We start from the raw sequence: 72,089 nt of genomic DNA on the forward strand, positions 1-72,089 counted from the left end.
TCTTATGTTCAGTCTAGGAATTGTAATCAGTATTAATATACGTAAGCAGTATCGTGTACCTTATTAGTGAGAAAACGGATGCGATGACTCACACCGATTTTCTCTAATGAAATTGCATTTAATGATTTGTGTATTTCTTTTTGATTCCACTTGCTGTAATAAAAAAGTCACAGCGCTCGCTTGTTTCTTGGAATTGTAGTCACGGAAAGAATGATTTGTTAAACCATGATAATGCCTAGTTCCTCCGTTTTTGGTTTATCAGCTACTGTAAATATGCAGTCCTACAATTTATAAGGAAACCAGATTTGTGTTCTGTACGTTACATGTACACATTCTCAGCTTATTTTAATGAGTACCATCTAGAATAAATTAATTGGTTTGCCTTGTTGGCTAGATGTTAAAATAAAGTGTTATATTTTCACCATATAAATATAATATATAATAAAGTTGAAAATAGTGTTGTGAAATTAATGAAACATATGATTGTACTGTCACTATACAATGTTTACACGGAACAAGTGTTTGTATATAACAGGTTCTTTCAATCACTATTTCGAAACTTTAGACTCCAAAATGGGATTGTTAACCGTTATAGAGACTAGTGGGGCGTAGTCATGAAGGGTTTTCGAAATAAGAATAGGCATATATTCATCCCTAAAAATATTCATATACATTTCAGTACAATCGGTTTGGGCGTGAATGCAAAACAAAGAAACAAAGGCACTTTCGCTTTTATAATATTATTAGGATTAATTGTTTTTATAGAAAGATGGAGGTATCTAGATAGAATTTAATAGCTTTGTTGTTATAACAAACTTGCCACACAACTTAGATCTTTGAAATAAACTTAGAAATAATATTTGTTTCATTTATAATGAAACTGAATATTTCGTCCCATTTAAAAACTTTCTGAATAACAAAGTTAAATTAACTATTATTCTATTACTTTAGATTCAGTTGTGACGCTCATTATTTCAACATTCAAGTAGAGAATTATGGACTTCAACTGAAGTACTAAACTATACTTTTGCAACCTAAACAATAAACATTCATTACAAATTATTTATTTTAACATACAATAACGTCAAAGCTTTTTCAAATACAATCAAAAGTCAAAGTTCATAGAAATAGTTTATTTCCTATGAAGTTTTATTTTATTTTTAGCAATTCAATACTGGCTGAAACATTTCTTTTGAAGGAAGGATATTATCACTCTAATTTGTAAGAATTTTATTTACAGAAAAGGCTGTCAGTTCCTGTGCAATATAATTAAATTTGACGGTGATATGTCGAAAATGTGTCCTTTTAAATATTTATAAACCAGGCATGGTGAAGAGAAATAGGTTATAATGCATAGGTAACCATGTTATTATATTAATGGCAATAAATTTTACTTTTCTAAGAAATTAACCATTTTAGACTCTGCTTTGCCCAGCTCTACCTCAGTTCCGAGGGGAAGGGTGGGAAGCGGCTCAGGCCCGGGGAAGCTTTATTTACCTCCGAATTTTCGTGCTATATTGAGCAGAAAATTATTTCCGATTAAGCCCAAAATAATTTTGTGGTAATAGTAAGACGCTTTTGATCACTTATGATAACTTTAACAGTGAAAGTTTAAATACTGTACAGTAAATTTGTTCAATACAGACACTCATGTATTAGGTTTGATGATTTGTTCAAACTCCGTACTCTACCGAGTAGCCTGCAGGGTGATTACAGTTAGTTTTTTTTAGTTTGTTACTGACAATGGATGATTTGAAGGGAAGACAACATTTTGGTCATTTGCCATCTTCACTTGTTACGAAAAAGTACAACACTATGATTAGACTATTGAAATCCACTCTCTTTTTTCAGTTGCAAACACTCCTAATGGATTACAAAAACTTAGGAACTAAATAGTGCAACCCTATGAACTGTATAAACTTGTAAACTTATTACGAAATAGATTACAACTTGAGATGTAATCTCAGATACAATGATGTGGTGAAATACTTTAGGCTAATAATATAGGACTTGCATTAAATGAATCTGAATATAGATCGAGATTATTTGAAGCAAGTTTCAAAGGATCTAGGTTTTTTATAATATGGCCTTATAAACTAACTTATATGTTTGGCCTTGTCATTGAACTACTTCGCTGACAAAGTAGATTAAAAACCCGTACCTTTTATTCAAACTTTCCTCAAGGATACGACCTATACAAACATAAACATATCGTTTAGTAACATTCATTGAACCTTATCCAATCTAGGTGTATCTATCAATATTTAATCATAGAATTTATCTATTAATATACTATAAATTTCTAAATCTGAAACGTTATAATCAATATATTTTAAAACATTGCAATTATGGAGAATAACGATTGGCTGTTGTGTTTAACGGACGTATAATATATAATATACTATGGATTTTTATGCAGTAGAGATTGTACCCTGTATGAATGAAATCTATGCGTTCTATTTTGCGTTGTTAATGCAGTAATTCAATAATATCATTTAATTCCTAAGACCATATTCTAAAAAACTAGATCCTTTAAATTTATTTTAAATAAACATCAACTTGTATAATTTTGTATTAAATAATTAATTTTTAGTATATATAAAATTTAGCGTCGCCTTTATAATTTTAATTTGTCAGTTTAAAATTATATTTTACCTTTTGTTTCAGTTCCTGAGGTAGGTTTAGTTTTTAAATTATATTATTTTTATGAGTAATTTTGTTTATTCTCTCCTCTAAATAGTAGTAGAGGCGAAGATGTTGAGGTAATACACAGCAACATTTGGTGACTACATTTATTATTATATGTTTTATTTTGTACGAGTACTTTCCAATTCTTAATGGAGCATCAATTTAATCAAGACTAAGGTCCTTGACCTATTCCATACTGGTATACTGAAATACTTTTTGGCATTCGTGAGGAAAATGATAGAAGTAGCAAAAATAGTATATCTCAGCAACATATCTCATCCCGTTGCTCTTTGTTATGTTTCAAGGGCCCCGTAAAGGAATCATAATACAGGTAGAAATATTTCCCAAGTGTACGTTTATTTGAAAAGCGATATTTTCTGGACTCTTCCTTGTGTACTGTTCTAAGACAGATTCCAGATTGTTTCGAATAGAAATGTCAGTCAAATAATTAGTAAATATGAACTCATACAGCCCAGATTGTTTCGAATAGAAATGTCAGTCAAATAATTAGTACATATGAACTCATACAGCAGTATTATCTCGAAACTTAATCTAGAATAAACCCTTTCCTCAGCAACATTCGCGAGTGTTTTAATTATTGGGAAAATTTGCACTAACTTATTATATTTACAGGAGAGATTTGGTATATTACATCCAAAGTGACGTCACCCGGAACTTTGCTGCGAACAATTATAATTCCCTTATCATTTGTAAAGTAAGTTCTGTTCATTGGAAGAAAACTACTTCTCATCATCTCATTCTGTATCATTTCTACACATCGTGATTTAAAGGACTCGTACTGGAGTTTTAAGTTGACCCTAGTATAGACTAGGAAACTTCAATCAGAAATTCTGAGACAAATTAAAAAAATCCCAATCTCCACACTCAATCCTGTCTCCTGCTTCAACAGGAATTCCACATTGCCTCCATTAGGAACGTCTGTCGGACTTCGATGAATAGTACCCTCCTCAGCATCTGTGGTATAAGGTGTATGCATTACAAGAACACTCCATCTCGTCATCTTATTCCATCTCGTTAATAAATAAATGTTTCAAAGTACTCCTACAGATTTTTAGACCCTGATGTGTTTTATGAAACATCCCACAGTAATATAAAGTAATTTGAAAAGCCCTAAAACTCCGAATCAATCTTGTTCCATTGCTTCAGGACGGTGTTTATATATTGCCTTCAATAGAACATAATTCCGAAGCCAAACACGAAAATTGATTTTTCGTAGCAATCTGAGACAATTTCTTGTAATTGCAAGAACACTACATATCTTCTTTTATCTGACTTCTCCATATGGTGTTTCATGTCAAATCTCCGAAGTAGTTCCAAGTCAGATACTTGTCCAACTCATAAAAAACTAAATCATTCCACTATGGGGCAGCCTTATTTCGCTTAAAAAGGATACATCCAAATTGGTTTGGTAGTTTCGGAAAATCATTTTGGAGATACATAAAAAATGAACATACAGTAGGAACAGGTATAATTGTATAAAATCCTCATTTTTATGTCAGTAAAAAAGAAGACATCTGGATATTTGCAATTGTTTAGTTATATCACTTAACGATGGTGAATGTCCAGAAAACCATGTTTCCTTATAAATCCTTGCATAGAAAACATTAAGAAAAGTTAATTTACTCATTCCATTATAAAGAGCCAGAACTGACCTTCTTGCAATCATGTCGTTATCCTTCCGTTTGTTGCTCGATCACTCTTAATACAAATGGTACACAGATTTCTCTTGGTCTATGGAAGAACTCTACAGATTGTTGGTTCAACATTACAAGGGTAAAAGGGGAATCCTGTCTTCGTCAGTGCGCTACGACTTTAATTAATTTCTGTTGGGTCCTTCGACATTTCGTTGTAAAGGATAATTAGATTTAAATGTAGCTAATGTTTTTATCATGATATCCTACAGTTTAGGTCAAAAATAATTTAAAAACTGGAATATTTGTATTTTTTACGCCTTCCTTATTCAATTAATATAACGCTGTGACATTGTAATAGCGAATGCATCGAGATTTCTGTGAAATGTCACCGCAACTAATTGATGATGATGCTTTATAATCTATTGATGATGAATTTATTATTTGAGTCCGATACAAAAGCCATTAGCAATGCCAGAGATAAATGACCGGAACGACAATAACTTCCACTTTTTGTTTCGTTGGTTTCCGTTTCCTCCCACTATATTGTTGACTTCCCCAGTCTCAATTGCGTCACCGCGGGCTATGATTATTCATGTGAACTTTGTTTGATACAGTGGGCTCCATCAAAGGTTTTAACGACATTGAAAATAATATTCATGCTATAATTAAAATTTCCATTGAGTTTTACATCTCGTTTAATCCCTCTGACCATATAATGTTTAATAACAACAACACAGTGTAAAAGTTAAGAACTACTAAACCAAACATAGGATAATTTTCCAATTATATTATTTTACTTTAAAAGTTTATAGTATTTAGATTTTTATTTCCAATATTCTTAGTTCAGTATCTCCAAATCAAATCAATACATTAGCATTTGACTTGAATGAGATTTTGCCCAAAAATACACTTTTAGCTATGTTTAACATAGTTCATCATAGCATAGTACGTCAAGTTTCATCGATTTTTAAGACATTTCAATCCAATATAATTTACGACTCATCGATAACAACAAACGACAGAGAGATTCTACGTAATTTCATTCAAGAGCACTCTTGAAATCAATGTAAAATTACAACGAAATAAATCCTACCATTTACAAATAATGTTTTTCAATTTTCCTCTTTTCCTCAGTACAAATCACAGCAAATTAAACCATACTTATTTATTCTCAAGGTACTTCTAAGTTTGTTTCAACCACAAAATGTAAAATTACGTATTATTTACAATCTTTTAACCTTTACAGGTAAGAGTTTAATAATGAAAAGATTACTACGCGGCTACATGTAAAATTCTTCTGACTGGACCAGGAAAAAGTATTACAAAACGATTTTTTTAGTTGTATAAATAATTGATTTTACGCCATCTTATTGGAACGAATACGCTTGTAATGAATCAAAGGTTTATGGAATTCTGATTGGATATGTAATCTATTATTCAAGCTGTAAAAATAAACTTAGTTCTTCTTGGTTGTTACATGCCCTCCTTGAACGTAAAGAAATCGATCGATTATGTACTTTGTCATTATTTATTCTTTATATTATTCATGAAATTTAATTCAAGTTGCTTGACTCTTTAACTCTTCCAATTACAGATCAGGCGACACATGAAATATTTAAATTTCCTAGCATTGAATCTTCTTTACAGATCTTACGTAAAAACTATTTCTAAGACAACTACTATGACGGGTTGTAAAAGAAAGACAAATAAGTTAAAAATAATCATACCAAAATCCAAAATACGTGTTTAAAAAAAATATGTGTATATATTTTTACAACAACTTTTACCTGCCAATTTTTGAATATTATGGAGCTTTAAAATATTATAAAGTGTTTAGATTATGTAAAATTCCAAAATTAAGAGTTACTGTCTTTTAAGTGTTGTAAAACAAAACATTTAAACTAATAATGCATCTTTAGTTTACCATTTCGAGATGACAGGCCCTCCTGAAAGTTATCTTTTTCCAACTAATCCGAAAGGGACATTTGTAACCAGTTTTTCAAACGATGAAGTAGTTTTTAATGAATAAAATTATATTTTAAGCATTTTTACTAATTTTTGTTCCCAAAATTTTTCAGACTAATGAAACTCATGATCATTTTCTGAAATAGTATTATATGCTTTCTTGGTTTTCTGTTCTTATAAATTAATATATTAGGTACTCATTCATATTAAAGAGTAAAATAAGTTTAGCCCACAAACCATGTAGATAAATTAAATCATTCCAATAAATTAATACCACCATAAAAATAGAGTATCAGCGAATTTAATATTTTTCAATTTCAATCAGTCTTACCGATTCTGGATACAAACCTTAAAATTGTTGAATTTGTTGTGATTTTTGTGTGTAGGTGATTATTTGTAGTGCTGGTATGAGTTAATGTGACATATAAATAAAGTGTTTAACGTAACACTGTTTTATTGAACACTAGCCGTTACCCGCGCTTTGCACGTCATTTTCAGTCTAAGTCAGTAGCCTATTTAGTAAAAGTCTTATTTAATTTTATAAATAATTTCTGAAACCTTTTTCTATATTTCTGTTTATAATAAAGTTTTGTTGGACGTAAAAAAATCCGGATTAGTCAAGTCATTTCTGAAATTCTTGAACTCATGCAACATAATGTGTTATTTAGCGGTTGAATTGTATTTATAAGTTTGTTATAAATACAACTATAACAAACCTAATATAAGAAAATAACCTTAATATATTTAATAATTAAAAGTAAACACACACATAGGCTATTATTAATACTGAAAGAGTCAGACTAAATTAGAATAAAAAGCAAAGTAACTTCTAAAATAATCATAGAAGATACTTTGATACCTTGAAAGTTATCTCTTTCAGAGAGTTTCGTATGATGATGTGAAACTTCTTTTATTTAAACTGCATTATTTAATTAAGGGTTCTTAATGACATTATGTAAATTCAAGCAATATTTTAGACCAAATTCTATTTCCTAGTTATTCTCTACACACTCTAAGGAAGTAATATTGTTTTAGTATAGTAGGGCCAACATGTAAACCCTTACCGATATTTCAGAACATTGGAAAATGGCTTCAAGACCTTTGCTAGATATGAAAGTCCACATGTGTGAAATATTTTTCATGTAGTTATAAAAAACCTTTTCATTTACAGTTTAGATACAACACGATATACAGATACATTTAATATAGGAATAATTTCCCCTTAATGACCCTGTACTGTGAGATAAAATGTTAAGTACTGTAATATACATGGGAATAAAGTAGCAATAGGAACATTTAGTAATTGAAAAATATGGTTGTGGGAGTAAATTCACTACACACAATTCAGTAAGAATTATTATACAATTGTGTATTTACGATCACAAACAAATTAAGTATTTACTTAAAAGGGTTTTAAAGGTACTTAGGTAGGTAGTATTGAATTTCATAAATTCTACATTAAATCTAGGCATTACTTCGTTAATTAATACATTAATTTAATTTAATTCAAACAAGTAGTATTTAATTTAAATAATTATTATATATCTATTAGTATTAATAATAATTACTCATCTGTGATTGTTGTATAAAATAAATCATAACGTTTAAATAAACTAAAAAATATATGCCCTTACACTTATTACATGTCGAATCATTTTTAAGAGTTTATAGGCTTTCACCAAAAAAATGTTTTTGTGGAGCATAAGTATGCTTTTTTATATTTGTATTTTGAACGCATATAACAAATAAGCTCCCTATTCTCAACCAAGTCAGCAACAAGTCGTAAATCCGGCTTATATACTGTACATCAGGGGACTGAGTAACTTATCTTGTACCAATATAACACATTACATATTTAGGTGCTGACTAATGCATAAGCGTATGCTACGAAATATATACGGCTTAACGTCGTTTAAATAAATTTAATTTACACGTTAGGAAATGTTTTTTTTTACACCTAACGTGAATACTGTTATTTATAAACATGCTTTTTTATTAAAACTTATATATCTTTATCGTTTTTCTAAGTATGTGCAAGGTATTTATTAGTAGTAAGTAAAAAGGAGAAACTAATTTAAAGAGTACACCAAAAGTAAAATTAAATTACTATTACAGAATTAATTTTAAACTGTATCTGAAACTATCCCTTAATTCAACTCTAGTATTCAACTTCAACTTCTGCTCTGAAAAATTATGAAATCGTATTTTTAAACGAGACTTTAAAAGAAATCTGAATAAAATTTTTCATAATAAATTGAGATTTTACGTTTTATGGTCGATTGGCCACACATTACTGTATTTTGATATAAATTGCAACAAAAGGGAAGAATGGGTGTGGCAATTGCAACATAAAAGTTTTATTCACACCTAGATGCATTTTGTTGTGCAGTCATTATGGTCAAGTATTAGGCTATATTTAAAATTAACAGCTAAATAAAATAACAAATGTGAAGTTAAGTCTGTGAGGATATTTGAAGCTTGAGGGAAAAGGATTCTCAATAACTAAATCAATTTCTGTAAAATTATTGCTAATCCGTGGATTGTAATATATATAACCTTGTAAATTCTAAAGAATACCTAACCGATAACAGATTAGAGAAATTTTCCAATAGTTTTCTGTACGTATTCTGTATTTAGAAAAACATATATAAGTTTATTGATTATTTTAACCAGTTTTTTATATTGATTTAACAACGGAGAGTTAAAATTTCTGATATTAGGCAAATATATTATTCATGAGAAGTTGTTTAAATAAACTAATAATATTTTATTTTATGTGGAACATTCAGAACACAGCTGCTCTATAGAATGATTCAATTCTAACAATGCAATGCATAGTAATTAGATAATAAAGTCAGGCATTAATGATAAAAGTGTAAATTCAAATAAAATTTTTAGATATCCTTTCGGCTGGATAAAGGGACAATGATGTCAGAAGGCAATTGCAATACTTGTGGCCTATCACAGAAATTCATTTTTTGCTACTTCCAAATGAACCCTTAGTAGATTCCACAGTTTATATTGCTTCAATCTGACGAAAATTATTCTGTCGTAATGGAAGCTTCCATAAATTGAGAATTCTTACATTCTGACACGTTTCCAGAAGTAGGGACCTCACTGGGGTTGGAAGCTTTGCATAGAGGAACCCTTTTCAATTGAAAAAAAATGCATCGGAGAGTGGAAAATCACAGAACACAGAAGCTTCGATAGAAGCTCTTTGGTGTTTAGATATTTCCAGTAGCTTCTAATATATGAAGACCAAAATTTCCTTCATTGTAGAATGTTCCACTGAAACTCCAAGTAGATTGAACAATATCTTTGAGACACAAGAATAAGTGGAGGAAAAATATTATCAGTAGAATAATTTAGTTCAAACCCCTACTAAGCCACGAAATTACCACTTATGAAAAGACTTTTAGGGAATTTTGAATATTCTGAGATCTCTACACTCTTGGTTTCTAAGAAAATTACTAACTTCACGATAAATATTCGGACATAGAATGTGGCTGGTAATGGTACAAGGAAATGAGAATCAATGACATTACTATTGTTGAGGACATCTTGATATATTATTTCGGTTGAATGTTTTTCAATAATCTAATAAGGTGTTTTTTTGAAAACTTCAAACTCGTATTAAAAGACTTATAGCCCAAGTATTAAAATTCTTTGAACGGGAGTCTTGGACACCAGTGGGATGTGTTTTTTAAAACCACTGATTTTAGTGACCTCACAATGTTTTATTTTCAAAAAGATGGAGCTACTCCACATTATGCTCTTCCTGTGTGACAATGGCTAGATGCACACTATCCAGATCACTGGATCGGTAGAGGAGGATCAATTGAGTGGCCGGCAAGGTCTCCAGACTTAACACACTTAGACATTTTTTTAATCAATAGTTTTTAAAAAGACATCGCACTGGTGTCCGAAAGTTAAAAAACACTGCTGGTTGCAGACACTTAACTAGATAAACTTTTAGAAAGGTTAGGTAAGAATTTGAAAATAGGTTATTTTTTGCTTGAACAACAATGGCTGGCTACCTATTTGATAATTTTATTTCAAGTTTACAAAGGATTAATAACAGTATTCAGTGAGTAATTTTGTTGTTATTAGCAGTAGTACAGTATTTTTAGACTAATAATTGTTGTGTAAGAAATTACATTATTGGCTGCTAATAACAAGCGGCTTGGCCGATTTCAATTTCTTTGCCAAAATACAGCATTTTTTATGAGCTTATATTTGAGGTGTCACTAGCTATTAGTTGCCATTCCTAAATTTTAACTTTAGGTATGGGGGGCATGGTTAGGGAGCAACCCCATTTTGAAAATATTTTTTTGTCCCCCAATTAGTACTATACACTATCGTTTACATAATTTTGATACTTTGACTATAAGTCTTTTAATACGAGTTTGCAGTTTTCAAATGAACACCTTTTATATGAAAAACATTAACTAAATAATAGTCTGTTATTTTGAATACAGCATTTACTTTTTAAGACAAAGGCTAAATTATTTTCCTGCCACTAAGATCAATAAAAAAATCATCGGTAACTAAACGATTGCCAAGCAGCAGGTTATTTTAGAATTTCTACCACGTGACCAGAGATGTCTATAGCACTTCACCCCCTCTCTCAAATCTATAGCTTTATCTATAATATGTACTGAGGACTGACAGACAGAAAATCTGACGGAAAATGAATTTTTTTCAGCCCCCAAGGAAAGAGAATAGCAAAACTACCGGCGTGATACATATCGATCAGTAAAATACAACAACAGAAAATAATTCAGGCAATATTTAAGAATATGGTAAAATGAAGGAACTTCTGTTCTAGAGACTCCATAGCTCAACACTATAAGCTTCCCTTTCGTTCGAAAAACTGTCTTTGATGATAGTTATGATGTTTGTGATGTAAACGTACACTGATAAAACATAGTACAAAGTGTAACTTTTCTTCAGCACTGAATATACTTTTGTGAGGACGTTAAATATATTCTTATACAAGTAATAATTGCAATATAGAAAAATTTATTTCAGCTACGTAAACAGATATATATATATATATATAATATATATATAAATGCTGTTGCTTGTCTGGAACCCCGGATTTTGACAAATTGAAAGAGGTTATGGGATTTCCATATAGGAGCCGCATTTAAAAGTAATAATATTTGTTTCTAGTAAACAAAAATAATATGTATATTGATTCATAAAGGTGTATGGTCAAATATCACAGAAAAGTGAACAGCGATATTATATGAAGAATATTTGCCAAGTTGGAAGTATGCTGTAAAGAATGCTGCGGTTGGAAAAAGTGTATTTTAATTCTTCTAATTAACTGCAATTTTGATGTTAATGTTCAAGCGGAGTTACTTGATAATAATAATCCTATCCTTACTGAATATTATGTTATTTTGCACCTGGGATTAATTAAATACAAATAATCAATGGTTTAAAAGCAACAAAACAATTCAGTGTTTAATTAAACATACCTTGTTTGATCAACACGTGAGACCTCACTCGACTTCATCAACGTGCCGATACGTTAATTAGTGAAACTTGATATTGGTTTCGGTGATTGCTTTGATATCATTGCTAAACCCATCTCTTAACACGGTCTGAAAATTTATTGCTCGTATTAAACCGAATATGGAAAACATTAAATGAGTTTTTTTAGTATTCCGCCTGCACGAACAACCTGCTACTAGTTAGAGTGAAATGTTTAGTGGTGGTTAGCGGTCAGATTTCCATATGGAAAATATTAACTACCAATTAAACATTTTTTGGAAATGAATTGGTATCATAAAGAAGGTACCATACATGTGCAGGTATCACGGTAAGATTTGCGTAAGATTTCTATTTTGATGCCTCTAATGTAACATCGTTTTAATTATTCATCTGTTTTAGCAAATTTTTCTATCTAGGTGTAATAAAATAAGGTATTTAATTTTAAACGACTGTAAAAATTGAACAACGTTTACCAGGATCTATAAAACACAATTCATAGTAATTCCAAACCAGTATTTGTATACCTTGAACACTGCCCATTATGTTTGATTTATTTTCAAACTAACTAATCCAATGTTAACATATATTTAAACTGGAACCATGCGTGTGATTCATAATCAATGTATTATAAGTTTTCTGAAGGTTAGAAAACACGAATTATCCTAAATTTAATTTCCTATGTAAATTTATAATTTTAAACATATATTCTCCAATATCAACAGCATTTATTAAATTACAGACACGTTAAATAATTATTTAGTCTAAATTTAAGGTTTTCAGATAATTTTATTTAATTTAATAACCCGTTTTATTTAGTACATTAGAAAATAAACTGTGTTAAACTTCAAATATAGGTATATAATATTTATTATTTTATTTATAAATTGAATTAAGAGTCACATTTACTTGGTATTTACATCATATAATTTACGATTAAATGCACATATATTCACTTAACGATTCTGTACTGTACATAAGTTTTAACCAAGTTGTACAGTGTTTTCTTACTTGTGTAGGTAACAGCTCCCTGGAAGTAATTTTAATGGGTTTGTGTCGTAAGAGAGCAAAGATAATAATAATATTCAATAATATGATACCCAGTTTTACGTTTAAGTAGGATAACACTGTTATTTTTTAAGGACGAGAGTAATATTTGCAACTTACAATGACTGAACGGTTTGTTTAAGAATATTTGTTTTAGTGTTGCAATCAGTAAGTAGATTAATATAAATGTTTAATAGGATTTCAGAAATTTGCCATTGTTATATGTAAAAAAAATGTACAACACTATCTTTATATATATATTTCTTGTGTGCGTGTGTATGGTCCTAAACTCCTCCTAAACGGGTGGACCGATTTTAATGAAACTTTTTGTGTGTCTTCAGTTGGATCCGAGAATGGTTTAGATTCATAATTCGGTCAAGTTTTAATAGTTTATTTAATTAATTTTTTAATAATAAATTGTTGTTGATGGTGGAGTGTTTGACATTGGATCCGCCAGACTGCGCCACGAACGACACGTAATACAAAGTGAACTGATACTTAACAGCTGTGAATATTTTCAGCTGAAGTTCATCAATGAGGCAGAAACATTTGTTCACATTTAAAATTTAGAAAGTTAATATTTTAAATTTGTAAAGTGCTTGATCAGTAGTGTAATGCAGATTGCAAAGATGAAGTTTCACCAATTGTTCTACGTAAACATTATAGGCCTAATATTACAAACACAGCCATAATGTTTTTTCTATTTTAATTCCAGGTTTTCCCGACATTTTGTGCTGCTATCAAATTTGTGTGTTGTTTTGTTACATTCTGTAATTATTGTGTGAGTGCTAATTGTTATAATACATTAATAGAGATTGAAGATGTTTAAAGTGCATAAAAAACTATACTTATTTATTAAAGTTAATGAACTCATTTTGCACATTGAAGTGAGTATATTGGTCGCATACCTCAAATAACCTAAGTAGCATACAAATCAAAAGGTTGTGTTTCTATGTGTGAATATTGTTAACAGTTTAGATAATCAAGTTTTAAACTAATTGGATTTAAAATAATTTGTTGTAATTTACATTTTTTAATCTGCAGTCAGAATTGGTCACATAAGTTCAAATTAAGTAGCATACAAATCACATGTGTGAATAACTACTTATTGTTAATAGTGTAGGAATTGGTTTTAATTTAAATTCTGTTGGCCAGTTCCGACATTATACTGTAATTTTAAATTACTAATTTTATAACAAGTATATTTTTTAATTTACAACTTAATTTATCGTAATGCTATTGAATGTACAATATTTTTTGTTAATCCTTCAGGAGTGTACATAAACAAATAAGATGGTTTTTCCAATAGGGCTGAAGTATAATAAGTGGCCTCCATCACAATCGAATTATTGATATTTCTGAATAGCCTATCCAAACTACTATCCGAATTGGATTATAGTTATTTAAAGGCTGAAGTATAATAAGCAGCCACCATCACAATAGAATTATTGATATTTCTGAATAGCCTATCCAAAACTACTGAATTTCATTAGGCTATAGTTATTTATTCGGTCAAATTTAATTAAATTTTTAATTATAAATTGTTGATGTTGGAGTGTTTTATATTGGATCCGACAGACTGTGCTACGACACGTAATACAAAGTGAACTGATACTTAACAGCTGTGAATATTTTTCAGCTGAAGTTCACCAAAGAGGCAGAAACATTTGTTTACATTTAGATTACGTTATTATGAAGTGCTTGATCAGTAGTCTAATGCAGATTGCAAAGTTAAATTTTCACCAGTTGTTCTATGTAAACATTATAATATTACAACACAGCCATACGTTTAATCAATTATAGTCTTGAAAGCATAGAGTAAGCATAAACATATAAAAATAACACCACTTCTTATTTCAATATATTCTGTACTCACTTTGGAGGATAGAGATTATCCAGATATAAAATTGGAAGTTTTAGCTTTTAAGTGAAATTCTTAGTAAATTATTAAGTGTTGATCTTGGAAGAATGCGCTACGATCGGAGTTTCAAATGTTTTTCTATTTTAATTCCAGGTTTTCCCGACAGTTTGTGCTGCTATCAATGTGTGTGTGTTGTTTTGTAAGGTTCATGTTTCAAAAGTAAATACGGCAAATAACATTAAAATATAATAGAATAAAGTTATAAAAAGTGTACTACGTGGCCGCGTTATAAGTTTATAAAGGCCAGGCAAAAGGAAGAAAATAAAAAATAAAACATTGTGTAATTATTGTATGAGTGCTAAAATTGTAATAGTACATTAATAGAGATTATTGGTCGCATTACCTCAAATAACCTAAGTAGCATACAAATCAAAAGGTTGTGTTTCTATGTGTGAATAACTATTGTTGACATTTTAGATAATCAAGTTTTAAACTAATGGATTTCAAATAATTTGTTGTAATTTACATTTAAATCTGCAGTCAAAATTGGTCAGATAAGTTCAAATTAAGTAGCATACAAATCACATGTGTGAATAACTATTGTTAATAGTGTAGGAATTGGTTTTAAATTAAATTCTGTTGGCCAGTTCTGATACTATACTGTAATTTTAAATAACTATAATGAAATTCGGTAGTTTAGATTAGGCTAATCAAGAATATCAATAGAGGTTATCCAGATATAAAATTGGAAGTTTTAGTAAAATACACTTTTAACTGAAATTGGTAAATATTAAGTGTGCAGTGATTGATCAGTTAATTTTTGGTTTATAAATAAACTGTTTTTTATCTTGGTATGTTTTAAATTGGATCCAGCAGAATGCGCTACGATCGCAGTTTCAAATGTTTTTCTATTTTAATTCCAGGTTTTCCCGACAGTTTGTGCTGCTATCAAATTTGTGTGTTGTTTTCTATCACCGTGTAATTATTGTGTGAGTGCTAATTGTAATATTAAATTAATAGAGCATCACATGTGTCAATAACTATTGTTAATAATGTAGGAATTGGTTTTAAATTAAATTCTGTTGGCCAGTTCTGATACTATACTGTAATTTTAAATATCTATAATGAAATTCAGTAGTTTAGATAGGCTAATCAGAAATATCAATAATTCGATTGAGATGGTGGCTGCTTATTATACTTCAGCCTTTAAATAACTATAATTTGGATCGTCATTTTAGTAGTTTAGATAGGCTATTCAGATATATCAATAATTTGAATGTGATGGTGGCCACTTATTGTACTTCAGACCTATAGGGAATACTTATTTAGTATATTAGATACTGTAGTCTATGTTGTTATACATTTTTATCTAGAAGTTACTTAATTAAAATTACATATTGAATAAGTTACTCATATTCATTGTGTACTATTATACAGAATTTTATTTTTACAGAAAAATGCCACGTCTTTGTGGAAGAGGACGAATAGTTATTCAATCATGTGATTTATATGCTACTTAATTTGAACTTATGTGACCAAACTGTTAACAATAGTTATTCACACATAGAAAAACAACCTTTTGATTTGTATGCTACTTAGGTTATGCGACCAATATACTACTTCGTTCAATAAATTTTCAAAATTAGTTCAATAACTTCAATGAATGACTATAGTTTTTTATGTACTTCAAACATCTTCAATCTCTATTAATGTATTATTACAATTAGCACTCACACAATAATTACACAATGTTACAAAGCAACACACATATTTGATAGCAGCACAAACTGTCAGGAAAACCTGGAATTAAAATAGAAAACATTTGAAACTGTGATCGTAGCGCATTCTGCTGGATACAATGTAAAACATGCCAAGATGGTCCACTCAATTAGGAGGAGTTCAGCTCCATACACACGCACACAAGAAATATAAAGATAATAAAATTCGGTAGTTTAGATAGGCTAATTAGAAATATCAATAATTTGATTGCGATGTTGGCCGCTTATTATAATTCAGCCTTTAAATAACTATAATCTAATTCAGTTTGTCATTTTAGTAGTTTAGATAGGCTATTCAGAAATATCTATAATTCGATTGTGATGGTGGCCACTTATTATACTTCAGCCCTATACGGAATACTTATTTAGTATTTTAGATAAATTAAATTCTGTTGGCCAGTTCCGATACTATACTGTAATTTTAATTAACTATAATTAAATTCTTATAACGTGTACAGGACAACGTCTGTCGGGTCTGCTAGTATATGTATAAAACAAAGAGTGCTTTCGTCTGAGCTGATTGTGAGCTTGACTTCTCGTGCTTGTGACTTGTGCTCGCGATTTGCATCCTGTGCAGTGAAAACTGAACTAAACTCCAAGCAGGCAGCTCTGCTATAATTTGATTAGATTGTATTTAGGATTTAAGTTAGTTATTTTTCTGAGGAATAAATTAGGTTGCAGATGTCGGAGGAATTTTTTTACATTTTGTAACATAAAAACATAGAAAATGTCGGAAATCCTACTATCGTCACACTTTAAACATATAATTATTAGAAATTTTGGTATTGCCTTACATTAAAATGCCTTATCTGGTTTATATTAACATGTTACTTTATTAGTGTAATATAGGATGTAAATTATTGGATTTTGGTAGTTTTTGAATCTCCGGTTATGATTGTATAAAGTACAAAATATCTCCTGGAAATTTCGTGCTAAGGATGATTTCAATAGACAGATTTTTATGAAAGCTACCGAATATATTACTTGTATTATTCTTAACTTTACCTCAAGTTGTACTTTAGATGGCCAGAAAATTATAAATCGAATCTTTCATATTTTGTACACTCAATGTGTAAAGCATGATAAAATGGGATCGTATAAAATAAAACAGATATTACAGGAAGTGAGTTGGGACACTTACCTCCCTTGGCCGCACTCCACTGTAATATCTCGCTTGTTTTTATTACAGGGATGAAGGGTCGTGATGAAGGTGAGGGCAGATTTTTCCCTCGGCCCTACAACTGTCCTTAACAGGGCTTACTGCGCAATTTACACTTAGCTTTCTGCTGCCATTAAACACGTCTAGCCCAAGCAGTTGGTTTACATAAACATACTGATCGCGTGAAAAATCAATACAGTTACGTATAATTTTAAACTGTTCTATGGTTTACATTAAAATTGAATATCAGTATTATTTTATATTTTTAACAATCAAAAAACAAATAAAACTCGTGAATAAAACCAGTTACTAAACGATTCTAGAACGTCCAATGCGACAGGTTTGAGAAATATGGGATGTCTTAGACTTAGAAGCTAGAAAGCTTTTTTTTTACACAGCTTTATTTACAGTATAAGTGAAGCATATGCCGTAGGGTGGCCGCAGGCCGAGAGAGATTATCGAGTATAAACAAGAGTTCGTAAAAAGTGAAAACCCAACAAAAGTAACTTGGACCGGCTCAGTGGGTTTGATCTCTCCATAGCATTGCTATACTCGACGAACCCACAAAAAAGAAACAAAATCAAGCGTTCGGCCATTGGCCGAAATTACCGAACTCGGTGACCTGCTGGCACCCCAACCCCGACAATTTGACTAAATTTTTCTCTCTCTCGGTGCCCCTACCTCCACGCGGTTGCGACCGGGCAACGGACTCCAGGCAACCCCCCTGCTACCCAGTAGGGGGGCAATAAGAGGAACCGCACGACACGAATCCGTGCGGTCTCCTGGAGCCCGGCTAAAAGGGGCATTAACACCTCCGAGAGAGGTGTGAAAAAGACACCCGGACCGGACATCAATGGATCCAGATCCCTTCAAGCGCAAGGGGAAGGTCACAAGGACCCCCCCGGGATCTGGATCAATCAAGCCGGTGGACCCAAAGAAGAAGGGGGTCAAGACACCCCCTGGGTCCACCATGGCACAAACAATTGCCCACCCCCCCAACAAAGACCTCGTTACAACTGGGGGGGGGCCATCAACAATACAAATACCGGACATGACTTTCACCAGTAAGAACACCATGGCAATACAACACAAGGACATGACGGCAGGTTCTCCCTCTCGAATCCGCTCCGGATCCGGAGGGAGAGCCCCCCACAAGGAATTGACGGACGACCTCACCCCTCCTCGGAAAACAACCGAGAGGATGGTGATGGGATCTACGGACGATGACTCAGAAGATTACGCGGTCGTGACCAAGAAACGCAAAAATCGCTCTAGTCCAACGCATGACCCTAGGACAAGCAAGAAGGACAAGGTTGAGGCCCCCAGAGCTAGGTTGACGGAGCTGAGCACCGACGAAGATAGTGACGGCACCGGCAAAGAAGAGGACGTAATTGAGTTGACCAGCTATGACGCAATCGACAGCTCCATTAGCCTGGTTTTGGGTAAGCTAAGGCTGCTTCAAAAGAAGGCGGGATCTGCGGAGAAAGTGCGCGACATAGAAAAAGAGCTGCAATCCGTACTTCGCAAAGCACGCATGCTTCACGAGGAAAACCTGACCCTCAGGGCGCGTCTTGAAGAGAGAAGTTCGATCATGAAGATCTTCAAGGAAACCGTCCCTCCACAGCATCACGCAGCAACTCCAGGACCCTCATACGCGCAGGCTGCAGCTAGGCAATCGACGTCCAGGACCATCCCACCCAGGTCTACGAAACCTACTCAGACGATCCTCGTCTACCCGAAGACGGAAGGAGCAACGTCTGAGGAGGTGAAGGACTTGGTGCGCCGAACTGTGGACCCAAAAGCCTTGGGTCTGAGGGTTCACAGGGTGTCCAAGATCCGGAACGGTGGGGTGGCGATTGAACTGGAAGGAAAAGATCAAGCCAAGAAGTTAGCCGAAACGCTGCAGCCGGTCGTCAACACACGGGAACCCAAGAAAAGACTACCTAAGATCATGATCTACGATGTTCCAAGGCTCCTGGAGCCCAACGAGATCGCGAGGGACGTGTTCGAGCAAAACATCCGCTCAATGGGGATGGAGCCGGCAACCTTCGTGGGAGGCTTCACCCCCCTCTTCAGGACGGGCCCCAGAGATCCTCAGACATGTCACTGGGTGTGCGAAGTCAGCCCAGTGATACGACAAACCCTCTTACGTACCGGACGAATCTGCCTTGGATGGAATTCATGTAAGACAATAGACTATATCGCAACAACCAGATGCTATAGATGCCAAAGATATGGACACCTGGCCAAGGCTTGCAACGCTGTGGGGGATACGTGTGGGCACTGCGCGAAGGAAGGACACACCATCAAAGACTGCAAGGATAGGAGCAAGCCACCCACCTGCACGAACTGCAAGAGAGCTGGAAGAGATTCCAAGCACGCACTGACATCTAACACCTGTCCCAGCTATCTTGCAGAGTGTTCCAGGATCTCGACACACACTGACTATGAATAGACCTAATCGACGAGAGATCCTGAGGGTCGGGCAGCTGAATCTCCGTAACTCCAAAGCTGCCTGTGACGAAGCCAGACACACGATGGCTGAGCTAAATTTAGACATTCTCCTAGCGCAGGAACCCTACAGCGTTTCGGGCAAGGTCAGATGCTTCGGATTGTCATCCACGAACCTCATTATTGGGAACCAGCAACAGGAGGTGAGACCGATGGCAGCGATCGTCTGCAAGCCGGAACTGGAGCCACTGGAAGTACTGCAACTCAGGACGACACACTTTGCAGTGATGAAGATTAGGACAAATGTAGGACTAGTGACTTTTGTATCCGGCTACTTCCAATTCAGCCATCCAATAGACAATTACATCGATCAATTGGACAACATCTTGCGGAGTCTGCGTGGAGAACATGTCGTCGTGGGATTGGACGCTAATGCCAATTCCACGTTCTGGCATTCCGACGAGACAAACGCCCGCGGGGCTGAATTGGAAGCTTTGATCATAAGAAGAAACCTGGTGGTTCTCAATAATGAGGGTCCCAGCACTCACAACTCGGGCACCAACATAGATGTGACACTGGCGACGCCAGGCATCGCTCGACACGTAACATCCTGGAGTGTTCTGGAGAATCAGAGTATGAGCGACCACCGCCTCATTACGTGGACAATTGACTCAGCACTTGCATCGAATGAACGATCCGGTACGGTAATGAGGGTAAATAAGACGAACTTCGATAGGCTGAATAACATCATACAAGCAAGATTACAACAAGCAAGAATCAGCCCGGAGGAATTCACTACAGTTCTGAAGGAGACCTGTGCCGCGGCGATCCCCCGAGTTAAGAAGAAACGGGACACGTCAGCCCCCTGGTGGAACGCCGGTCTCGAAAACCAAAAGATCGTCGTCAACCGAGCCAGAAGAAAAGCCCAGCGCTGCTGCCCCTGTAGGATGAGACTCGTTTACTCGGGCATCCACAGGAGGGAGCAGCTGAAATATAAAGCAATGATCAAGAAGAGCAAGTCGGATAGTTGGCGGCGGTTTGTGGGAGAGACCGGTAACGATCCATTTGGTTTCGTATATAAGCTAGGGGCTGACAAGCTTAGACTAAGAGAAGTGATGACGACACTGAGGATTGCAGACCAGGAATACACGAGTGACATGGAGGGGACGCTGCGGCACATCCTGAACACCTTGATGACACCAGACGAGATGGGGAACGAAGATCGGGAGCACCTAAGGATCAGGGAGGACCTCCTCGTACCGTATGACGGGCCAGTTGATCAGGACTTTACAATAGTCGACTTAACCAACGCTATAGCCAAAATGAAGAAGGGGAAGGCTCCAGGGCCGGATGGAATCCCAGCTGAAGTCCTGAAAAACTGGTCCGCCGGGGTGGGGGAGATCTTCCTGGAACACCTGAACGGCTGCTGGAGAAGCGGATACTACCCATCCGTCTGGAAAGAGGCACTGGTGCGGATCATCCGTAAATCCGGGGACAGAGACTGGTCGGACCCAACATCTTTCCGACCCATTAGTCTGCTATCTGTCCTCGGAAAGACATTTGAAAGAATGATATGTGAAAGACTGACGAACCATATAGAAGGACAAGGACACCTGTGCGACTCTCAGTACGGCTTCCGAGCTGGGAGAAGCACGGTGGACGCCATCCAACGACTCCTGGACTGGACGACGGCAGTGAACTCAAAACACGCAGTAGGACTCTTCCTGGACATCAAGGGAGCTTTCGACGGGGTGTGGTGGCCAGTTGTGTTCCATAAACTTAGAAGTATGCGAGTATCTCAAAACATCTACAAGATCATCAAGAATTACCTGTCAGACAGGACCGCATATATGGAGCACGGTGGCTGCCGCGCGCAGATTCCCGTCGAGAGGGGTTGCCCGCAAGGGTCAGTCCTGGGACCCATCCTTTGGAACTGCGTGTTTGACGACCTCCTGAGAATCCCACTTCCGCATGGTTCGTCGGTCATCGCTTTCGCTGATGACGCGGTCTTCCTTGTACAAGGAAGATCTAGACCTGACATCGAAGAAAAGATGGCGGAGATCTGCACCAGACTGGACAACTGGTCGAAGACAGTTAAACTGGAATTTTCAGCCTCAAAGACCAAGGCTATGATCCTGGCCGGCAATCTTCACAGGGGACGACCACCGCTGATCAGACTCTCCGGACAACGGGTCGGATACGTGGATCAACAGGAATACCTCGGGGTGCTGCTAGACAAGAAACTGACGTTCCTTCCCCATGTGAAAGCCAGCGGCGAGCGAGCCAAGGCACTCATGGGGAAGATAGTTAGACTAGCAAGACTCAAGTACGGCATACGACCAGCCACGCTGCAGACCATCTACAGAGCAGTGTACACCCCGATGGTTGACTACGCTTCACGTGTCTGGGCCCACCGGGTGGAGAACGTTCATGTGCGAAGACAGCTCCGGATGGCACAGAGACACGCATTGCGCTGCATAACAGGGGCATACAGGACTACTTCATTCCAGGCAGTTGCAATCATCGCTGGAGAACTCCCGATAGATCTGAAGATCAAGCTGGATAAGATGCTGTGGGAAAGGAAGACAGGACAACGGAACGGCACCAAACAACAACTCAGGGAGCAGATCCTGGATCAGTGGCAGAGGGAGTGGGATGAGGCGGACACTGGACGTTTCACCCACTCCATCTTTCCGGATGTCCGAGAGAGAATTCAACAGCTCAGGTGGATCCAGATTGATCATGTCCTCACTCAGTTCCTGACTGGGCATGGTCAGTTTGGTGAGTACCATCACCGCTTCGGGCACTCGGAGGACGACCTCTGTCACTGTGGGGAAGTTGACACACCGCACCACAGCATCTTCCACTGCATCGCCTACGACGACCTTCGGCAGGATCTTCGGACTTTCGTGGAGGAAACCCTGAACGCGCAATGGCCCTGTGAATTCCGGACGCTTGTGACGACACCTGAGACGGCAACCCTGACAAGACACCTCTGCGGGGCTATCCTCGAAGACAAGGCCGCCAGACGACTCACCGAGGAGTGACACGACGGGAAGAGTCAGGCAAACTTCGAAGTCAAACTGATCAGTTTTTGACTTGAAGAGCCTGACAAACTTCCAACCAGAAACAGTACAGACAGCAAGACATCATCAACACTAGACTTGACATCTCCCACCGGATTCGACAACCCCGATCAAGACTTCCCCTCTTCGGCGGTGTTGGGACTGCGGTTGCACACCCGCACCAAGGCTGAGGAGCACCGCGGCTCACACCGTCGAAACCGTCCTCGGAACCTCCCCCCCTCCAGGAGCGTTGCAGCGGCAGAAGAAGATGATCCAACACCAGCACAGCACGACCTTCACCTGACAGGACCAGAGACGGTACACAACACATAACCAGACCTGGAAATGACAACGTGAGGACATCGACTTCTGCATGACTCCGCCCCTGGACCCAAGCAGATGACTCCAGCCAGCTGCAACGACTCTGCTCGCGGCCATTGCAGCTGGCGGCCCCTTCCACCGACACCGGGACTCCGACCCAGGACTCCAATCCGTGGAGGGGCCCAGAAGTGCGCAGCACCAGCGAGACTAACAACAACCCGTTCCGAGGACATAACACAACTAACACCAAACAACCCAACCTCCCTCCCCTGTAGTATCCTTAACTTACTCCTGCATGCCTGACTCCAACAAAACTTCCCCTACCCGAAACTCCCTTCTATCCTGCATGCCTTACTACTAACACTGTTAAATTTAGGTTAAGTTGGCTAGGATAGATTAGGGACTTTCATGTAACTAGATCAGGAATTGCAGAGTATAGTTAGGCTAGAGAGTAGAATATGATGTCTTGCAGACACGTATATTCTTAAGTTATAGATTTAATTAAAAAAAAAAAAAAAAAAAAAAAAAAAAAAAAAAAAAAAAAAAAAAAAAAAAAAAAAAATATGCCGTAGGGTATGAGAGGTTAAATTTATTCCTAGTTATACTCTATTATTAGCTTGCGCTTATCGTTAAGCCCACTAAGAACACTTCGCTAAAATATTATATCGTGAAAATATTCACTAACGCACAAACAATCTTCATAGAGACGCCTACGCCGTTATCCTACCCAGAGTTGTCTATATAGGAATTAGGCTTAATGTAATATTTCGTGTATTGGTCAATTTGCTTTTGATATATAATGCACACATGTATATAGGTATCAGGGAGGTAATAATGAAATTGGTAGGCTCTTAAGCCTACTTCACTAACGACCTGCCAACAAATACATGAGCCAACAGTGGGATTTTCACACTTTTTTTATTCTACAAATACTACTAAATTACTCATTAGTGACTCATAATGACAAGTGCCTGATTTCTCATACACTACGCTAAATCAATGTTAGAAACAAATCTGTACTTATACTATGTAATATAACTGTGTTGTGTAGATAGGAATTATCCATGTTAAAGACAACGATAATTTTAATTTGGAAAAAGATTTGCTAAAAACATTCTATTAGTGACAAATAGAAATTACCAGTTCACTGTACATCTGTGCTGTTTTTGTCGTAAAAGTTTATAAATGTTAATGCGGAGAACTTTAGAATGCACGGGTGGAACGTACGTGTACATGTAACACAAGCAGCCACACAGCTGTCCGGGGTAAATACGTAAAGCTGACCCAGGGGTTAGGAAGCTAATGGTAGAAGCGATATTAACGATGCGGTGTTCTCTACCTAACTACCCTGATTGTTAACTAAATCCTCCCCATTATTTTGACTGCGAGGTAAACCTTTACAGTGGATACTCCTATTTAGTTGTTGTGTTATAACACTCATCGTGATTTTCAGTAATTTATATTATTTAGACATGAATACTAAAATCAATTATGACCTACTTCAAATCAAAATGCTTTGTTCTCCATCAAATGATAAAATTTTAGAATGAGGGGAGTGTTTCGTTTGAATAAAAAAACTACCACTTTAGGAATAATAATACACTTTTGTTTTGATACATTAATTTTGAATACTTCAATTGATATTATCAGGAATTTATTCGTTTCCACGGTTATCATAGCTTTCTAATAACGTATAATTTAATAAAGAGAATTACATTTATGAATCGTAATAAAAATGTATAAAGCTATATTTTAGATATTCCATTCACGATGAGATGAGTATTTGGAAAATATATATTAACATTTTTTTAAATGCTACAGTATAGTATTTACAGTTGGGACTTAATATAACTAAATAGAGTTATCAGAAACGTAATAAAAGTTACATGCCCTAAGAAATTAAGTAGTTGCATGTGGCAAAAATAATTAATTTACAATATAATATTTGTTTGCATTTTACATATAAAGTTATTACAATGTAACAGTGTAAATAATTTACTGACTTATTCAACTAATTATTATCTAACTTTTTTTCTTAATTCGCAAACTGCTACCTTATCGTGATAAATTTCAAAATGGACATGAATGGGCAAATTAAACTGGCATTGTTTATTCAGTTAAAACTCAGTTAATTGTAACCGATTTAAACATTTAAAGTGTATATGGTTTAGTCCATACATATTCTTCGAAAGTACAATTTTTAATAGTACTTATTCAAATACTTAGGTTTCAATATTTTGTCATTTTAACAAACATATTTTATTAGTGGGTATGGGCAATATACAAATGTTACTAAAGTTCTTTATATTCGGTTTATTATTTTTTTAAATAAAATTTTTTAATCAAACAATACAGAAAGTGGCTAAACGGAAGGAGGCCGACTAATTGGTTGGACAAAACTTTTGCTTCATTTCACCCAATAAACAAATTCCTAAAGTTTCTGTAGAGAGCACTGTTGCACCGCTATATCATCGATTACCTTGTGAAGAATGTACTACATAATGTATTAGATTGTATAACTAAGTCTTCAATTTACGCCTATGGAAGAATAATAAAATAAGTCAGGACTAGTAAATATTCCACATAAATCATAATCGTTTCTAAGTATTTAAAAGTTGTAAGGGTATTTTGTTCATCCCTTATATACCTCTATAGAAATAAGTAATGGTAATATATTTTATATCTACCGAACACATGATGGTATTGAGCTAAGTTCAAAAATACGAATCTTATTTTACAATCCGCGATATTACACTTACTTGCTACACATAGACTAATGATAGAACACATAGAGAACATGTTGTCACACTGCGGCCTCAAGGGAGGTATCGGACAACTCACCGTGTCCTCTATCCGTATGTATGGACAGGCCAACTATATAGTTACTGAGTGGTTACGTGTACCTGTGCAGGACAGTGGCCGTGACACACTGGCGGGGGTGAGCTCTGAACGTTAGTAACGGAAACCCGCAGAAATACGTGACTTTAGATATATTTTTGTAGCTGAGAAAGATTGATAGCACAAACATGTGACCTGCCATAGACCTACTCAGTTCCATCATGACGTTTACACTAGAACAAGCAGACATATAAAGCTAAACATTTCTCTCTAAACTTGATGTCCTAAACTTAATTAATTTGTTTAAAAACACACTTCGTGATCGTCATGTTAGAAAATATTATTTTAATTACGTATTATTTGAAATTCTGTACTCAATTTTATAACACTCAAATGGAATGTATTGGCATAGTGCAATTAGTATGTACAATGTTCAGTATAATTCAACTGGTCAAATTATTATTAATTTATAATTGATTTATTTTGGATTTTTATGTCGTTAATTAACTTGTTACAGCTAAAGAACTTATTTTGCAACGCTTTTGCGTAACGGAACATGAAAAAAATTCAAAACAGTAATATTTTTGTTAATACAGGCTTTTAATTAAGTTAAAAATTATGAAATCGCACTAATATTAATAATAACACAAAACATAATTCAAGTCTGGAATTTAAAATTGATGATCCTACTAATAAATTTAATAACATTTGTTCCCATCCAAAATGTGTTATTGATATGTATGGCATTAATTGAAGTTCTTTATTAATTTTTCAAATAATTAAACAGGTAAAATATTATAGAGTATTTTTAGAAATTTAAAGCTTGTTTTAAAACTTATTTCAAGTTTATTAATGTTTTATGACAGCAAAGGACTATGTCCAATTATAATCTAATCTGTAAAACGAGATATAACGTAATATATTATTAAAGATTCTAGTTTAATTTTATTTGTATTTGTAGTTATTGATGGTTAATTGCTCACGTTATTCGTAACGGATCTCTAAGATAATCAGCATGGATATTCTGCTAGTAAATTCTGAGTCAAGTTTTTTATACACTTGAATCGATCACTAGGAAGTAGAGTAGGAGAGCCAACTATTCAACTAATCTAGCTCGCTCATTTTCACGTACATTATATAGCAATTGGCTTGAATGCTTAATGAGTCTAAATTTAAACCAAAAGTGGTTTGAAAAACATACCTAGACATATTTTCTTGATTCATGAAGTATAAATGGATTTTAATGGCAATACTTAAAATACTTGGGAAGTATTGTCCTAAGATGATAGACATCTTAGGAACGCAATTTCAAAAATTTAAAGCTTACTTTCAAAATTCCATTTCCACAAATTTTTTCTAGACAGGCGTTTTGAAAGTCATTGGACTTAAAGCTTACTTTCAAAATTCCATTTCCACTAATTTTTTCTAGACAGGCATTTTGAAAGTCATTGGACTTAAAGCTTACTTTCAAAATTCAATTTCTATCAGAACTCAAATTCAGGTCCTGTGTAATTTTTTTCTGGCTATAATATTCCGAAATCTTTGTACTTTTATTACATAATATTTTAATGTTATTACAGTAAATGCTATATGTTAATGCTTATTTGGATACTCTTAATATTATGGAATTTTTATTCCATGAAATTAAAAAATAAAATTATTATTTATTTCCATCAAATAAGAATATAATTGTAACGGTGAGGTTATAAATGCTTATTTAGTGTACCATTTCTCAGGTTTTATTTCAATCTTCAAGTGTAGAAGATTAGTAGAGTCAGGGATGATTACGAAATACTCGTACAATGATATGAACATGGCGAGGCTTTGTTCACTGTGATGAGAGGGAAGCGGAGACAGTGAGCCAACAAATGTCATGTTTTATGTTCAAGAACAACTGCAATTTCCACAAGCCGCTGTTGGAGAAACACATTACACCTCACATTATGGTTGTTCCTGTATGTGACAAGTCCTAACATGTATAACTGTGCTAGATAATTTAACACTACTGCAGCAACTTTTGAAATTTAGAAAAATGACGTGTTTTTGAAACAACTGAATTCAAAAAGTCGGTTGTTGCGTTCTTTACAAGTTAACGCACTGCTAAAGCTGCTCTCGTGATTTCTAACTATGTTTTAACTTACGTATGTAACATATCTCAATACTACTAACCTAATTGAAAGTTTCAAATTTTCTACTCATGTAGTATAACATATTTTAACATCGATTTCACGTATTGTAAAACATACCAACATATATGAATACCAGTTGAAACTAAAATAAAAATGAAAACCATATAAAATTGAATTTGATAAAAACTAACAGACTAGGCAGAATCTTTAAAACATAAGCATTTACGAAATCGCAGAAAAGAAGCCATTAAGAGAGAATTTATTACAGCTCCAAAAATATTTAGTAAAAACAAATATTATTCCATTACATATATACAGGGACTTGATATTTAATTAGCTTTAAAGTAATATTTAAAATAAATACGGACACGTCTCTACTAATTGTTTTTAAAACAATTATTATTATTGATTGAAAAATTAAAAATTTTTATAAGATTGTTGAGATATTTTTTAGTTATAATCATTGTTATAAATTTTTTTAACTTAAACATAATATATTATTGACATTAAATGAACATGTAAAGAAAATCAAACGACTTAATCAAGTATTACGCGGTTTTGTTATTATTTACAAAAAAAATACATTACAATTATAGAGTATAATGATTTCTTGATAATGAAATACTAGGTGTATTTTCATTAAAGTGTTTAATTTCTCTGAAATTTCTGTTTTAGTGCATAAGAAATTTCAAATTAAAATAGTTACTATGCAACCCAATTCAAAATGTTGTGGATGTTTGATTTTTATGAAATTTCTTTTTATTATCCGTGTAATTCATGAGGCACGTGTGTGTGAAATTGTAACTCTCTAGGGCATCGGAGGACATTGGTCATTGTGGAAAAACTGAAACATAGCTTCTCTAAGGATTGCAACCTTACTTTAACTTTAACTGTGTAAAGATGGTTAATCTTCATAAAACATATTTTATTTTTTAGAGTGTAAGACAAATATGCAACAAATTTAATCTTACTATGATTTATATAAGTTGAGAAATATAGTTTTTTTTGTGGGGATTGCAAATCAATTTCAATCTCTATGGATAGTTCAACTTCATAAAAATATTTTGTTTATCGTTTTAGGCCATATCGTTCCATATCGATTTCATTTTTCTATGACTTTAGGAAGTTAAGAGACAAAATATATTCTAGGGGTCACAACCCTATTTCAACCCCTACTATGAATGTTTATTTATAAAAATTCTTTAATTTTTATTTGTCATGCCGAATTTATACTTTCTTGTATATCATGTATTTGAAGAACTAAGTATGAGTGTGTGAGTGAGGGCTTTGACTTTTATATACAGAGATTCACTTTTTCAGAATCACCTCTTACTACGGGCAATAGACTATTCGAAGGTGAAAGGATAGTTGAAGTTTAGGAATTTGTTACCGTTACATATTACTTTTTTGTAATTTTAGTACCTATGGCAAATATCCAAAACCCTAACGTCCTTTTAAATCAACCATCGTAAATAACAACCCGTAGAAAAAAGGACTTAAAAGCACTCCAGTTTAGTTTATTAGAGTAATTTAAATAAAAATAAAAAGGCTTTGAATTTTATTATACACATAATGGTGAATTAACATTTAAAAATATACATCAAATTGACTTAAAATTTAGCTTGTAAATAATATACTGTGGGGTTTTTGTGAACAATATTAAACGACTCTTTTGCCCTTATTTTACATGAAAAAGTCTCAACCTCTTTGGATTCCTAGCAAATGTTTCGACAATACACAACTACGTATGCGAATCCTTACCTCCACTATTTTGTTACGTAGGTCTTAGGTTAACTTCTGTACACATAAACTACTTATTTATTAAGTGCATGCTTAAATTTAGGTTGCCAATTTTTCGGAATTTAAGGAATTATCATGTCAGATCTTGATGGTTATGGCTGGATTAGTTTGTGATGATATGTATTATGTATCATCTTTATTTTTCTTGAGTTCTGAATAGAAGAAAAGACAGATTATAATTCTAAAAGACAATAAAACTTTAATTCTTTGATTTACCTCAGACCCATTTCAAAAGATTGAACTTGCCCATTACTTGTTGTTATGGAGCAGCGGATCTAAATAAGAAACTGTGTCCACATAAACTGGAAGGGATAGTTCGAGGGTATCAACAGAATCCTGGGTATAAACACTGTTTTGCTGCTCATAACATTTGAAAGTTATCGCCACTATTTTGAAATTCACGTGCTGGCCATTATCAAGATAAATATAAAGCCACATAGAAGACCTTAATGTAGGTTTGAATACAAAATAATACAGGGCTGAAGATATAATTCTAGAATAAATGATGTTGCAACACAATTGCAACTCGTCCGGTTATATTCCAACCAACGAGCTATTTTGTTAGAGCATTTATGACACACTTGCAAATAAATTTAGTTGATATATTTTACAGTATTACATAAGTTAATTTATATTAGTACATTAAAAAGTAATAAACTACAACTATTGAGTACTTAAGAGTGATTATTTTATGTTAATGTGGTAGAATATTCTCTTCGTGTCCACCCTCAACTGGAGGATAATGAAGATTCAGAAGGTACAATAGTGTGCATTTTAAGTATTTTTATACATAACTGAAGGTGAAGGTACATGCATGAGACCTTCACGACATGACTTTTATACGAACGAATACGTAAGGCACTCCTCGCTTCTGCCACTCCACAGTATAAAAGCACACGGAATTGACCTGTGGATACGTCATGTGAAAGGTACTGTTCTTTAATATTTAACAGATAAATCTTCGCAGCTTACAAAGATTAATTTTTAGAACTGGTTAGGCATATTAGATAAATATTATGAAGACTTTGCTCTAGAACCCTATAACGTCGTCTTTCAGTCGACGGCAGCCATTTCACGACTATCCCAGATAGAAATATAGCTCACTTCAACTCATCCTTTCTAAACTGCAGTTGACCTTCAGTGGCTTGAAAATCACCCGATGACCCGCTAAATAAATTGCGAAATCTTTATAAGCCCGTTCACTTCACAGACGAACCATTAGGACTGCCGTTTACATATTCTGCATTCTACGGAATTATAAACATCATTAACGTAAATGTAATGAATGTATATAACAAAAATTAAAAATGGAAACTTTTCTTTCTGAGTGTAAATTTTCAAATAAACTGCACAATCACCTCGTTCTGGATGGAGTGCCGCCTGCAATATCACTTTTTGGCCCACATTTGCGTTTGACAGAAGCATCTCCGTATGTTGTAAGAGTCCAGTTTTTGATCAAGAACACCCACCAGTACAACAAGGAGGTAAGGGAAGGAAAAGCTACGGATTTTGCTTATTCAAGAAGCGGTGGATAACCGAGTACTCTTGTGCGCGGAGCATCAAAGGCAAGGGTGAAGGTGGTTTTAGTGAGTCATATATGAATAAGGTTGTCAAAAATAAGATTTTGTTATCTATTTACATGCTAGCTTTAGTTTTGAAAAATGATATTTTGTTAAGAGGGTACAGTACGGCAAATATAAAAAAGTTTAATTTTCGTTTCTCTATATTTTTTTATTTGGGATATTTTCTGAGGAGTTTTTTGCTAAATTTATGAAAATCCGATGTCTGGAAATATTTTAATTTTAATTTAAAATAATATACTATACATCGAAAATTTTAGGTAACCAGGGAAACTTAGTTGTTTATTATACTACCAGTGTTGTAGAAAGTACCCCTTTGGCAATGAGTGTACAGCGAAGAAATTAGAGTGCATTGAACACGTGCAGAAGGGCATGGGATCAGCGTATGAAGAATTTAAATTTGAAAAGTAAAAAGCCAAATAAACTGACGGAAAGCTATGGGTGGTCGGAATAGACTGACTGAAGTTGCCTAATTATATATTAAAAAATACTATGGTCTAGCAATACCTAGGAATAATAATAATTTGAGAGAGATTCAGCAACTAGTATGGGCAGAATACCATCACTTATTGTCAAGCAACGCCGATCCTCAACACGGGCTTTGCCCAAAGGAAGCGATAGTTGGTGTAAGTACCAAAAGACCATGGCTTCAAATAAACTGTACTTTGACTTAAATTATTTATATTTCTCTCCAGTCATCATCAAAAAGATAAAACGTAATTTTACCGACCTCATCTAGCTCGCTTAGAAAATGTCACCATGGTAGATGGCAGAATCCAAATGCGTCTGTGAACCAAAATAATTTTGTTTCTTTCCAAAAACCGTCCTCCTAAGCATAAATAATCTACACCTACGAGTGTATGATGTCAAAAAGTCCTTCAACAAAGGAAATATTGCAAGATAAACGGTTTTAATACACTTAGGAATAATATTTGGACATAACTTTAGCTACGTCGGAAACCAAGCCCACATGTATAAGCTAGGTAAGCTTGGTCAAGTACTAAAAGAAAGCTGGAAGAAGAGTCAGAGGATCCTGATAACCCCAATTATGGAGCAGGATGTAATTAAACTTGCGTTGTATGTTAGTGAACTCACTTTTAAGCCTATGTCTTTATTTGCGATTTCCCTAAATTTATTTTTTCCCACATATGTAAGTTTTTCTCAGGAAATACTTATCAGACTATGAAAAAATAAAGTTGTACTTTAAATTAGTACACACATTTTCAACGCTAGGCAATAACAAAATAAAAATGTTGTCGTAAAAAAAATTAAATAGTAAATAGCTTTGTCAAAAAGTATATATTTAGGGTTTTATATATTAAAATATGTGTAACAATATATTTAAAAAGTTTTCACGCTCTCTGTTACGAAATTTCCTAAAAAAAGTTCCGAAATTTTGATTGTGATATGCCAAGATGTGCCTGAGAAAAAAGGACAAAACATTTCATAATTATTTACTTATCCTGAAAGTAGTCCTACAAATAAAGCAATAGGAATAAATTATTAAAACAAGTCTTATATTACCTGGAAAAATTAGGGCCAAGAAGCCCTTACTTAACCTGGAGACGAACAGACAAAGGTGACCTCCGAACCTCTACGCAACAAAGTAACGCAATTCCAAACAGCGTTGGAATTCTAGGGTTAAATATTAAGAAAATTTCATATGTTAACCATATTTAATTTTCACATTATATCGTGTCACTACTTGTTGGGAACATAACTAAAAAGTCTTACCTGTAAAAACATGAGCACAGCAATATGTGTACTTCAGAAATGTACCCAGCGTCCATATGCTTACGCACTACGTTTCTCACACAGTTCTGGATATTTTTCTAACTTACGGTATTGGGTTCCATAGTAACATTTTGAAACACTGGAATTGATAATAATATTTTAAAAGTCATTGGTACGCTATTATATCTACATTAGACACAATTTAATTTTTTCTACTGTTACCGGCTACTTTTAAAATTTTCCACCTCTCCCATCCACGATGCAAATAAAGCCTTTGATAGAGCCAATTTTATTGAGAGGATTTCAGTTCTTTACATTACGGTACGCTTAAAGAATTGTAGCATAGCCATATTTGATGCCATGGAAAATCAAGATGTATTAATGAAAGAGAATTCTTATGAACGTGTGATTGTATTATGTGCATCAATGCGTTATTCCGCCTGAGGATAATGATGTCCCTTTCTGTAAAACCTCCCTCAGAACTACAAAGCCCACACCCTTGAAGTGGGCGTGCTTAAAGAACCCTAACGTTTGTGGCTCAAAGGACGCAGAACCTTTCCGCGTGGTTGTCAATCTGCAGCTACGGACTTTCTTTCCTTATGCAAAAGTGATTTGAGATCTTAGCTTACATTTCAAGAATAATTTTAAAATTATGGTTTGATTTTATTCGTAAAAACGATTTTGAATCTTGGAAAACTGACTAATGTTTAGTGATGGTTGGCACCCGTATACAATTTTTACTTCCTTACCTTCGTTACCCAAACAATTAACTTTTGAGAAATAAAGATTCTTATTAGCTGTCATCAATTTTGCCGTCCATCTATACGTTTTATTCTTCATCTCAAAACTTTATATTAAACTCACCTGATTTTACTTCCTTTGTAACGCCTTTTGAAAAGGCGCTCTATTTATTGTATTTCTTAAATCAGTTTATTTAATCCAGTTTTTTACAGAGCCTCAATAACTTTCATCTACTATTGTTTTTTTTTTCCTTTTATACTTTCCTTCAATGTACTAAAACATTATTTATAGTCCCTCTACTTTAAAGTAGAAACACTTTTTATTAATTCCTTGAGTACCAATTACTGTTTACTACCCCTACATGCAGTCTATACAGACTGGCACATGTTAGATTTTCCGAATGAGTGTTCCGTACAAATTCTTATTAGAAACATTTGTTTACATTTCCATGAAGTCGGTGTCTCGTTTATCATTACATTTTAATGTTTTCCTATATATTTTCAGCATATTTTTACATAAGATGTCTGTTTACTTGTGGCGTGGAGGGAGTAGTAATTATAAATATTTTACTACATATATATGCGTAGGAAAAATTAGGATGATCGAATGGGGGGGAGTTACCTCTACAAATTCTGTACCTACCAGTCAAGCTGGAGTACAAGAGTAAACCCACCCCCCACCACGAATGTATGTAAAAGGCTAATAGTTTTACTATTATTATTTTCTGATATACAACGTAACATAAACGAAAATTAAACCTTTTGGAGACCGCCCGATTACACAAAATAATTTCAAACAATAATTCTGTATTAAAGAGAATAATAGAGGCTGGGAGAAATGGTTATATTTTAAGAATCACAAGACACAGCCTCTTAAACTTTTTTCCAACCATCCTATCTGTTATAAAAATATTAAGATATAAATTAATATGTATTTATATAGAGGATATGTTTACTGTGTAAACAACTACACAAATTTCTAGACGTGAAATTAATAATTATCTGCTGTTTTTACTACCGCTGAGTGGTTAACGTCCACTGCTTACATTGTGCAAAGACGCTCGGAGATGAATAAATATATATGTAGAAAATAGAAACTCCAAGTTGAATATTATTAGAAGAGCACTGTATATTTCATTACTTTGGTTGTCTAATTTTGGGTTTAATATAAATATTTTGAGATAAACACATTATAGTGATCTACAAATATCTTTCAATCAGTGGAAGAGTCTGTAATTAAAATTTTTGAGCTAATATCTGAACTGAAATAAAATTATTAATCTAAGATATAATAAATATAAAATACTGTTTTTATTAGGTAATGCAGTTCTAAAAATATTAAAAAATTAAAATGCGGTTTTTTTTTAGATCTTATATACAAATTTTAATTTGTGTGTATCTTGAGTCTTGGGAAAAATGATAGAAACATTTATAATATGTAAAAAGGATTGCTACTTCAAACTGTAAAAATATTTACATCGAAAAGTTGAACAAATACGCACTGTACTATAAATGAGACTCATATTATGTGGTGGGGTTATTTTTTTCCAAGTTAGCGAGTTTTGATTGCCTGAGAGTAACGTGTATCATATTATAACATGGGCATGGTTAACACTGATTGTCACTTACACGTATTCCATATTAACATGTTGTGAATATATGTATATATATATATATATATATATATATATATATATATATATGTTGTACAATATTTCTATTAATAAACTGCAAAGCATTCACTCTCACTCGCTCACTTATCACTCACTATTGCTGTAACCTTCCTATATCTCTTAACATTTTTATTTGGCACACATCTACCTCATGACTGGAACATGATAACTGAACTAATTATAAACATTTTTCTAAAATTACTGGGCAATTTCATCTTTTGAATTACCTACAAAGATTAAATTTTAACCAGACTGTTGCATGCTTTTACCGGACAAATAAGGTATTTTTTTACTAACCACTAATAGCTATTGAAATGGGGTTGATATCCGTAGAAAACTATATTTTATTTTTGGAACTTCCCGAAGTCTTGAGAAGATAAATTTTGCCACAAACGTGCCTCATGACTTGAAATAGAAAAAACGCATTTCAATGCTTGTACTCACTTGAGTTTTAAACAGGATTGCAGCCCTTAGAAGAACTATATTTTTCTGTTTTAACTTTTGATTTTCCTAGTAATAGTAAATTTGACAAGTAGGTGCCTCATAATTTAAATTTGAATAGCAAAGTAATATAACCATCAATACAAGTTGTTAAGGGGTAGGATCCCATAAAAGAACATTATTTTGTTTTCAACTTCCCGCTGCCTCTGAAGGAATAAATTTAATGTAAGTTTCTTGCTCGCAACAGACTACAGCACTGGAAATAGTCTAGAAGTAGATTAATTTTAATGGAAGTAAACTCTTAAACACCAAAGACGACTTTTCAGGTCTATGCACTTTTTGGCCAAATGAACAATGGAATCATCAATTCAGATTTTTATTGCCGGAACATTCTATAATGCATGGCCAAAAGTCAACTTTTTACTTGCTAGAATTTTTGTCATAACACCCCACAATTTAGATCTAATTCAGACATACAATTTACATACATCCATTCATTTGCCAATGATTCCCACTTCCAGCGATGGATTCAGTCAGTCTTTTTAATTAGTGCTCTCCCAATCATATCCTAAAAACTCTTCTACATTATAAAATGCTTGTGACACTAAAAAGCGTTTTCAAAACGAGTTTTTAACAACCTTGGGCGTTGGAGCGTTTTTATTGAATTTGGTAATTTGTTGACGAAAATGAACACCTGCCTGTGAAGGCAAGCGTTCATAAACCACCGTTCTGTGTCTACCCAGTTCGGTAGTTAATCTCTGCCTCTAGTCTCATACGCAAGCAATATGTCTCGGCCATTCGTCATGTTACATTTAGACATACAAAACAGAGTTGTTTCCAAGATGTAGAGACTGGGCAGCGTCAACAGTTGTAAATTTTTGAAGGTTTCCTTGCACGACTCTCTAAATTTCAACAGAGCGATAATGCGGATCGCTTGTTTTTGCAGCTTGAACACTCTCATAAATTGATTGTTTTGCACAAGCTCCCCACAACACCAACCCGTAAGTGAGATGGGGGTAAATCAAGCCATAATACGCCATCATTAGAACCTGAATAGGGCAGTATTTGGCTAGAGACCTCAAAACACAAATGCCTGAGGCCAATTTTGGAGCAAACGTGATCGATGTGATTATTCCAAGTCAACCCTCGATCAAGGTATATTCCCAGGAATTTCGAGCAGTAGACTTCTTCCAGCATTGTGTCAGCCAACATAACAGCTGGCTCGTCATGCCTATCTACTGATCGCAAAGCAAAATTTAGATAATTAGATTTTGCAGAATTTGTCTTAAAGATTGAGGCTGTTGAAATGTTGGACGCAGTTGTTGATCTCAACAAAACTCTGCTGTACCAGAATCAATTTTGATTTGCTAGTGAAACAGAGAGCCGTGTCATCAGCATACTGCACAAGTTTTCCGTGCAAAAGTGATGAACCTACGTCATTGACATAGATCAGGAAGAGAATTGGACTGAGAATTGAGCCCTGTGGGACTCCATAGCTCAGGTGAATTGGTTCAGATAATTTGTTTGTGATCTGGAACAATTTGGGTTTGTGTGGCTTAAAAATGACCTGAGCCACTGGAGAGGCACGCCTCGGATGCCATGAGTTTCAAGTTTGTCAAGCATTGTAACATGGTCAACGCAGTCGAATGCTTTCGATAAGTCTAGGAACACACTCAATGTGGGATCCCGACGTTTTCTAGCCCCCTCTACAACCATACCGACTAGACGTACAACTGCGTCTATTGTCGACTTACCCTTCCTGAAGCGCCAAACTGGTCTTCAGATAGCTGGTTGTGCTTATTTAAAAACTGAAGCATTCTTACCAAGAAAAGTTTTTCGAATATTTTGCTCAAAACTGGCAAAATTGAGCCAGGCCGGTAATTTTGTGGGGAGTGGGGATCATCATTTCTTAAAAATCGGGCTCACTTTCGCGGTTTTTAGGAGTGAGGGGGAAAAACTCCTTGTGTAAAAGAGAAATTTACTAATTGGGTTAATGGTTTCACAATATGCTTTGAACATGTTTTTTATTAGTCACATCGACATTAAATTTAAATCATTTGATTTTTTTACTGGGAGCTGCTGAATTATTTTTCAAGCTCTTCCTCAACGACAGGTGCCAATGCCATGGAGGCTACTGGACAGTGTCTCTGTCTTGGGATTCCTTGTGGCGGTGATGGGCAAGGGCCTTGCTCACAAGCAACAGATCCAAAGAATCTGTTAAGCCTATTCGCAACCTCAACCGCGTCCTCTAAAAGTCTGTCACCATTTTTTAATTTTATTTGATTGTTGTTGCATGATTTTTTTTTTATTGTTGATGATGTTCCAAGCAGTTTTTTAGAAATATTTTTTGAAAATATAATTGATTTAGAAACATCATATGCCTTTGCCGCCTGGATCACTTTTCTGTAAATTAGTTTTGTAATTTCGAAAAAACCGTTTGAATTCTTCATTGTGTGATGTTTCTGAATTTCTTAGAAAACTTTAGTTTTTTCTCTAGAAAATTAAAATTCCTTTAGTAGTCCATTTGTTGTTTACCGTTTTGGAACAAACTTGTATGGTTTTGAGAGGACAAGTACATGTTAACATGAAAGTTTAGTGTATCACTAAACAATTTTAAAATGCTGTTTCTACCGAAAGACTTGAGTCTTGGAATTTCCAATCTTCTTTGGAAAGGGAAGTGTTGAGGAGAGCGATGTTTCCTGGCCTTAAGTCTCTTATTGTTTTAGTGATTTTGGGCTCCCTCTCGATTTTTACTCCACTAATAACAGCCTCTTGGCCGTAGTGGTCCGAGATAGCTGTATTGACCACGCAAACTCGACACTTGAGAGATTCGATATGATATTGTCGATTGTCGACTGTGTCACACGCGTTGGCGTTTTGACCAACAACTCAAGGTCGAATGATCTTAACAAGTCGACAAATCGTTTGGTGGAAGGGTGATTAGTGTCCATCGCATTGATGTTTTAAAAATCGCCCATTAGGATATAACCCTGTTCATGGTTAGTTAAATCCATCAGTAGGCTTCAAAAATTTGTAAAGAAATGTTCCTCGTTGCCATTGGGAGACCTGTAAATTCCGATGACGGTAAATGTTGATCTGTTCGAATTTAATTTTATCCCAACTGTTTCAGTCTTTTTCTATAGTTTTGACAAGTGAAAAGGGAGAAAATGAATATTTTTTTTTTTTGACAAAATGGCGACTCCTCCTCCTTTGGAAAGTTGTCGGCAATATGAATTAGCCAATGTGGAATTTGGAATTTGGCATAGGTCGATGTTCTTGTCATTAAAACCGTTCTCAGTTACAACAAGTACATCTGTTTTCGTTTCTTCACACATCAATTGAATTTCGTCAAGCTTGTTAGTGGCAGATTGGGCATTTAGGAGAAGCAGTCGGATTTGAATCTGATTGAGGAATTTGGAATTCGTCTGTATTTGTTGGGTAGCGTCAGTCAATTTTGCCCGTCTGCCGTCTGTGGGGTCCCTAAAAAAACACAATCAGCTTTATCAGAATTCACAGGAGATGAAGTGGCAGGTGAACAGCTGGTGACGGCCTCGGCATAGGTCTTGTTGCAAGTACGTGTCATCGCGCATGCTGGAGTTGACACCAGCGCGAGTCTCGAAGGAGCTGGTCCTGGCGTCTCAGGCAGAGGAAACTGGTCTCGAGGGGAGTGGACACAACAGTCATCGGCTCCACAGGCTGCACTGCCGCTGCGGAGAAGGTGCCGCCGAGTTCAGTTGTTGATGGTTCTCACAGGAACCAAAGTCGGCCAGTCTCCCCGCAATCAGTCGTGCCAGAACCCTCTTGCCGCACAATTCTCAGGTGCATGCCGTGGGCAGTAAAAGTTAGGACGTCGGATGCAGTTCACCTCCAGTACCCTTACATCCTTATGCCGATTTCAGAGTTCCGTTATGTAGCCATTCACCATCCTGATCGTCCTGTTTGTTGCGTTGTCAGGAGCTAAGTCATGGCGGTGGGGAAGGGTAGCTACTAGCACTTTGGAGGATGAGCTAAGTTGTTGCAGGATTTCCCTCCATGTATTTGTAAATTATCTCCTCCTTCCCCGCTGCAACATCATTGGTGTCCGCTATGAGGACATAGCAGTGGTTCGCAGATGGTGGGCTGTTCGATGGCGAGACGATGTGCAACAGGCCGGCTCCGGGTTTACAGACACCACTCACTTCGTTCCCTGGACCTGTTGAGCTTACCGACAAGACCGTGATATGTCGGGTGTGACTATCACCCAATATGGAGACGCCATGGAAAGGGATTTGTATTGGGCTTTGTTTTTCAGCTGTCACATGTTTACTATATTCATGGTCTTTTCTTATTTTTCTTTCTTCGTTTTTTGTTGTTATTTATTTCTTTCTGAGAGGACACAGATTTATTCTCCCTGAGGAAACAGTCTCCTCATCAGTTAGTGGCTCTGGAGGGTTTGTTATGGGAGGTGTATGGATATTCGACAAGGTGGGGCTTGGTTTGGTCAATATGGTGGGGTTTTTGTACAGTTTTAGCTGTTCTTCAAGAGCCTTGATTGCCGATATCATATTGGATGCTTCTTCCTTGAGGATGATGCACCTTTTCACAAGGTCGCTTCAACCTCGTTACTTCTTCCTCCAGCATTTTAATAGTTTTCCTTATCCGGCGTCTTGTCATCAGCTACACGTGTCACGATCTCAGTTTGGGTGGTTCGATGTTCAACGGTGGTTATAGCAGGTTCCGATGTCTTTGTTCGAGTGGAGGAGTCGAGTGCAGATGAAAAACTTCACTCGTGTACTGAGGATCATTCTACGGAAGAGAAATTGCCTTAGATCGGATATAAAATACAATGCTTGCAAAGAGACTCATTTAGTTCTTATATATGATAAAATTGAATGCAAATTAAACTGAATCTGTATAGAACTCGGATCATGTGTCATGTGTTCTTGTATTGGTTACCAAGCCTACCCCAACAATCACCAGGTGCTCCGACGCTAAACAGAGGTTTACTTGTATTATTTACACTCCCAATGCTACATTTATCACGTTTAGTTGTTTAATATTGCAGAACAAAGATGTGTGTCTGTGACAGGAAACAAAACACAATCTTATTGTCCTGGGATTGGTCACTAAGCAAGGTAACTAACTGATCAATCACCGGGTACACTGACATTAAACAGAGAATTACCCGTGTCAATTGTATTTTGCTTGCATAGTAACATATATATATATATATATATATATATATATATATATATATATATATATATCTTGTTTAAATCAACTTGTATGCTTATTGCTTTTTTATTAGAATTTGGTTCCAAATACACCTAATAAGATATAAAATATTAACCTATAAGTTGTTGAAATTAAAATATCTCAATTTATCACAAGTAGATACTTCGCAAGTTTTCGTAAAAGAGGTTTTATTTAAAATTATTTATATTTATTATTGAACGAATAATTATTTAAATATATCATTAAAATGTCTATATATTATGATTTATATAATTTTCTCTATTCACGAAAGATTCATTCACTCGTCAGTGGGGTCATTGTAGTTCGTTTCACGAGAAAACATACACTGTTTCTAATTCTGAAATCACAGGAGAACTAACCATGTATGCTAGTCTGTATTTTGCAGATACCGAACCTCCAACCCCTCCCATACCAAACAATCACAGTCGAAAAGTTCTGTTGCATGTGATCGCACAACCTATGTGGCATTGATATCATTGTTGAAGCAACGTTATCAGCCTGTCATACTTATTTCCTGCATTTCAAACACTTAGCTATTTATCCATCCACTACGCAATGAAATGTGTGGGACTCCATCCAACATTTTTATAACATTTGTTGCCTCAAAGTTACACCATATCATTTTTAGAAGACGATATTATACCCTTTGAAAATTCGACTAATATGAAATAGAGCAGAAATGTATTTATAACTGCATAACGTTAAATAGACTAGTTTTTCATAACTATCCATTGCCTTTTTTCATTTATTTGTAACTGAAGGACAGATAAATATAGACTTCTACACATCGCTATCAAACTCGGTGTTCATTGAACATATTAGTTCTTTCCCGAACGTTTCCAGGAAGCATCAGTATAGAGCCAATTATAAAAAAAAATGCAGGTATATTAGATTATTTTTTTGGTACATTCATTAATTTTGATGTTCTGAGGGTAAGTTGTGCAAAAGTTGTTTATATTAAAAATAATATAGGAAATGTAAGCGTTGGTCTTTTTATAATAACGCTATTATATAAGTATCAATTTTGATTCCTTAAAGAATTGAAATAAGATACTAATTAAGATTTTTTCGATCTCATTGGTTCTTAATTTTTTGGAAATTCTTAGAGCACCCTTAAAATATATTTTATAAACCATATTTATAGAAATGATTCATTTTTAAAATTTTAAATTCAAAAGCAGGTAACTTTTGTTCAATATTTTTTTTGCTTAAATTACTGAACTTCTAAAAGTAAAATGATACTAATAATTAAAAAGCTATATGTGAGAGGTTGGCAATTATATTAGTGTTTCTGATAAAGTATCTTTATCGATCCGCTTATAATAAAGAGTAATGTAGTTTATAGTTCAACATGCTATTCAATAATGTAGAAGTGCCCTTCAATAAATACTCCACATTCATACTCTACTCTACTGTTATGTAGCGTACTTATTGAAACAATCATGTGTTTCGATTGGTTATAACAGTTTATACGTGTCAGGACACAATTGCACCTTCGAGTGAAATAGTTTTAATTTACAAACAGTAATTGTAAAATGTCCAATAATGCTATTGATGAACGTGTTATAATACTTCGGTGCAGTTTTAGTGTACTAATTTAGGTCAGTAGATCTTTCTGTAGATTGAGTTATACGTAACAATATGTATGACCATATAACCCAAAGTACAACCAACATACACCGTTACATTTTCAACTCTTACAACGACTTTTGTTGCTCCAACGTAACGATAGACTAAAGGCTGTATAAACGATTAAAATAACGACAAAATATACTTTAAATGATCCTATACATTCCTGTTTTCAACATTTTATAATATGCTACAAAATACGGAAACTGCAGGACTACATATTTAATTAACGAGGATAACAAATAATATATACCGACAAACCTGGATCCTTTTGGATTAACTAAGTTATATCTGTAAACTAAAACATGGTCCCCTAAGTTACAGTAGATACTGGTTTGACATTAAGACATTCCTACCAGCGTGACATCAATTGTGCAAAGTTTACACAAGATATCTTTGTTATCAGCATTTGTGGTGACATCCTTATTATACTCCTTGTATACCAGATGTATAAAAATTTAGTAATAGTTAAACTATAAACTACTATTTAACTACTAAATATTTAACTAATAAACTATTAAATTATGTAGCTTAATACCAGTATAAGTGATAAGGTATTATACTTTATACTGATACAGTATTGTAGTTAATATATTACAGTTACACACTACTATACCTGTAGTCAACAGTATAAGTAATATTTTTCAGAGTACACCATCAAGCTTTTTTTAGTAAGTAAGATAAGGACTGTACAAGATCTTTACAATAACGTTTCAAAAACACTTTCTAAATTAAAAATAATCGTTATATTGATTACCCGTATCCGGGATCAGTTGTGAATCATTACATTACTATATGCATAGAGGTAATATAATTAAATTGAGGCGCTAAAATGAAACAATTTATTACTTAATTTCAAGATAGGATACGGCTTTAAATCACACCTTAGTGTTAATTTTACGTTTTTAGAATATTTGTTATAACCATTGGAGGGATGTAAATTTTTGTTTAAAATTATAGAAACCAACTTGATAGTATAATTCAAAAACAATAATTCTCAATAGAAAAACCAATCCAATTATAGGGTTTGTTGAATATGATAGTATTTACAATTCATCGAACGCAGACTTGCTAATATAAACGAAACTTTTGCATATTCAAGTATATAAGGTCTGTTCGTTATTGAGATACCTTGTGGAGAGACAGGAAGAGAGAAATGACATTTTTGCCAACCCCACGGGTTGCAGGCTTTGCTAACGCTCATACAATAGGAAAGAGAATTGTGAGAGAAATAAAATATCGCCTTAGAATAGTTTCTTCAATAGAGCTTGTGTATACACAAATACTGTTTTATTTATTGTTTAACTACGATCGCCATATTACTAGTAATCAAAACTCATATATTACAAACGCTTTCAGCATTAAACGTACTAGTTTAATCAATATTATATACATAGTTATATATCTCCCACGACAACAAGTTTACGGTTCCACTGAACCATTAACTAGCCATGGTTTATAAGTCAGCGAGGGTAGATGGTATCTAGATGTGTGATGTGATAAGTTACCCTCGTTGTACTACACGCAACCAAACAGTGGGTCAACCCCTAACACGCTGGACTCTTATTTTCACACCTACTGAGAAATAACTTCCTCAAAAATATAGTAACTTGCAAGATAAATGTCGATATAGATTATCGATTACTATTGGAACTATCACAAGATTTCCAAAAAATAATATTTATGTGAGTTTTAATATTTACGTGAAACAGCTTCCTAAACATAGAAACATTACACATTATACTGTGATAACATATATTGAGTTTAATATATAATTAGTGAAAGAAACGCCATAAAATGTAGTTGCTAGAATTTGAAATTTCTGAATAAACATTTATGTAAATAACAAAATTATGTAATAAACATAATTCGTCATGCGTTTTTTTGATTTCTATAAAAATAATTGTTTATAATATTTAAATACAAAACAGTTCTAGTCTATGAATTTCCTGAATTTCATTTCTGTCTGTACCAAGATTATAAAATAAACACAATTTGTGATGAATTGATTTCATTTCCTCAGAATAACTGTTTATTTCAGTTTAAATTAACGTTCCTATATTTACGGCATTCAATAACAACAGGATCAATACTTCTATGGATAAACGAACTATCACATTGTATTATACTTTGTCACAACAGTTGAGGGATAGGTGAAAAGTTTTTTTATAGATTACATTCTTAAACTAGATGAATAGATCTTCTGAATTATACTCATTGATGCACATTACAAAATAATAACGATATTTAAAATAAACTTTTAATACAGTTTAATACATAACGTTTAAATACATGAACTGCATTTTAAACCAGCTAAATCATTATGCCGATTATATTATTATAACTCAGGTAACGTTCAAACTAACATTTAAATGTTGTGTGTAAAATGATATTACCATTTTTAAATTTAAAGCAGTATTAAAAAAAAACTGTTATTCTACTCGTATGTCAATAGTAATTACCTTTGTATTTTTAATATTATTGATATATATTAGAAACATTACTTAAAAGTCATTATTAATAATACAATATGATTTATTACAATTTAGTAAGTTGAACATAACGTTTAAAAACATCTAAATGGTATATACTGGTCGACACAATCGCAGGAATACATGGAGGTGCTTGACACATTCAGGAACAAACGTAATGTGAGGTGTAATGTGTTTCCTCCAACTGCGGCTTGTGGATATTGCAGTTGTTCTTCCACAGAAACACGACATTTGTTGCCCTAAAGTTTCCGCTCGAATACCGCAGAGTGTGCAGACCCTAGAAAACTTTATGGAAATTTTTTTCTTAAAACAAAAGATCTGATTCAATTCGGAAATAGAAAACATGCAACTTTTCTAATAATAAGTTTAACGATTTTGGCCTTCATCTGTTAAAGATTGTTTGTACAATTTCCTAATTTAAAATGAAATATAAACAGGCAGTAACTCCATATACGTATTCTTCTTAACCACAGATTTTTTTAATCATTGCTTCCATCTATTTGCAAAATCAGAATAATTTAAGTATAAAATTGGATAATATTTAATTCAGGAGTTTTTAAGATTTTATTAAAAAAGTTACTAATTAATTCAGCAACAATTCTGATGTAAAAATGAAATAGAATAAATATGGCGTTTAACGCTTATTTACTAGTATGGGGATCTTCATAGGTTTAAAAACGAAAAAATTCAATTATACTACAGTACGTAAAGTATAAAGAGATATAAAATTATAGCTGCTACATACTAATTATTAAATTAAAATTATGGTTATAATTCAATGATCTTTTACATGACCAGAAATTGGTTTTCCTAATAATGTCAGTTTATTACTGTTAATTTTTGAATTACTAAATCGAAAGCAGTGATTATTACTTACCCAGTTTTATTTCCGTTGTTTCGTATACTAAATCAAACATTTAGTATTAATGTGGATCAACCAAAAAATGAAATACAGACAGAAACTGTATTACAGAATATTCTCTTTGAACACTTACATTGTAAGAGATGTTACTAAACTTTATTATAACTTATACATTTGTTTAAGTGATATGAAGCATAAAACTGAGCCACAGATTTAACCCACACGACCACATGCTGCGCTGCAGTAATGTACTTTTCACGACCAAATGTAACATCATGGTAAAAGCTGTTTCCTGCTTTACGACGCGTCTACTAATATAACGTAACACATCAAGGGAGACGTAATGTCCAATAAAACAAGCATTCTGTGTAGAGTACAATCTTTTTTAATGTGTTTGGTGGAAAATACAACACATAGCTATTTTTACATTTACAAGTTACGATTATTCTTGGCTAACGAGACTAGTTACTTTAGTGTAAAATGTATTTAAAATACTGTCATTACTATGACTCATTGCAAAAATTATTTAAAAACATACCCTATATTTGTCATTTTTACTGCAAACAGCTGTGTCTCATGTTATGGTAAGAAGTGTTTCTTTTCAATCCTAGCTAACCCAAGTAATGAGTGACTCTAAGACCACTGTAAAAAAAACTGCTTTAGACTCGAATCCATCCAGAGAAGGTTTCTGTAAACCTTTAGATATGAAGTTTTATCTACATTACTTGCATTGAGAATGAAGTTATAGATGTATTAAAAATATAATATAAATTGTTGACAGAACAAACGTTTTATCATTTTCCTAAATGGCACTTTGCCTTAAACTGAAATCCGATTTTCGTATGAGAAACTTGTTGTCGACTAATGTTATCTCTCTTTTACAGAGAATACTTTATTATACCTATATAGCTAGATTAAGAAAAAAATTGAGTATATTAAATTGTTTTTTATTATAGCAAGATTGCTACATATTATGTTTGGTAATAATAATCTATTGAGTAATAACAAGATTTAAAATTAAACTTATAATTTTTTATTTTAATTAAAAATTTTTCGCAATTGAAATTTACTATGCAATGTTAGGAATAAATGTAACACATTAAAATTTCAAGTTTTTAATAAATAATATTTGAGAAAATAAATATACTTTAATTACAGTTTTCACTTCAAATCTATGCCTACTGTAACATGAACTGATACACGGAGTAAAAATACGTTGCCACCGAAGAATGAACTCAGTTTTATGAATAAAACTTAAATAAACCCTAATTGAAATTTCGGTTGCAAAAGAGAATATGTGCGTTTTATTTTGAATTAAGCTAGAAAATTTAGTTTTCATTGCATTTTAAAAAACTAATTTTTAAGTTCAATTTTAATTTTGGGTCAAGAAGTTAGCTCATTAGTCAAGTTAGTCATTTATATTCTAATCCTGTACATTCTCGTATATAGCATTTTAACTCAACTTCTCACTTCAAGAACTCGCAAATGGTCTGAATTCTTTTGGGAGAAAAGCATTTTCATTAAATTTAAACCCCAGCGTGTACGAACCTTATTGCTTCCATTCCTATACCACCTAACGTACCTATATTAACTTGCTACGTATGCGGAATATGCTTTTTTAAATGATTGTTTTCATCTCATACGAGTAACTGTTATAGTTGTAAACATCCTACATATCTACAGCTACAGTATTTATGGTTTATTTTATCAACAAATGTTTTATTTTTATTAGTGGTCATATTTCCATATGCTTTGAGTGTTCATAAGGGATACATGATTTAAAAAGAAACGTGTTTATATCGCCAAAATTGTCGATGATTCTAAAATAATTGTACTAACACTATTATAAACCTCTCTAAAACACGCCGTTCAGTATTATAAATCTCTCGAGTAAGGAATATATGTTTGTACTCCTGCTGTAATAAAATCAAACATATATTTTGACTTTTCCTTCAGTTGTCTTAAGAATAATAATTAAAATTTGTATTATGCTTAATAACTCAATGAAATATAGTTTATTTAAATTATCATCCAATAAGAGCACAACAATGGATGATGCATTATACCATTATACCAAAATACAGTTTATTCGGGAAATTAAATTACTTGAATCTTATGTATAAACGTTTAGGAAACCTTTGTCATCCAGAAGTTATTTGCTTTACTTGAAGTTATCGACAAAACAAGAGCACCCTCTGCCAACGCACAATGGAAAGGGTGGTTGGGAGGGTGGGCGACTCGGAGTCAACCTAGATTAGCCCAATTTATTCAGACAACAGCCTTAGCTTGTTTTTCAGACCTTTTTGTCTTTCTCTTCTTATTTCTAGAAAAGCCACCGTCAATCTCCGTTCCAAAAGCCCAGTAAACCTATACCGCCTACATTATACTTTACTATATTCTAAGTTTACTATACTATAAGTATGTTATTGTTTTGTGTACAGTTAGTAGACAAGGATTTAATTGGTGCAATTTGTTGAAGATGAGGATTCAGGCTACTGCTTAATAAATTTTATAAATAAAAATGAATCACTGAACGTGTTGCAAAGCGCTAATCTCGATAATGATTGAACCGAATCGGCGTATTCTATTTAGAATATTTATTTTAGTTGGAAGGAGGTTTTGATAAAGGGAAAAACAGGACAAGTTTCTTGAAATATTTTATAATTTGGCTAAATAATTATAACATTTAGGAAAAGTATTTTAAAATCGATGAAACTTAAGGGCTGTTGACATACTTAGCTGAAGTTCGTTAAAGGGGCAGAAACATATTCGTAAATTTAGAGTTTAGGAAATGTTAAATATACGATCTTAATCAGTAGTTGTATAACAGATTACAAAGGCGACGTGACTATCAAGTTTTTACTGCTTACTGAACCTCTGACAAACATGAAAATTTAATAATCTAAAGCATTGAAAATATTACTTATTCGCTGTTACAAAATCATTTTAATGAGCAAAGCTGTGAATGTTTGTACGAAGGTTACTCGAAACTGGCTCCCTTCACATTGCGTATGATATTTTTACTGTAGCTTAGGCTAAAACAAAGGGATGGCATCCTCTTCCTCTAATGCCGGAAGGGGAACACAAGCAGCGAAAGTAGATATTTTTCATCAAAGTAGTCGTTTGAAACATACATATATGCATATTTTTCTTGAACAGGGTAAACAACCAATTATAGCCTAGAAAGTGGTTGACTACCTTAACCTATTTTATTTTATTTTATTTCCAACGGATCAACCATTAAAAAAGCGAGCATAATAATTTACAATTATAGTAATAAGTTAGCAACAATGACTAACACAAAACTAAACAACTAAATCCAGGCAATAAGGCACTTATGGGTATGGCCCCCTAAAGGCACCATCAAAAACCAAACATGAGCACAGGTGTGCGTGCGCGTCCGCGTTTGTGCGCGTGTCTGTTTTGAAATTCATAGTTCAGTGGTCAAGCACATAGAGCTCTCTTGAAGGAAGCCAAGGAAGCGCAGAAAAGGTCCATGTGAAGTCTCTGCATCCTAATCACAGGACTGTTGGCTACATAGGAAGTTGTCACCGAAGTTCTTGCAAAAAGGACTCTAAATCTTGTGCCAGTGGGAATTTGGAAATTTATTTTCTGTAGCAGGTCTGGGCAATCGATGATTCCGTTAACCAGCTTGTACAAGAAGAGAACGTCATGGATGGAGCGTCTTGTTTCAAGTGAAGGTAAGTTAAGATAAGACGAAATCTCTTGTACTGGGACATCCAGATACCTAAATCCAAGGCGCAAATCCGCAAGTCTCAGGAACCTCCTCTGCACCCTCTCAATGCTATCCCTCAAGTATTGTGAAATGACTTTTTAACAATGAATATGACTTAACGAGCCATTCATTACCAGACTACAGTCCAAAAAATATCCCAAACTCTATAAACGATTATTTTGTAATGTTGCATGAAGATAGTCAGGATTTCCCCATATATCGAAAACAGATGTTTCATAACCAAAGTAGACGTTTTAGTTCCAAGTATGTAATATATTATTGGAAAGAAAAACTTAACTAATGCACTGGAAATATTTTAGACTGAAAATGTATGCTTTTCGGGCGAAGTCGGTTTTTGAAACCTGCATATGTATTTATTGCCTTAATGGGAACTATAAGTCAAATTCAAGTAGAATACCGTAAATAAATTAGTAAATCTAATAAATTTGAAGTAGAGCATATCTTTAATTATTTTCCTGTATATATAAGGTAAGTATTTTTTCATCGGTACATTAAGGTAAATAAACTGTGGCAGTAGAAATACTTCGTATCGGGAGTAGGTTAAAAGGACTGGAAATAATTTCGATTTGACCCAAGTGGGTTTCAGAAGCCAATGTATATATTTTCTTGTACAGCTCATTCCAAGCAGATATGCTCTTAAACGGGCAAAATTTCTTATCGATCACAATTTCCCGTACTCTCTCATAATCCTAACCATGGACAATGAAATAATACGAGCCTAATGTCAGCCTTTTACATTTGACAAATATCATAAGGGTCCATTATATTACATTATAAATACTTAAGACTAAGAAGGTTACGCCCTATCGATCCTGGATATTACGTGCAAATCCATGGATTACTGCTAGTTTTAGAATAAAAATATCCAGTTCCGGTTGCAATGAAAAACGTACTATTTGTCCATACTGTATTGGTACAGGACAATAATGGTTTTGTTGTTGTGTGTATTCACTTTAAAATTGTTATCAGGTGTCAAAAAAGTACACAATTATAAAAATCATACTCTTAGTAAAGCTGCATTGCTGAAAGAAGTATTTACAGATCCATTGAATTTTCCACAAATTCTCAACTTAAATATAAAGATGCTTAGAAATTATTTTATGGAAAGAAAATACTAAATATTTATAGTTTCATCTTCCAAAATGTGTGCAGATTCGTATAATAAATTTCAGACACTATAGGGTAAAGGTTTTACCGGATAATTGGAATTAACCTAAAGGATTACAACTTGTGCGTAAAATTACTTTGGATACGGATACGTGGTAAATGGTAAGCGGTGACGAGGGCCATTGTAGGGTCAAAGGGAGGGGAGTGGAGCTTAAGAGAGCTTACCTTTACCTCCATCATGACCCTTTATCTCCATAATGAAAACATACGAGATATTACAGTGGAGTGTGGCTAAGAGAGGGGGGGGGGTCTCCTACTCTTGTTTAGACCTCTCTCAGATTTTCACGTTATTACAGCAATTATTTTTATAATTTCCAGTACATATTGAATTACCTCTTATACGTCATTACTATAATCTATTCATTACTCTTTGTTATTTTGGTTTTACTTTGAAAATACCACCTATGTGGAATAACAAACTAAGCCTATTGCTTTTAAAATTAAAGTTATTTACATTCCGCTATGTAATCAGTTACGCAATGCTTTAAGTAATAAATTCTATAACAGCTATCTAGTAAATAAAATGTATAAATAAAATAGTGAGACAGTTGCTTACTCAGTTATAATTGTTTATGTATATGGAATTTTAAGCATACAGCAAAACACATGTATTGAAATAGTTTATAATAAAAGATCTATTCAAATAATACGTATTCTTTGTTCAGATGTACAATCCCTGGTTATTATCTCCGAGCAGAAACCTCCGCTTTATTTCACATTCATACTCAGCTCTTGAAACGCTTTGAGAATCCCAGGAATTCGCTTTCTATAACGATGTCTCATACCGCATAACATTTACTCCTCGTAGGAATGGTTATTTTTGCAATAATTGTATCGATTAATTACTGCTCTATATAATTTATATTTTTAATCTCACTGTTCACTTTTAATTTAATCACTAAATTGAAAACCACCAATCAATAATTTTAATAACTTTTTATCTTCATCAGACACGCCTCAAAAGTAAATACAAAACTTAAATTTGTTTTAAATAATAGTTAGACATATGTAATTTTAATATTAATTCGTCCTTTGTGTGTAGTGTGTAAAATAAGATTAAATCGTTACTGGAATTATACTATATCAAAATTTTAAAGTTATTTTTGTATTCTTCATGAAAGTAACATTGGAGTTTTGTATTGGTCGAACTTCTTGATTTAATAAATCTTCTGTATCTGATTGATTTATTTAATAGGTTCCCATGCATTTAAATGTTTAGGTTTGTTAACGTGTTTTAATACTTTTAGGTTTTATTTCGATATAGTGTTTACATGTTATAGCTTGTCAAGGAAGAAAATAGGCTAAAATTTTGGATCCATACATGACATCTAGGTTACTTTCATACATACAATTTATTCCATCCATCCTACTGCTCATTTATTCGAATTTCTCACTCTAGCCCCAGCGTCAGTCAGCCAACTATGTGGTCACCCAAACATGTGCCATGAAATCGTCTGTATTTTAAAAAGCTTCTGAGAGCAATGCAGTTTTCAGACGACCTTATCTGTTGAATTTAATGTGGTTGAATTAAATAAATGTTTACTAGTATTTGTTGGTGTGTTTTCAATTTAGTGATTAAATTAAGAATAGCTAATAAAAGCTCTATCTTCAACACTGTTCACTAGTTGTAATTTTTAATTAGTCATAAAGCATATTATCGTTTACTCGATTATCCATCATTAATTATATTAATTCAAATAAATACTCCAAAGTACGTATTTATTGCATTTAAAGAATACACATACTGATGTATCTCGTTAATTAAATATTTATATTATATCCTCTTTGTAGGAATATTTAAGCATTATTATTATACATATTTTAAAGTGTAATACATAGGTTTTGAAAGAGATTTATCCAAATTATAAGAAGAATTTCTACAACCAGTGACTTTAACAAGCAATGTTAGGTGAGCATGTTGCATTATATGACATCTTGACAAGGCTTGACAGAGGCCTTCACAGTGACGTAGTGACGTAAGATCAGAGGGCGAACCTTGCTCACCTGCACCCCAACTTCTATCACAAGGTTTTTACATTTAAAAACATTGCTAAATTTGGAGCTGTGTGTTAATAGCTTTACACTTTTACAAACTAATTTAAACTGTAGCGAGAGCTCAGTAACGTTTAGTAATCTTCATTGCAATCCATAATGAAATATGTACATTTATTTCATCCCATTGTATTCCCTGAGGGACTCTCAGTGTGTAATTATAATCATTAAAGGTATGTCAGTGTTGTGTCAGTAAACTTATACTAAACATTGATGGAGAAGCTCTTCTTATTGGAATACGCTATTTTCTATCAATTGATAAAGGAAAAGACACAAATATCCAATGATTTTATTCTTATTCACGAGACCTTTCAACATCAAAGATACCATCGTCAGGTGTGAATAAAAAATTTAAATAATACAAATATTTTACATATTAAATAATTATTATTAGCTGAATAAAGCTTAATACAAGATTTGTTTAGTTGAAAGTTAACAAAATAAATATTTATATGTATAAAAATTGGGTAAAAAATGAATTTTGTTTTATTTTAATGGAACTGTTATATACTAAACAGTTTAATAAATTGTGAATTTACTACACAGTTTCATTAAACAAACCATTGACTGCTAAAGGCATGTAAATAACAAAAGTAAAAAAAAAAAACAATTCAGGTTCAGTATTTAGTTTTGTTTGATTCCCTTTGTTTTCACTAACAGAAGTTTCAAGAAAAGCCTTAAAACTAACATTCTGTTTCTTGATCTCAAATCCTCCATTCACGGAGTGCCTATAAAGAACACATAAATTATACAAGATATAATAAAATAAAATCTTCCCTACACCACTGCCTGGCCGACTGACCTGAGACGGTTTGCATCATCAAAACATTTATTAATTGTAAGATTAATATTACGCTTCAAAGACTGCATAGACGCAAAGAGGGGTGATACTTCATACTAATACCTCATCATAAAGCAACTATGAGTTACAAGTTTATTTGGGTTATAATTGAGTGAGTGCTAGAGAAGCCTATTATCTAAGAGCATATACGAATTTCGTTTTTTAATCATTCTGTCTGTCTGTCCGCATGATATCTCAAGAACTTTTCTATGGACTTTACATTTTTTATTAAGTTTAAGGCAACATCGAGTTTAATGGGATTTAACTCAGCATTAGGGAAGATTTTACAATTTTCACCACGGTAGCAACAAAAAAACACACAATAAGCCTAATTTGACTTGTAATCAAAGCTGAGTGCTATATTATGGCATTTTAATCGTATGAAATAGTAATAAATATAGCCATATATTTGCTAGCCTACACGCAACGTCAGCGAGCTAGTTATGCGAATATTGAAGTGACATACTAGAACTGCTTTTCCAAGCAGTTATAATTATCGTGTGTTTCAAAGTGAGAATTTATATCCTGGTTGTAGTTTGATCCAGTTACTAAATGTTTTCTATACTTAGATTCAATGTAGCTACTTAGGAAACAACAGTAAGGCAATATCAACTACAATGAGCTCAGCTCTGGTACTGAGCAGTGAACAGCAAGGATGTGGTTGTGGACAGTGACAAAGTACTGCCCGGGGCTGTCGGATGCAGCTTCACAAAACAAGTCCACTGACAACAACACAGAACCTCGTAATGTTCACATTACAACAACTACGATCTATGTTTAAAACTCCGTCGTACACAATTAGTTATTGAGTGAACAGCAATGGTTGTGGACAGTGACAAAGTACTGCCCGGAGCTGTCGGATGTAGCTTCACAAAACAAGTCCACTGACAACAACACAGTACCTCGTAATGTTCACATTACAACAACTACGATCTATGTTTAAACACTCTGTCGTACACAATTAGTTATTGAGCAGTAGCAGCAATGGTTGTGGACAGTGACAAAGTACTGCCCGGAGCTGTCGGATGTAGCTTCACAAAACAAGTCCACTGACAACAACACAGAACCTCGTAATGTTCACATTACAACAACTACGATCTATGTTCAAACTCTGTCGTCATACACAATAAGTTTATGAGTGTAGAACAATGGTTGTGGACAGTGACAAAGTACTGCCCGGAACTGTCGGATGTAGCTTCACAAAACAAGTCCACTGACAACAACACAGAACCTCGTAATGTTCACATTACAACAACTACGATCTATGTTCAAACTCTGTCGTCATACACAATTAGTTATTGAGTTTAGAACAATGGTTGTGGACAGTGACAAAGTACTGCCCGGAGCTGTCGGATGTAGCTTCACAAAACAAGTCCACTGACAACAATATAGAACCTCGTAATGTTCACATTACAACAACTACGATCTATGTTCAAACTCTGTCGTACACAATTAGTTATTGAGTTTAGAACAATGGTTGTGGACAGTGACAAAGTACTGCCCGGAGCTGTCGGATGTGGCTTCACAAAACAAGTCCACTGACAACAACATAGAACCTCGTAATGTTCACATTACAACAACTACGATCTATGTTTAAACACTGTCGTACACAATTAGTTATTGAGTTTAGAACAATGGTTGTGGACAGTGACAAAGTACTGCCCGGAGCTGTCGGATGTGGCTTCACAAAACAAGTCCACTGACAACAACACAGGACCTCGTAATGTTAACGTCACATCAACTAAGACCATGTTTAAACCCTGTCGTACACAATTAGTTACTGAGTGTAAAACAATGGTTTTGCAAGTCACGAAAAATAATGTTGACGCCCTCTCCTCTTTTGTGCTTTTATTCTTGAATGCCATCGATATTTTTAGGAATAAGTTTTAAAAATATCACTTTATTACCTCTATGGAATATATACCTTAATTTGATACATGGAAATCTTTACTCAACATATCCATAAAACTTAAAACTGTTTTAATAAATGTTAAAGCATTTTGATACGTGATTCAATTTGCCATTTCCAATTTTTTATTGAAATTTTAGTTTAGTTACAAACCATTTTCCTAAGTTTATGTTACGTATATATGAAAGAATGACTATCGTGTAAGAAGGGAATGGTAGAAGCTCACAAGTAGATGGTGTGGGAATGCAGATTGCTCCGTTGTTTTTCTTATTGTACTTAATCTTGTTTTATTTGTTGCTCTGAGGTCTTTTCCTCGATTGGTTGGCTTTTTATCCGGGATTGAAATGTTAATACTTTGGTTTCATGATCCACTCTAGTTTGCAGAATTGATGTCGGTGTCAATTTGGGCTCTTTCTAGATTCATTCAAGGAGACGGCGAGTAGAAGGTTTCCATCATTCCAGATTAGTCTAGTGTTTCGTCCAGTCTAATATGTAATAAAGACAACACCTATGTCAATATTAGAAGAAGAAGTAATTTGAAAAATAAAGGAAAAAATCAGTTAAATGGAAAAGCCCGAACTTCAAATTCAAATTAGAACCGGGGAAGGCGAGTTCACTTGTATCTTCGCCCAGAACGCAATAGATAAATTTTGGTATAACTATGTTAGTACTTCAGTTTGGTGATGACGGTAGTCTGTATATACTTCGACATCTGGCTGACAACCACCCTTATCATGACATTCTTCTCTTTGAAAGATTTGACAATACTTACCTCAATGAAGTTATTACGCAAAGAAATTCCTCGTTTAATCTGACTGCGAAGGCTATAAAAATGTGATCTATAAAAATATTAATGACAAACTAGAATGATGGCCAGACTTCACATGTCATGGGATGCATCTATTTGCTAAAGGGGAAGATTTTAACCTGTTAATGTTAAAATCCATATTAGCATTTTTTTTTTTTTTTTTTAAGGAAAAATCCAAAATCCTTAGTTTATAGCTCATAACATTTTTACATTTAGACCTAGTGAACTTCATCATTGCTACCGTAAAAACTTTTTAAAAAAATGTTGTAGCTCACTAAAAGTAAAAAGTAAGATTTCTATATTAATTCAATAATATCTAAAATGATACATTAGTATCATTGTATTTAGATATATCAAATTAAAATAAAGATATAATTCAATGCGAATAAAGGGGTAAAACCACTATTGATTAAGATTTCTTAGCGCGATTTTGATATATGATATAAATAACATTGATAAAAATAAACTACATAAATAACAAAACAATCTAAGATAACACTTAAATAAAAGATACTTGATATGTAGTTCTGCAATGTATTATTTTGTAGTATTGCAGCTGGCAAGTTGAAGTAGCCCAGCAGTTCAGATTGGTTAATGTCTTGTACCCGAGACTATATGTCACATCAGCTGTCAGCTGCAGCGGTGCTCCTTACAGCCATTGCCATGGAAGTGACTGCTGACAAGTAGTATCGGACAGTAGTTCAGATTGGTTAATGTCTTGTACCCGAGACTATATGTCACATCAGCTGTCAGCTGCAGCGGTGCTCCTTACAGCCATTGTCATGGAAGTGACTGCTGACAAGTAGTATCGGACAGTAGTTCAGATTGGTTAATGTCTTGTACCCGAGACTATATGTCACATCAGCTGTCAGCTGCAGCGGTGCTCCTTACAGCCATTGTCATGGAAGTGACTGCTGACAAGTAGTATCGGACAGTAGTTCAGATTGGTTAATGTCTTGTACCCGAGACTATATGTCACATCAGCTGTCAGCTGCAGCGGTGCTCCTTACAGCCATTGTCATGGAAGTGACTGCTGACAAGTAGTATCGGACAGTAGTTCAGATTGGTTAATGTCTTGTACCCGAGACTATATGTCACATCAGCTGTCAGCTGCAGCGGTGCTCCTTACAGCCATTGTCATGGAAGTGACTGCTGACAAGTAGTATCGGACAGTAGTTCAGATTGGTTAATGTCTTGTACCCGAGACTATATGTCACATCAGCTGTCAGCTGCAGCGGTGCTCCTTACAGCCATTGTCATGGAAGTGACTGCTGACAAGTAGTATCGGACAGTAGTTCAGATTGGTTAATGTCTTGTACCCGAGACTATATGTCACATCAGCTGTCAGCTGCAGCGGTGCTCCTTACAGCCATTGTCATGGAAGTGACTGCTGACAAGTAGTATCGGACAGTAGTTCAGATTGGTTAATGTCTTGTACCCGAGACTATATGTCACATCAGCTGTCAGCTGCAGCGGTGCTCCTTACAGCCATTGTCATGGAAGTGACTGCTGACAAGTAGTATCGGACAGTAGTTCAGATTGGTTAATGTCTTGTACCCGAGACTATATGTCACATCAGCTGTCAGCTGCAGCGGTGCTCCTTACAGCCATTGTCATGGAAGTGACTGCTGACAAGTAGTATCGGACAGTAGTTCAGATTGGTTAATGTCTTGTACCCGAGACTATATGTCACATCAGCTGTCAGCTGCAGCGGTGCTCCTTACAGCCATTGTCATGGAAGTGACTGCTGACAAGTAGTATCGGACAGTAGTTCAGATTGGTTAATGTCTTGTACCCGAGGCTATATGTCACATCAGCTGTCAGCTGCAGCGGTGCTCCTTACAGCCATTGTCATGGAAGTGACTGCTGACAAGTAGTATCGGACAGTAGTTCAGATTGGTTAATGTCTTGTACCCGAGACTATATGTCACATCAGCTGTCAGCTGCAGCGGTGCTCCTTACAGCCATTGTCATGGAAGTGACTGCTGACAAGTAGTATCGGACAGTAGTTCAGATTGGTTAATGTCTTGTACCCGAGGCTATATGTCACATCAGCTGTCAGCTGCAGCGGTGCTCCTTACAGCCATTGTCATGGAAGTGACTGCTGACAAGTAGTATCGGACAGTAGTTCAGATTGGTTAATGTCTTGTACCTGAGGCTATATGTCACATCAGCTGTCAAGCTGCAGCGGTGCTCCTTACAGCCATTGTCATGGAAGTGACTGCTGACAAGTAGTATCGGACAGTAGTTCAGATTGGTTAATGTCTTGTACCGAGACTATATGTCACATCAGCTGTCAGCTGCAGCGGTGCTCCTTACAGCCATTGCTATGGAAGTGACTGCTGACAAGTAGTATTGGACAGTAGTTCAGATCGGTTAATGTCTTGTACCCGAGACTATATGTCACATCAGCTGTCAGCTGCAGCGGTGCAGCCATTGTCATGGAAGTTACTACTGACAAGTAGTATCGGACAGTAGTTCAGATTGGTTAATGTTTCTTATCTCCAACTGGTATTTTGTATTGTTAATAATATTATAATTATATAAGAAATCTATATTTAATCCATAGTATAGTACTTTATAGTACTAAAACTGTCTTAATTATCTAAAACTCGCTACTGAGGCATGCCATTTTATCGTTATAGTCCACGATCAGAGAGCCAATTTGCTTTGTTTAAGAACACAGCCATGCTTTTCTTGAAATAAACCTTTCCTAAGAAAAAAGATCAATCGTCATCTGCGATAGTTTAGATTGAGGTAGAAATGGGAAAATATTAAAAGGGCTAAAAATATAAAGCAATACATTTTTTCTCAGATTAAAAATTGGCCGATACAGTCATAATAGTCAAATCACAAGCAAATAATAAAGAACGTTTACACAAATCACATTCTTGTGATCCTGTGGTAGACAAACTTTGCATCTTAAAGTTAAAATAGTATAAAATATTTAGTTAAGTGCACTGGAAACATTAAATAGAATAAAACTCATCTCTGACAGGGAATTTACTTCCCACAATCCACTTAGTTAAAGCACTTAACTACTGTTGGCTGCGAGTATGGCAAGTTTTCAAGAGAGAATTGAAACTTATGACTTACTTGACTATACATATTTTTGCATTAAAATGGATAACAAATGGATCACTCCCTTCAACACATTTTGAAACAAATTAAGTAAGAAAATTGCCATCAAAGGGCTAGAACTAATATACTGGCGCTGGTAGCTACAATATAGATCCCTGTTATTTACACATGCTATATGCACATGGTGTTTACGATTCAACGGGAACATACGGTGCTACGGTAACTATTATTACTTTTATTGTTATTAAAATGATGCCAAAAAACCAAAAATAGTACCATCTATACTGATATCAGCCATTTTGTTGGAATGGTTTGACGCTCAGTATACACCTAAAAAGATTATCGGCATACCATATGCATAGAGATTTAACCACTCCTTAATCAGATAGTTAATAAGTGATTTGTAATTTTATTGATAAAGATACATTTTTTTATTATTGGCATTACCTGATTTTTTTATGATCAATTTTAGTGCTGTTCATATTTGCCTTGTTGGGTGAGATTTGCTCGTGGGGCTGGAAAACTTTTCATTTCTATGTGTCTGCCCGTCTGTCCGCAGCTTAATTTCTGTATGAGGGACACTGAGTTAGATTATGGTACGCGTCACACTCCATGGGATTTGATTAAGCATTAGCTTGTAACTTTACGTTGGTATATTGGGTAACTATGAAAGCAACGAGCAAAAGGAAGAATAAATAAATTGCAACCAAACTCAATAGACCTTATGGACCATGTAGCCTAACTATTGTAACACACATAACATATACAAACATGTGACATATTAACGCATGTAGCCTAACTATTGTAGCACACATAACATATACAAACATGTGACATATTAACGCATGTAGCCTAACTATTTTAGCACACATAACATATACAAACATGTGACATATTAACGCATGTAGCCTAACTATTGTAGCACACATAACATATACAAACATGTGACATATTAACGCATGTAGCCTAACTATTGTAGCACACATAACATATACAAACATGTGACATATTAACGCATGTAGCCTAACTATTGTAGCACACATAACATCATTTTATACTGGCTCGTACAGAAAAGAAATTTTTACATCCATCCGGCAGACAAAATATAAATTGAGTCAGTCTCCTGAGTAATACACACCAATAACGCTCAGCAAAATTCCATATTTCGTCATGCACCATCACAGAACTTGCACTTTCCTATTTACAAATGAAATGTTATGCAAAATAAAAAGTTTGCAGATGAAAGTTTTCTCGCGGTATCTTTTTCCACATAATACATTCACATTTTGTTCCTTCTGTTAGGTATCATACATAGTTTCAAATAATAAAATTTCTATAATCTAGGGAGGGTACTACAACGTCGAAATCAAATATTTTAATCGGCTTTTAACAGTGATATTACACTCCATTACATTTTCTTTTACACCAATGAATAAAAATTTTACATGCTCATCATCAAGATGATTGTACCCAATTTTTCACAAACTTATTTATTCTAATATATTCTATGCCCTGTTTTATTTTTTCGGCCAGATAATCTATATATCTGTTTGCATGGCATTTTAAGAATGAAATTTAGTATACATTTTATATTTCGCAAGAAACCAGTGAAGCCTGTTCCTCGACTTTATAATACTGTTCTTCTATAATACTGAAGAAATACGTGGTTTCACATTCAGTTGATTTACTCAGAGGTGATAACATATTAGCAGGCTGACACACGTTTGTTAGCTCCGATATGATTTCTTTTCTGTGCGGAATACTTGGCAATATTCCATTGCTTCCATACATTATATTGAAATTTTTATTCTAGTAATCGTTTTTTTTTTCTTTTTTTTTTTAAATAAAAGGAGAAAGCCGATCTCCTTTTTGCCTTATTTCTGCCCGTCCTCATGGGCCACTGGCCTGTGCGAGGATCTTATCAAACAGAATAAGGGGGAGAGTCGATACAGTACAAGGTACTGATAAAAAGTGTAACGGTCACAGACAGGATTCGAACCTGCGCTATCTCTAACTCAGACTCAAAGTCCAGCGTCTTAGACCACTCGGCCATCGGCACTCCCAAAAAAAAACTAAAGTTTTTTGCATACTAAAGTATTATATATTTTTTAATTCATCTATACAGATTACAGGTTATAAACGTGCATGAACTGTGAGTCATTCTACGTCACACGTTTGAGCTTGCCAAGGTCAACAGATGAGTAAGTTAACCGTGCTAGAGTAAACAATGTCCAACACCGGGTAACAAGCGTACAACTCGTAACAACAGTTCCACCCAGCCAGAGTTACGTATGTCCGTGAATGATAAATTGGATTTGTTGATTGATGAAGTACGGCAAGTAAAACTTAGCATCTTAGAATGCTTAAACGAGATCGCTATAATTAAAAAGTATATTACTAATCTTAAGAAGGATATTAGCAATGCATTAATCATGTGATTAGGAAAAGTCAAGAACTTTAAGGAAATTATTAGGAGACATTTGGATAGTACTACCGCTTGCCAAGAAGCAATTGAAAAATTTAGAAGTGAAAGTATTGTTTCAAGGTAATCATTTGGAAAGATAAAATAACGATTACTTCAGATGAAAGCTACTCCATTAATTAAAATTAATTGAATTTTTCTGAATATTTTATTTTAGGTATCAATAAAGATGGCATAATATTTGATTAAATTTCCATAGACTTTCAAAAGCCTTTTATTAAAGTTCATCGTTTCTTATTCCTATACAGGTCGGACTACATCGATTTGCCAGAATCTCATTTTACTTTTCTCTTCATACCTCAGGGGCCGATAGCGATTTTTATCATTTGGGGGGTTTCTAGTAAGGAATTGTGTATCGAATCGGGTAATTCATAAGACTGAATCTTAGGTACTTTAATTTGTGTCTGAGTATTGATTGTTTAAAAGACCTGATTGTTACATGTGAGTTCTTTTTATATAAAAGTACAAGTAAAGTAAAGTAATGCATTATTTTACCAGGCAAAGTTAGGGCCGAAAAAGCCCGCTCTAATACTTAACCTACGGACCAACGGCTTAAACGTGACTTCCGTGCTTCCAAACCACCACCAATGGCCGGGAACGCAGACTGCAGGGACAGAATCGCTCAGCGGTCACCCATCCAAGCAGCAAGCAGCCACGCTCGACGTTGCTTAATTTTGTGGCCTTGCGATAACTGCCGTAACCACATTGCGCCATTGGAAACAGATTTTTATCTTTGGTTATATATGATGGTGATTCGAAAACTTTAACTTCAAAAAAAAAGAAAAGTACATGAATGATTTGGAAGAAAGGATCAATAATAGATTGAAAGTCAATATAATGTATTAATTGGGTCAAACGATTTCATAATATTTAAAGTTTTTTCACTAAACTTTATTTTAACGTAGTTAAGAATCATTTGTATAATATTAAACATCTAGCTATACAATTTGGCTGATAGTAATTTGAAAAACTTCTTAGGTTGAAAATTGGTTTGTTTGCGACAAGGATGTATAATTTCTTCTTCTGTATGATGTATGTCTTAAAAAAACCGCAGAATGTCTTAAAATGAGTAGAATAAGCAATACTAATATAATATAATATAATAAAATATACTTGATATTTTACGTGCAAGCTGCTACGTGACATGTGATGTGGCACGCTTCTGTCTTATTTTGTTATATCTCGCAAACATTTCAGATGATAGCATTACACTTTTATAGCACAAGAAACGTGAATACGTTTTCAAACGGAACTTATAACTGTTTGTAACCAAGTTCATATTTGTAGAAACCACTGATGTGTGTGTGTGTGCGTGTGTGCGTGCGTGCGTGCGTGCGTGCGTGCGTGCGTGCGTGTGTGCGTGTGTGTGTGTGTGTGTGTGTGTGTGTGTGTGTGTGTGTGTGTGTGTGTGTGTGTGTGTGTGTCAAAAAACAGTCTGATGTGTTTAGGTGTTGAAATTTCTCGTTTCTAAAGTTAAATACTCTTTCCAGCTTGAAGAGGGTTTAAGTTACTGTTCATGTGCTTATTTCAATGAAATTGGAATAACAAAGTTACTTTCGTTAGTAAATATTTAACTGCATGAAAATGGTAAGAAGTCACAAAAGTTGCCATAGCAATCAGATCTCACCGTATTAAGGACAGAACTTTGTGTAAGGAAGGGAGCAGTGGTGAGACCCGTATCTCCGATAAGCTAAATTTATGTCCACCTACATTTACATACAGGTCTCTCTGCAACAATTGCACGAGTCTTACAGGGAAAAGCTGCGTTATTTGTTTGTTGATATTAGCCAGCCATAAGTGACTCTTGTATTTTCTTACTTACTAGTAGTTACTCCAAGCTTCGAACTAAATTTCGTAGGCTTCACACATGTATGAACATTTCTGATGCGGTTGGATTATATTCCCGCCAAATTTTAGTTTGCCACAATTTAGAATATATGTTAAAAAGCGTATATGTGTGGCCATTTTAATATAGGCCTACTCCGCGCCATAGTTTGATTTTGCCTTATTTCTTCGATTAAGAAAATAAGTATACATACACGTATATAAGAAGCCTAATTGTGTCAAAAGACAAAAAGACAACAGTGTTAAATTTTAAAGTAAAAGTTAGATATTAACTTTGTGTGATATATATATATATATATATATATATATATATATATATATATATATACATATATATATATATATATATATATACGTGTATATATATACATGTGTGTGTATATACCAACCCCTCCATGTTTAACCCTTTGAAGACCAGTCTATATTACCAGAAGTAAACCAGAAATACCAGGCTATTTTTATGGGATTTGCAGAGTTTCGAGGAAACGGCTGTATTTTAGGAGCCACAAATCAAACCCTTTAACTATTTTTTAACATTGTATATTATAAAAAGTGCTATCAGAATATATGTAATATACTTGGAAAATACATATCAGTACGAATTTTCAATACTTAAAATAAATACTGTAAATTTGAAATTTTAGGGAAAATAGTTTCACCACTTTTGACCAGTGATTAAAATATTTTTAAGCATAAAGCCATATGTATTCTAACATTGAATACTTCTATATCCAAAAATAATGACTCTTAAAACCATTCTCAGGAATATTATATATTTATATGCATTTTTTACAAGATTTTAAGTACCACGTTTTCCAACGATGGATAAATAAAATTGGACTCGTGAACTAAAGCAAATGTTTTCCAGATAAGCCTTCTCTACTTCTGGAACGAAATCAAACGAAATACAGTAAGTAACACAGCTTTAATAACGCTATTTACAATGTAAACACTTCTTAACATTAGTCTGAGTGCTTTGGTATTATCTGGAGGTCAGTATTTTTGGACGAGTTTTCCTTATCGGAGACCTAAATAAACTCTATTATATGTTACTAGTACTTTCCTTGTTTTATACTGAATCGGGAAATACCCGATTAATCATACTTCCTGTCGCCAAATCGTCTCAAAATAAGCCTAGACGAATGACCCTTCAAGTAGGCCTCGAGTCACCGGTCACTTTCGAATAATTAATTTTCACTCTTTTAGCATATGTCAAGAATTGAAAGAAACATTGAAAATGATCTACTTCTTCAAGTGCCAAAACATAAGGTAGGAGTAGTCAAAATTTACTAGCGTTATAAACTCGCCAAAAGAACAAGATTTAGGTACAAAATTCAAGCATATTCCTGAGAGTTCATAGGGGTCGGAAGCACATACATTAGGAATTTACAATACAGACACGCTGCTTAAAACGTGACGTTAGCACCAGAGAAGGAGAGAAAGAATATGTTATAATCCACAATAACGCTGTATTCTATTGTTTTAGCATATGATTATTGTAAATGTTTCAAATCCTGTTATCTTTTCATTCAAACTCTCTTAGTTTCGTTACTAACTCTTTTCCCTTTTGAATCAAAGAAACCAACCGGTGTGAGAGAAATATACATCCCTAGCAATAATCTTATTATTATCGTTTTAATGTAATGCAAATAAATTGAACCACTGTCTTTCATTACGTGATTCAAAACATTAAAAGGTATTTAATATTGCAACATGACTGTCAGGTTGTGTTAATATTGAAATATGCAACCAAGACTATGCAGTCACATAAACTCTCTCAGTCCAGGAGCACAAAATTGCTGTAGCCTAAATTTTAACAATATACGTGTAAATATTCTCTAACCTCATGTCTCAATGTTAAGCTCCTAACTAATTTTAGGCTGAATGCTTGGTTTTATTAATTTCCTCTGTTTTATATCTTGAAACTGTGTAATCCTGAGAAAATTGCATTATCTGTTGAATGTTTAAATGTTCAGTTTCAGTAGAATTTAAATATGTTTATATCATCCTTTAGAAGATTATATGATAATTTTATTATATGATTTATATAATAATTTGTAAAATCCTAAAGATTTGGTCTTATTATTATATTGCTAACAATAAGTGCAGTCTTTTCATGATATGTACTAAAGGTGGGGCCAAGTTTTTTATTTTTATTGATAATAGAAAATTATTTTTCACAAAACAGTGCACACTTTGTTCTTTTAAAAGTTCTTTTTTTATTATACTGTATTATAATGTACATTGAGTAGTTAAATGCTCTAGTGTTTGTTGTATAAATTAGTTATTTGGCAGTAGTCATGACAAAGTCTGCTATCATTATTGTTATTGTTATCATTATCTGATACATGTCCTGTCGGTGATGAACTCGCAAAATTCAATGTTTGACAACAACAAAATATGTACTCAAACAGTTTACGGACACACTTGAGAGTTCATAGAATTTAGAAGAAACTCAAACCAAACGACTGCACAATAAATATGCACTGAAACAAAACATGTGTTACACACCAGAGAAGAATAGAGAGGGTTGATTCCAATTCTCAAAACGTAGTGTTTATGTGCTCTGATAATTGGATATCATTGGTTAGCATTGCTTGCAGTTACAAAGTTCAGCTAAAGTTACAATTGCTTGTGCATAATTTTATTTCATATTAGAAAAAGTTTCCTGTACCGTACAATAAAGACAAAAGGATCGCTATGTCCTCATTAAGGCATAAAGAGATAAGCTTTGTCTTTGTCGTTGAAGCAAACGACATACACTTTCTTCCTACTCTCCTGCAACCCCTTATTACGATATGCCTTTAGGTTAAACATTATATTTTTATAGCAGAATTTTATATCCTTTAGTCGTTTTAGTCTTTAGTCACATTCAGAATATTTACTATAAAAATATAGATGAACTTATAATAATAAGTATTAAAAAACAGATTTAAATACAATATTAAAGTTATTAGATTAGTCATCTAGCTGATCTTTTATTCAAAATATTTATTTACTATTTAAAAATTATATGAATAGAATTGACTCCATTTTTTCAACGATATATAAATTATTCTTTGAATATTATGATATCCTCAGGATAAACATTCAAACCCATAATCATCTAGATCATTCCTCAGATCACTATATAAGAAATTTGCTAGAAATTTATGGTTGAAAACGGATAATTTGAAAGAATAACGTGACTTTAAACATTAACCGCCGTTATAAGTACTAAAATCCTTAAAATATATCGACGAAAAATATCAAATAAGCTTATAGATAAGGGGTTTTAGCCTTGATATAAGAATTTTTTTAATATTTTCCGATAAAGTAAGATTTTTTTATAATTTGAAATAATTTTAAGAACTTATTTATAAATTCATTATTACTTTATCAGCAAGAATATTGTAGTCAGATAAATTACAGTATTTTCATCGAGTAAAATACTAAGTTAATAACCATATACATTCAATCCTAAAATGCACACGTCCACTTACTAAAATATCAGTCTGAAAGAATGAAAATATTTCTCATGGTCATACAGAATACTTAAATCTTATCAAAATATTCTCAAAAATTGATCATGGCATTTTTTAAGTAGATGAACATCTTTGAATTAGATTCTAAAATACTTTTTTGTTATGTAAAATGATTTATTATACTGTATCACCGAATGATTTCGACACCACTTTAAGTGGCCGTAGAGACTTCACAGATAGTTAAAAATTGAATAAGAATAAGAAGAATAAGAATAAGAGTAATTTATTCACACAATATAACTCAAAGGTTTTCTGTGCAAGTCAAAACATCAGTATCAAAAGTAGTTACTAAATGTGGAATAGAAAGTGATCTGATTGAGCATAACGAACTGCATAGTTTTATTGATAAATTATATTATTCTGCTATTTTTGAAGACTTTTGCTTTACTTTGCCAATGTCATAACAGAAATTATAACTGAATGTTCTAATACAATTGCTATTACAAATGTTTGCTAATAACAAAGATGCATTACGTTTTGCCATGGGACCTTCATTTGTAAGTACAAATAGTGAGTAATAAGTAAGGAATTAAACGTATATTATGCATACCCAGCACCATCTCCATAATTATTAATTACAATTTTTTAACTTCAGGATTATTTAAAATTTCATACAATTTGCTCTATATTTAAATAATATAGAAATAACATGTAAAACCCATATCTGCATGACATTGCATAAAGGCAAAGTTTTTGTCAAAAACTTCATTCGAATATAAAAATATCAAGAAGAAATGTGATTTAGTTGTTTTGCTCCCATGTGTAAAAATCCCATTTCACCTCTAGTGGTGTAACACACTGTAAATCCCGCCAAGTGCGTAAGCAACCAGTCCCATCTGAGATCGGGTAAAAGCTATTCAACTTTTACGACTCGTCCACAAGCATTATACGAGACATCAAGAGAGAAGTAATGTACGATAAAAAACCTATTGTGTGATGCGAATATTTTCGTTGTTTCGTAACATTCAAGTGTTACGATTGATGTAACATACAATCAAATAAAAATGTGTTTCATAATATGTTTTTAAATTTTACAGCCATGTGCGCTTTTGAATAAATAGTTGTATGAAATCTTTATCGTTCACTTCTTTAGTGTTTTTTTAATATATTAGAATACTGCTGCTGAAGTTCAAGAAAACGATTTGTGATTTACTATTAGTCAAATTTAAAATTATTTAAATAATATTTAATAATTGGCTGAGCGTTATCAAAACCTATCACTCGATGGATCGAAAATTTTCATTTCAGTCTGTCTATCTGTCTGCTTTGAAATTTGGATAAAGTTTCGTTTCTATATGGACAAAACTGGGTTCAATGATGCACCGAATATTCCCTTAATTGGATTTAGAAAGAAGTAATAGAATGGAAAGTCAATGTTAAAAATCAGTGACAACATTTGATTTTAGTGCCTCAAATAACTCAAGTAAATATCTAAGAGAAGGATATTTAAAATATTTAAACCAAAATATTTCAAAAAGTACTAATTTTACAATACAGTAAAAAACACAATTTTTTAAATTCTTATCAAAGAAGGCAATGAAACTTCAAATGTTGAGATCGCATAATAGATAATTGACTTATTACCAGTTTAGTCTGACCACCTATGTCCAATTTTAAGTTTCTTCTCAATAAGGTAATAGTCCAACAATGAAGAAATGTAAATAAATTAACACATTCAGAATAATCTTTATCTGTGCAAATATTACTATATGGTGTAGTAATTTTTTTTCTGGATCAACTTTTTTAAGTGCTGTTTTTTTTGTACGTGCCTAAACAAAACATCTCAAACTATGTACATTTTGACCAAGGGTTACACGTAGTGTATAATATTTTAATCAAACTCCTTGTGGACTATATTGCACTAGATGTGAAGAGTCACTAATTACCCTAAAACGTTTTTTAAATAAAACATGCATTGGCACAGCTTAAATTTTCCAACGAGAGGCAAGAAAATAACATTAAATCCGACTACAACAGGACTAATATTGTGATTTTTTAAAGGGAGAACCTTTTGAGGTTAGATTTGTAACATTGATTTCTCCTAAAAGAGCCCTTTAATTTTATATACTATTCGATTAACGCTCCCAAGTAAGATATCTTCTGACGCCTTGCAGTCCGTTCCTCTGATATTACAAAGATTTATAGTTATTTTTTTTTAAAAAAGTAGAGTTTTATGTGAATTAATGATGCACCAAGTGTTATTATATTATATCTCATCGTCAAAAATATTAAGATGGTGAGGATATTTATGAAACTCCTGTATATGCCGATATTTAACTTTATATGCTTTAAAAATACTATGTACTTAAGAATTCGCATCATAAAAACAATTTTAATCTTTAACAAGTCACTTTATTATATAAATGCTCTAGAAGGCAACTTTCAACTTATTACTAAGCCTTAAACTCATTTTTAGGATAAGGATGTGACATAAGAATAATTACAATAATACACACAATATAGATTTTTATAGGATCTAAGTAAAACTTACAGCTATTACATAACAGGATTTTGTGTATGTTGTCATTATTACTTTACTATATGTTATCATCTGTCATTGTGTTGGTCCCATTTTTATAGTCCAGACTATAATACGGACTGGCAATATACCCAACTTCTTAAACTCCAAACTACATCAGTGTTTAAAAGAGAGTAAATAATTTGTAAGCTATTGCGTAGATACTTGCAGATTAAGACATGTATCAGTACACAATGTAGAAAATAGGGCTGTATACATCCTGCAACAGAGGGTTACTTTAAATTAATTACGTAAATTTTATCTAACAACTATAAAGCCTAATTTTTAATCCCTACATATATATTTTTTGTACATTAACACCGCTAGGCAGTTAATTTAATGTTTTCAAATTTTACAGTGACGTTTTTGGAATTCGAGCTTCAATAAACCAACTTTCAAGGTTTATACATGTGTTTTATCCATCAATTACAACTTATAAAACAGTTGTGTTTAAAAGAACTATTTGTAAAGCATTTTCAATAAAAGATAGAGTAAAGCACTCAATATCAACTTTACAGAATTTTAGGTCATATATTAGTCATATATAAGTATGAGGCTATCCACTTTACCTCGGTGTGTAATATCGCTCACAACTTTACACCGCCTATCAGCCCAGACATCAATAACCGTGTAATGAGACCGCTTGAGGCTACGGTTGAGGTTGCGATAAATAACGTTATTAATGCAAGAAATATCACTGTCGATATTTTACGCCAAATACCTCAGAAAGTGGTTAGCCGATTTACCTTTATTTGTAACATCTGCTCTATTTTGGGCCCAGTTATTAACAGAGCAGCTTTCTGCAACTATCTTTGGGTAGGTATTTTGTAATTTTTAGATGTAAAAGTGATTATTAATAGTAATATATTTATAGTTTTTAATTTTTTACACCCGATTATTTGTGCCAAGGTTTTATCTCTTGGATAGCTCTCCATTATAAATATTAGAATTATAAGTGTGTTAGGGTGTATCCAGTAGTCATCTATACTGTGACTGACGCTTGATTTAAGTGAGTGGAATCTCTTTCACGAGTGTTTTGCGAGATACAACAACGAGTCGGAAAAGTAATCGATACTGCACTTTCTGCACTTTCGATAAAGGACAAAGTGATGGGAAAGACATCGACTATTCGATTGTCGTTTCAACGTTGTGGAATTCGCTTCTCAAACCACATTTCTCGCAATGTCTAATTCCACCTTAAAAATGTGATTTGGCAATTACGAGAAATATATTGGGTGGAAAAAGTCAACCTTTCGGGCCTGAATTGTGGCTGTCACCTATCCATGTCAAAAATAAAATAAAATAATTTATTCACACACACAAAAGAATAACTTTAAACTTTAAATAATTTCCAGGTTAAGTGTTAGAGAGGGCTTCTTAGCCCTAACTTCGCCTGGTAAAATAAGACATTCTTTACTTTTTTACTTTTAATAAGGTACCTATACAGCGCACTTCCATAATTT

This window comes from Homalodisca vitripennis, chromosome 5 (assembly GCF_021130785.1).
Source record: "Homalodisca vitripennis isolate AUS2020 chromosome 5, UT_GWSS_2.1, whole genome shotgun sequence".
In the NCBI taxonomy this organism is placed as follows: Eukaryota; Metazoa; Arthropoda; class Insecta; order Hemiptera; family Cicadellidae; genus Homalodisca; species Homalodisca vitripennis.